The following is a 72089-nucleotide window of genomic DNA, read 5'->3' as shown; positions in this document are numbered from 1 at the left end:
CCTACAAACCTCCTAAAGCACCAGCTCGGAGGTAAAATAGGGTTCAGGAGCCATAGGGAAAGGGGTGGGCAGGGAGCTAGACAGCAGCCAGAAGCATCAGCCCCATCATCCCCGTGGCTACCGGGTTCTATGGCTGACACCCTCTCTCACAGCCCCCATCAAGCACACACATTCGGGACTCTGTCCAACACAGCCATGGATGGAGTTGAATGTGGAAATACAGCAGCATCTGGCCACCTTAGATTGGTCTTTTTTTTTTTTTAATTTTTTGTTTTTTATAGAGGCATGCTTTTACCTATTTATTTGTTTGTTTGATTGTTTGCTTTGTTTATACATGCACTGGGTACAGTCAGAAGCACGGGAGGGTGGGAGAATTCACCAGAGCCAGAGCGGGGAGCAGAGCAGGCAGAAGGACCGAAGTACACTGCTGAGGGGAGCAGCGGGTGGCAGGAGAGGTCTGCGCGCCATGTGGGACCCTCCTCCGGTGGCTGGGGAGCAGCCGGGGATCGAACCAGCGCCGCAGAGGCCGCGGGCAGCTTCGCAACCCAGCGCTCATCTGCTGCGCCACCAGGGAGGCCCTGGATTGGTCTTATTTTGGCATGTCCTTCAGTGGCTAGCACATTTGCCCCCTCACTTCCTGCAGCACAAAGCCATGCAGTAGAAAAAGAAAGCAAGTGTCCCACACGAAGAAGAAAGCATGGGGCCTTCTCACCCTTTCCCTCCCGCCTCGCTGTCCTCACCTGTACAAGGGGGGAGCTGCCCTGGAATTAAAGTCCCTCCTTGCTCTCCAAGTGTAGTTGCCCACGGCTTCTTCCCCCCTACCCGGGCTGTGGAATCACACTCTTATTTTTCATTCATCTTTCCATCAGTGTTCTAACGCATCTCATTATAGCCTAGGTACTATTAAGCAGGTGCTGCTCATAAAAGATGAATAATGTGCCTGAGCAACCCCCGGGGCACAGTCCCAGGGAAGAGAGACATGCAAAGACACGTGTGAGGAGGCCAGTGTGTAGTTGTAAAGCCCTAGAGGAGGTCTGCAAGGATGGGGTGGGGGCAAGCACCCCCAGGTAGGGGGATGTGGCAGGAGCGCAAAGATGAACTGGCCTCTGAGCTGGGTCATGGAAGATGAATAGGGGTTTTACCATTTAGGGCAAGAGGGCTCCATCTGGACAAGAGAAGATTCTAGATGGTGAATGAGTGATGAGAAGAGGTGGCAAGACTGCTTCTATAGCAATGGGGATAAAAGAGCAGATGAATCCAAATCCATCAAGTTTTGTGAGCACTGGCTAATCATTTGTAATGTGTCAATTCTTAAAATGCCTTTCCTGGCAACTTTAACTCACTTAGGTGATACCGAAGCCATTCAAAAAAAGTAGAGTGCCCGCAATGCACCTCATGGTTGTGAGGCTCTCCCAAAGCAGGGAGAATGTGTCACCCACTGAGGATGTGCCCATTCCTAACGTGGGCCCCAGAAACAGGGTCAGGCCCAGCAGCCTCTGCACCGCCTTGCACCACACCAGGTTTTCCAGCCTCCTCTCCTCCAGCGAGGTGCCTCGCAGCACGAGTGGTGGTTTTCAGGTTGAAAATCAGTGTCTATGCCTTGCAGCGGGAGGTTGACATCTCATTTTTTAAGGGTGACATCCCATTACAAAGATGCGTCGAAAGGTTGAAATTCGAGCACACTCTTGAACATTCTAAGTGGCCGCGCACTAGAAGGAAGCTCTCATTAAGTGTAATGGCTCTTCTACCTTGAAAAGCAGGAGAAGGGCACACGCCATGTGAAAATATAACAACACACGTTGGATAAATAAACTCACTTTCAAAGAAATCAGAATGGACAGGGTTGTGTTTAGTTTCAAAATGGTGCCACCCCATACATTCATGACTTGGGGAGCCAAGCCAAAAGCGAGCCGGGGGAAGGGGAACTGGGTCTAGTTAGGAACATTCTTTCCAAATTGGCCATAGCACCAATTTGGAAAGCAATGGTTGGCTCTCTGGTTTCAAAAAGTACCGTTTAGTTAACATCGTCACCATCAATGGGCATATCTGAGAATGACATTGGTCTGCTCTGAGTGAGCTAAAAGCATTCTTTGAGGTTCCAGTTCCCTGCTGCACCCAAGGGAGGGTGGAGCTGAGCAGGGAGGAGAAGCTAGAGGAGAGACTGGAGAAGGAGAGACAAAGGGTGGAGAGCCAGAGGGAGACCTGGAGGAGGCACATGAAGCAGAGACACTTGAAGCTGCATTTCTTGCTCTTTGACTGGTTGAAAAAGATGTGGGTGGCAGACCATGGGAGGCTGACAATGGCTGTGTTTATCCTGATTTTGATTTTGCTCTTTTCCTTGCAGATGTGCTGGGCCCTTTCTGCCCCTTTCCTATGGGTCCCCACTAGGAAGTACCTCAAACTCATGGCAGGCTTTCAGGCGTCAGTGGCCCTGCTTTGGGCCAAACCTGTTTGGCTGGACATTTACCCACAAGAGGAAGAATAACTTCAGCAGCTTGATTTGGAAACTTCATTGTCTTTTCTTTGTTGCACACCAGTTGTATTAAAGTCCCTTTCCATTGAAGGTCTTATGCACTAGTGTATGTTTGTCTTCATGAGGTGGATGGCAACTCTATTTAGAATGGGCAGATTTGGGGGTTCTGGGGTGCCCCTCACCCTGTCATGTAACACTTGCAATAACGTCCCAAAATGAGTGGGTTTATTACCTGCACTTTGAGATAAGGAGACAGAAACTACAGACACTCACACCCACAGCCCCTTGGCTGGAGAGGGTCACTGCCTCGGTAAATTCAGGTCTCCCTGAAAACCACAGCATGCGACTTTCAGTGGAAGCCAAGAGAGTAAATGATTTGCTCAAGTTCAGCAGACCCTGGAGGAGGGTAGATTTTGAACCAAGAACCTCTGAGTGAGTTCATCCCTTTCAGAAGGCTGAGAATAGCTTCCTCTCTCCAACCTCTTGACTGACACTCAACTTTCAGTCAACTTTCCTTCAACAACTGTAGTTTCTGGTATTTCTGCTCTTGGTATGAAAGGGACTAACTTGATAACCTTTAAAATCCTTCCTAAGAGAAAAAAATAATCCATTTATATTCTTGCTGCAATCCCCAGGGCTCGGCCCTGCCTCTGAGCTGCCGTCCTTGGCCTCCCTTGCTGCTTAGGCTTTGTTAACAAACGCTCTTTGAGGTCAGGGTGAGACATGGTAATTCAGCTACTCACAGGGACTGTGGAAGGCAGGCCTGAAAGGTTTCCAGAGCCAGGAGGCACCGGCCACATTTTCAATAGTCAAGGACAAAGGAGAATCAATTCCCTACACAGCACATATGTGAACATGTGTGAGAGGGACAGAGGGAGACAGAGGGGTGGGGGGGGAGGAGGAGAAGTAGAGGGGAAGAGAGGGGTAGAGGCGCAGGGGAGAGGAGAGGGGAAGTGGGGGGGGGTGGATTATGCTAGGAACAGGTTAACATCATTATTAAACTCTTTCAAGTAAATTTGGCTTTTGAAGAGAATCATAGTTTCCAAATTGCCTTACAGAATCTCCATTTTTCTCAATTCAGATTCCTGTTGCAGCTGGCATTTCTACAAATATTCCTTTGTAGGAAAGTAGCACTGTGAGAACAAGAAGGCACCCCAAACCCACTCCCTTCCAAACCGCAGCGTCTCAGCCAGGATTCTGCTCCAAAAGCACCGGCTCCCAAAGGAAGGCGCTTGGGTCTCCCCTTCCTGCCGGCGTGCTAGGATGGAGACAAGAGAAAAGGCCACAACTCTGCATATATGGGGAAGACCAGGGCCATCCTCCCCGTGGGTGGAGACCCCCTGGGCGGCATGGTGTGGACATGCCATGGAATATTATTCAGCGTGAAAAAGCTGGGAAATTTGGACACACACTACTGCATGGATGAGTTTTGAGGGCATCAGGTTAAATAAGCCATTCCTAAGAAAACAAATACTGCATTATTCTACTTATAGATGGCACAGGGTCAACTTCATAGACACAGAAAAAAAAGAAAGGCTGTTGTCAGAGGCTGGAAGAGGGAGATATGGGAAACTGTTAAATGAGTGCATAATTTGAGTTTTACAGGATGAAGAGTTCCAGAGACTGTAGAAATGGTTACTCAATGGAAATGCACTTAATAACTTTACACTTAAACATGGTTAAGATAGCATATTTTGGGCCTGCCTGGTCGTCTGGGCGTTGAGTCTCAGTGCTATCACTTCGATGGCCTGAGTTCGATCCCCGGGCAGGGAGCTACCCACAGGGTGCAGCAGATCTCTCCTGTCTCGCCCACTGCTCCCCTCAGCAGTGTATTTCTGTAGATCTGCCTGTTCTGCTCCCCATTCTGTCTCTAGTGAATCCTCTCACCCCCCACACTTCTGGCTTATACCCCATTTCCTCTATTCAAAAAAAGAACAAAAAGATAATACATTCTGCACTATGTGTGACTACTTATAATTAAAAAAAAAAAAAGATTAAAAACCTGAGTGCATGTCAGTAACAGTCTGCCTGGGCAGTCTGTTCTCACCCCCTTCACTGATTTGCCAACCTTCAGATCCCACCAATTGGCCTAATAAGCTGCAAGACATTTTCTTGACCTTGTTGGAGACAAATGAGAGTCTGTATTAAACTGACTCTTTTCTGACTAACTTTAAAGTTCAAACAGACCAAACTTTGTCATCCTGATAGTGTTAGTTTCATTTAAATTAATAATTAAGGGTGCCTGTCAGGGTGAGCAAAATAGAAGTGAACACAGCAGCCCGGAGAGCCTTCCAGAGGACACCACGCAGATGAGCATCTGGAAGCACAAGATCTTAACTCCCTCCTGGTAATTCATTATCTCACCCACTTATTCTCCTAGCCAGATAATAAAAAAATATTTTGCCTGATTGTTTTCAAAATCTTAGAACAGTAAGAGATGTATCCTCATCCCTTCATCTGGCAGGAGGAAGAATAAAGGACAGGGGCACAGCTAATATGCACAATGATAGATTCAGCTGACATTTATTAAGCTGCGACAATAGGCTGGGATGTGGGTAAATCAAACAATATGGCCAAGAGCTTCTGCTTTAATTCTGTTTCCCATCTAAACTGAATCAGAAGGCTATTGTTTTGCCTCCACTCAGAACAACTAATTTAATTCTGGTATCAATCTATCTTTCTGAAACACTCACCCGACACTCCCTAATCTGGCTCACCAAAAGCACCCCCACCCCCAATGGCAGTCACACATCAACATGATGCTCCACGTGGCGTGCAGGAAAGCGCTGGTGCGGTTCACACGAAGGTAAATGGTGGACAAAGCATCAGGAGCTTCAGCAGAATACAGATAGTGCACTGGGAAAAAGCCTAATTATAATAAAGTAAAAGTCAAAATCAACAAGCAGCTATAAACCAGGGACACACCACATGGGGGAGAGAAGGGAGTAGGATCAAAACAAGGGTGGTGGGAATTGTATGGGGGCCATAACCAAGATGAAAATGCATACATTGTGCAAAAATGAAAAATGATGTAAGAAGTATATAAAAGAAAGAAAGAAAGAATACAAATAGTGGGACCAGAGGAATGGGAAGAGACCACAGAGCTCATGCGCCCCTGGGAGATGGGCAGAGAAGGACCAGGAGCAAGAGGCAGAGGTGCTACCACATCCAAGGGAGGACAGGGCTAGCACGGCAAGTAAGATAAGTAGGATCAATAGCACTTCATGTCGTCAGGCAGGACGAGAAGTGACTAGTTGCTTGAATGTGACATTTACTCGTCCCTGGCATTTTTCAAAAGCCATTTCCATAGAGTTGGGGGGTGAACGGGCCAGCGACGCATGAATAAAATGAGTATGATGGGAGAAGTCATTGTGGGAGTTCTGTTAAGATGATTGATCAGGAGGTGGACCAGGCTAGGAGAGCAGCCTCTTGGGGAGCTGGGGGAGCCCCTGGTGCTGGAAGTGCATTGAGCTTGAACATTTTTGTATGTTGTGGTGAGAGTGATTTTGAGAGAGAGAGAGATTGAGTTTGATGGATTCAAGACTCAAGAAGCAGAAGGACGCTCAGGGGAGGGTGGTGAGAGATGGATGCCAGAGCTAGGCAAGATAAGATGCCCCAGATGCCAAGACAAACTCTTTCACAAAGGAAAAGCAGGGCTTCCCTGGTGTCACAAGGTGTTAAGTCTTACCACTATCAAGCCATTGCCAGCCACTATGGCCTGAGTTTGATCTCCAGCCAGGGAGCTACCCACATGGCACAGCAGACTTCTCCTGGCTCATCCGCTGCTCCCCTCAGCGGTGTATTTCAGTAGGTCCACCTGTTCTGTTGCCCACTCTGTCTCTGGTGAATCCTCTCACCCCCCCCCACATCTCTGGCCTGCACCCCAGTTCTTGTATGCATAAATAAAAATAAATCTTAAAAAAAATAAAAAAGGAGGGGCCTCCGCTGGTGGCACAGGTGGTTGAGTGCAGCACTCTGAAGCTGTCCGCAGCCTCTGCAGCATGGGTTCGATCCCGGCCGGCCGGGGAGAATCCCACATGGCGCAGCAGACCTCTCCTATCTCGCCTGCTGCTCCCATCAGCAGTGTATTTCTGTTGGTCTGCCTGTCCTGTTCTACGCTCTATCTCTGGTGAATCCTTTCACCCTCCCGCACATCTGGCCAGGACCCTCGTTCTTGTATAAATAAAAATAAATCTTTAAAAAAAATATATATATATTTATATGCAGGTTAAGCACAGCACTGTGAAGCTGTCCGCAGCCTCTGCAGCACGAGTTTGATCCCCAGCCAGCCAAGGAGCTGCCACATGGCACGGCCGACCTCTCCTGTCTTGCCCACTACTCCCCTCAGCAGTGTATTTCAGTCAGTCTGCCTGTTCTGTTCCCCTCTCTGTCTCTGGTGACAGAGACAGATGTGCCCTCTCGCACATCTGGCCTGTACCCCAGTTCTTGTATGCATAAATAAATAAATCTTTAAAAAATAAAGTAAAAAAGGAAAAGCAGACCAGACTCAAAGCCACTTCTTTCATGGAGCCCTCCATCCAGAGCCCAATATCACATGCTGAGCCCCTTCCTCCCTGCGGGGGGCCATGCACAGAGAGGTGCAGTTATTCTCAGTGTACAAGGAGGCACTGCACCCAGCATGACTCAGAAATGGATTCTCCACAGTACCCAGACGAGCCTGAGAGCAGAGCCAGGACCCCACCACCGTGGGAAGCGTGACGCCTGCCTCCTTCTTTGATTCTCTCTCCTTGGCTCCTCTTTCCCTTTTAACCCCAAATCCTCTTATTTCTTGTACATCTCCTCTCCTGAGGACAGAGGCCATGGTCACCCTACAACCTGCTGGGAACACCCAGAGCCACTGATGCAAAGGCAGAACGCGCCTTTCTTCCACACGCAGGAAAGCTGAGCAGGGTTCAGCCAGGCCACGGGATGGACCATCTCATCCTCCTCCTTCCTAGTCCCCTCCTTCCCTGTCCCAAGGGGACACTTTGCCACTGGAAGCAGTAACGGTTCTGAAGCCCTTGCAGTGCCTTCTGTGAAGCGGGGTTTACTTCTATAAAGAGGCCAGCAGTCACCTGCTGTGCAGGAGGTGGGGAGGGACCTCTCATGTCCGGGCTGTCCACCACCCACAGCAGGGCCTGGGCAAGCCCAATGAGAGTCCTCTCTTGGAGGGTGACTTCCCTCCCTGCAGGGGAGCTCTGACCCTGCTTCCCCTGAGCGCTCCGCTGCCTCCTTCTCCCAGGAGACCTTGGCCAGATGCCTACCTGGAGGTGAAGGTCACCATCCCCCACCTTCACTGCCCTCTATGACAATTCTGCTGGGACTCCCCAGCCAGGTCCTGGAGTCGCTGCTCCTGCTGCCTCAGTTCCCCAGCCCTAGCCCCCACAACACTAACCTCCTGCTGTGCCCTGCCCTTCCCCTGCCAGGACACCATGAGGAGCCCTCCTGACACTGAGAGGCCCATGACTCCCCCTACACACATCCACTACTCACTGACCAGGCTTTCGGATACTGTGGCCTCAGTGATAGCACCCACTTACAGAGTGGGCCCCCCACCCAGCACACCAGCAACAGTGCTCTGTTGCCAGTGCTTTGCTCTCCATTCTGAAAGCACCTTTGGCGGCAGCTACTCAGAGCCCCCAGCTCCTACTTCAGTCCCTTCATCCACAAGGTACCTCCCTAAGAGGTTGCCCAGCTGGAAACAGGCAGACAAGCTAGATTTGAGTTCAGAGAGACCTGTATGTTTGAATCAAGACTCCTGCACTTAGTATCCATGTGACTTAGTGCAAAATCATTAGCCCCCTGGAGCTCTGGCTCATCAGGCTCTAAAGCCTCCCAGCAGGCCCTGTGGGATGGTGGGACGCTGTTGGCTGTGGTGCAGGACACACCTGGAATCCTGGGCTGGGCTCAAGATGATGGAGGCCTCTTGCTAGGTCTCTCTGTCAAACAAGGGCTTTGATCCAGGCCCCCTGGAGCTTCCTCGGGAAAGTTGTGGGTCCTTCCACTGAAGGGAACCACCAGTGACAGAAGCCCCCATGTTGCCTCCTCTGCGGGGCCCAGATGTGTTTGATGTCATCCACAGCTGTCCATGCTGGTGTCTAAGCCCCAGCATGCAGGCTGGCCTCCAAGGAGCCAGACATGTTCCTCCAAATTAAATGGGAACCTGCAGAGAGAATGGCTTTTGTTAGGATGCTGGGTCGGGAACCCCCTCTGTTCTCCTACAATGGTTATTTACAGCTGTGTGTTGCTCCCCATGCAGCTTGTCAGCCACTAACAGCATCCTGTTACTGAAGGCCAGGAACAGCAGCCGAGCCTTTGCCAGCCCTGCCCAATGGGCCAACAGAGGGCCTGAGCAGGCGTGTCAGGAGGCGTCCAGGTGGCTAGGGGGTCAGGGCTCCAGGTCACACTTTTTGATACCAGCTCACCAGCTTGGGACTCTGGACATCACTTTACACCTTTGAGCCTCTGCTTCCTCATCTGTCAAAGGGGCTTCAGACCAAGGTAAGCAAAGCCAGTGGAGGTCAGCTAGATGCAGTTAGGTTGGCCTCCACCACCAGCTCAAAGGAGCTCCCACCCTCCAGCCCAGACTTCCAGCAGAGTCAGACTCAGGCTCGGGTCCTTCCTGCAGATGGTTCCCTCTGCCTGGAACACCCCGCCTGCCTTTGGCCTGACCCATCTCTACTGTGTCCTGGTCCTCCCTGGGGATTCCTATGGGAGCCTCAGATGCAGGCGAGATCCTTTGCCCTAGGACACCACAGCATCCCTGTGGTCCATCTTTCCTGGAACTCAGCAGCCGGTGACACTGTGTAATCAGCTGCCTTCCACCCAGTGTGCTCCAGAGGATGAGGACTATGTCAGTTTCCCTGTCACTGTGACAGCTCCAAGCCCCGTTACAGACAGTGGTCCCTTCACTTTATTGCTGATGGGAACATTGCTGAGTGAGACGATGCAGGGGGGCTCTGGGGATCCTGCAGAGTGAAGCCCACACAGGGGCCCCCAGGTAGGCAGGTGTGGGGAGCTCTGTGGGGCAGGCAGTCTTCACAGAGCAGTAACTCCAGGTTGTAACCAGACAGGCCTCGAGTCCGTGTGGCCATACATTCATCCATCCCCCCTGCCTTTTTGGTGCCAGGTAAAAGCACACACAGAAGATTCAAAAGTTGGTGTGACAGAAGCTGACAGCATTGGGCACATCAATGTGTGATGAGGAAGGAACACACATGAGTAGCCAGAGCTGCACTGGAAGCAGGGCTGGGACAATCCACCTGGGATGGCTGCAAAGGCTTGTGGGGCAAATAAAAACTCATGAGCTGTGGGGTGGCAGGAGATCATGACTAGTCAGCACATAGATGGAGCTGGTAGGGTTAAAGCATTTATGTACAGGATGAAGGGGTGCTTCCCTCTCCCAAGAAACTGACATGCTGAGCATGAAGAGGGAGGGCAGGACCAGAGCCCCAGGCTTCAGCCCAGGTCCTGCCCTCTTGGCCAGGCATCTCAGGTGGGCTGAGCCTTACACAAGAACCTCTGACTGTTTACAGCCTGAGTTCCCATGAGACTCCAGATCCCAACAACTTCTGGGTGGCCACCCTCAACTACCCTCAGCTGAAATATGACAAATAGAGACCTTATTTGGGGAGGGGGTGACTTAGGGGAGCACTTTCAGGCTGGGACTGTCTTCATCAAACCACCCAACTGTCTTTCCAAGGTCCTCCCTTTTCACCCAGGTGTGATTAGAAAAATGATGGGGCTTTGAGCTAAAAATACGAATGCTTTATGTTCCTCCATGGGGAAAAAATAAGACAAGGGAATCTATGAAAGTAACAAGGAATTTCATCCTTCAGTGGACTTCAGAATGGATATTTTAGACTCAGCCATCCATAAACATTGGGTAATATCATACTCCTATAGTAGAGAATGAATTCTACAGAACAAGCCACACATCTGCATTAGGCCTGGGAGGGGGCCCCTCTAGAGCATTTAAAAATCCAAGTGATGGTGGCTTCCTCTGTGCACAGGGAGACAGTTTGCAGAGTTGAGGGCCAATCAAGTAAAGAGACCGACTCTGGGATGTAAGACAGGAGGCTCAGTCCCTGAGCTCAGGCAGCGTGAGTGTGTGTGAGGGGGAACAGGGCAAGAAGGAGAGTTTTGAGTTCAAATCCCCATTGTGGCAGCTCCCCTGTCTGTCCTTGTCCCCTATCCTCCACAAGTCCCAGGATTCAGCAGTTGCCATGCTCCCTCCCTGGGAGCCATTCACCTCCCAGCTTAACCATCACAGCCTCCAGTGTCACCGTGGACATCCCAGGAAGGATTAGCTGTGTCCCCCGCAGCCACCTGCTGACATGAGGCAGCATGACCCAGGCTGCCACCTACTCGGAGCCACCTCTATCCGAGACCCCAACCTCATCCTGGCCTCCCCTGCTGGATCAGCCAAGTTCCGCATGCTCACCCACAGCCAGCTGGCCATTCCCTCTTCACAGAGCCCCTGGGACGAGCCTCACACCTCACTAGCCATGGACTAGCCAAGGGACTTCACTAGCCAGGGACTTCCCGGCTTTGTTCAACTGACTCACAAACTCGAAACCCTTTCCTCGTCCTCGAGGATCAGCCATCCCATGACCACGGTCTGCAGAATGTCTCTCTCACCTCTGGCAGGACTTAGCCACAAGCTCTGCTTGCTCATGTACAACGGCAAGTCTCATCGGATGCCTGCATCCAAGCACATTTCAAGTACTGGTGTCCACTCAGCTCCTGACCCACTGGAACCTTCCTCTCTCTGCAAGTAGGAACAGGAAAGAAACTAAAAGGGCTTCCTTCTTTTCACAAGCAAGAGGAAGGGGGTTGTAGAGCCAGAGGAGCCACAGCCTCCACTGCCAGCCAGCACTCTGCAGGATCGCTGGCAGATTCTGCCCCAGGAAGATGGTGCCCCTGGGAAACCAGCTCCTTCCATTGTGGATTTGGGGAAGGAAGCAAGGAGGAGCTCAGAAAGGCCCGCACTGTGGAGGAATCACAGCGCCTCCGCCCAGCGCCAGGAGGAGTGTATTCTATCCTTATCTCTGTCACCTCAAAATACCGTGAGAGCCAAGTGTAACTACCCCCATTTCACAGAACAGAAAAGCACAGCAGTGTGTCTGGCCAGGTCATATGGACATTAAGGTCAAGCTGGCTTTCGGGGAGAAGCTCCAGGCCAGAGCCTGCCCGCTGCATGTGGATTTCTTCAGCGACATTTGGAGTCTGCCGGGCTCCTGGGGAAAGCGCACAGCTTGCACACATTTAGATCAACTTGTCAGCAGCGGGCTGGCTCACAACAGATCTTTTTTCCCTCCTCCCCTGACTCGTGAGGCTGACAGAGTGGCATATTGAATTTCCAAAGGTGTCTTTCATTAGAAAAATATATGCTTTTGATCACCCTCCATCTTCCCAGAGTTGCAAAGGCTGAAGATCAAGTTGCCAACCGGAATTCCATTCATCATGGAGATAAACATCAGCCATCGACTCCCCCACTGCCACCTTCAAAGAGTCACAGCAGCTGGTTGGCAGCTGGTGGTCGGACCAGGAGACCGGTCCTGGGATTGGGGAGGCCCAGGTTTGAACCCAAACCTGGAGCTGTTTCTAGCCACGGGCCAGTGTGACTCTGGGCAAGTCACTTCTCTCTTGGCTTCTGCTTCTCCATCACACACAGGCTTGGGACTCTGTAAACTACTAAATGATGCAAGAATTGAACTGCTAAACTGACAGATTATGTAACATACAGCATCTCTTCACCTGCTCTGAGATATATGACTCTGGAGCACTTTTCTAAAGAACAGCCCAGCCTGGTGGTCAGTCAGGCCAGAGAGCTGAGGTCAGACCTGCACGTACTGAAGTTGGTCTTATGCTCTTCATCACTCTGTAACTGAGCTGGTGACCAAAGCAGTTGACCTCTGCCTAGACTCAAAACAGTATGGTTTGAAGACACCTCTCACATGCAAGCCCAGCTGTGTGCCCACAGCAGCCAGCACGGGTGAGGGGCTCCCAGAGCAAGGGGGCAGTGAGTTGAGTAGCAGCTGACCTCTACAGGTCTCCCCATCTCCAGATCCTCTGATTCAGTAACACTCCCTGTGAGTAATAGATCTGGTCTCTGACACTGTGCATGATAAAGTGACCGGCACCAAGTCCTATTAAGATAAATCACATTTAAGTTGAGGAAATTATATGTTTGAATCCTGTAATTCAATGTCACTGCGATGCCTGAAAGGAAGGAGAGGGAACTCAATTAGAGGTTAATTAGCCCCAGAGGTTCACCAGGCCTGAGTTGCCTTCCTGCCTTTGCTGAAGGGGAGTTAAGCAGAACAGCCCACAGCCCCAGTGCCTTAGTTTCCCACCTGTGAGTGGGGGAGGTCCTTGTGATAAGGAGAGGAAGGAATGGCCTTGAATGAGACAGAGAAGGAAACTAGGGCTCACCTGAGAACCTCCCGTTCAGACCCTAGATATCTACTCTCTACCTGGACTGTCTGTTCTGCTGGTGTTCTGGGGAGACCTCAGAGGTCTGAGGGTCAAGTTTGCAGAGCAGCTGGGTCTCTCTCACAGCTTTCGTCAGATCTTCAGAAGGTGAGCAGAACTCAAAACATCGCCATCCACCACTCCTCTCATTCCTTGCCCTCAGCATTGATGACTAAAATCTCCCCCTTACTAACCAATGCCCTCCTTTCCCTTCCAGGCATGTGGCTGCTCCTTGCTGGAAGCCATCTTGCCAAGATGGTGGCAACAGCCCTCACCCCACTCCCTCACGCCTCAGTGTCCTGCCATCACTCCCCCTGCAGGGTCACCACGGGTCTTTAAAGAGCCATCTCCATCAGCCCTAGACCCCGAGATGTCTCTCCACCACTCGCCACTATCACATCACTGAATCCCTTTCAGTACCTATGACTCCAAACACAGTTCTTCTAGAATCCCTGCCAAGCAGGCACATCCTGTTTTGTTCTGCTTTGCTTGCCCTTCATACCCCTTTGTCCTTTTTCCCTCCCCACTCTGTTTTAACCTCAGAAACCTCTTTGGTCATTAGTATCCACTAATTTTTGTGGGTATTTTGCTTTGTCAAAGCATCTGCTTTGTAAACGTTCAGTATTTTCCTTCATTATTCTGACTTGCTTTATTATACACAATCCCCTTGAACTCCTTCCATGTCACTATCATGGTGACATTTTCTGGCCCTTATGTCTGAAAGGTGTGGGTAGACCATGTCTTCTGGACGTAATCCTCCACTGGCGGACACTTAGGTATTTCCATGTTCTCATTACTATAAATGCTGCTGCAGTAAACACAGTCCAGCAGATCATTTTTTTTTAAATCTTTTTTTTTAAATTTCTTTATTTATACAAGCACTGGGTACAGTCAGAAGCAAGGGAGGGTAAGAGAATTCACCAGAGCCAGAGTGGGGAACAGAACAGGCAGACTGATGGAAAACACTGCTGAGGGGAGCAGTGGGCAGCAGGAGAGGTCTGTGCGCCATGTGGGACCCTTGCCCGGCAGCCGGGGATTGAACCAGAGCTGCAGAGACTGTGGGCAGCTTCGCAACCCAGAGCTCAACCGCTGCGCCACTGGGGAGGCCCCAGCAGATCATGTTTTACATGGAAGGGTTCATCTCTGGTATGTGGCCAATAGAGGGGTCTCTGGGTCATAGCATATTTCCATTACTAGATATCTAAGATAAATTGCAATTACGTCTTGTATTTCTCCAAGGCTCTACCCTCTTTTCTTCTCCACTCCTGCTGTGTCATCTTCCCCAGTCAGTCCCTCCAAGCTAAACATGTAGGGTTAACAGCTGCCTTGACTCTTCCTTGGATATTCAGACCCATCTCTGCAGCTGAGAGTCAACAGTTCCCTGAGCGTCAACAGCCAAAATGAATTCATTAATTTCATACCCATTCCATATAGCCAAAGTAACTACAAACTCAGTGGCTGCAAATAGAACATTTTTCTCCTAAACTACTCATATCTTTCATCCCTGATATTCCATTGGACACCAAATTCTGGGACCTGCAAGATTTCCTTCTGAGTGGAGGTCCACGGAGGAGAAATAGCCCAGCAGGGGACTGGGAGGGTCAAGATCGCCACAGAGAGGTGGACACTAAGGAAGAGATGCTACAATGGATGGAGGTTCCAGAATGCACAGTAGAAAATGACAGGTTGGAGAGGATGGGAAGAGCCTGAGTTGGGGAGTTGGGGGTGTGGAGGCTGTAAGGTAGGAGGGGAGAACACTCAGTACAAGATGTGTCATTTAAATGGAGATGGTGATAAGTGGGGACAAAGGCGGAGTAGGATTTGTGGGAAGTATTTGGATGGGTTGAACTGACTTCTTCATCTAAGATGGACTGTGGGTGCAAGTTCTCCTTAGTGTAGCACTGGATGTGCTTCCCCACATTCCAATGTCCTGCTTGAGTCTGAGGTCCACCATCTTGTACTAAAATGCAGTTGGTGGGGCCTCCCTGGTGGCGAAGGGATTAAGCGTCAGCACAATGAAGTTATTCGCAGCCACTGCAGCAGGAGTTTGATCCCTGGCCAGGGAGGTGACCCACATTGCACAGCAGACCTCTCCTGTCTTACCTGCTGCTCCCCTCAGCAGTGCATTTCAGTCAGTCTGCCTATTCTGTTTCCCACTCTGTCTCTGGTGAATCCTCTCACCCCCCACATCTCTGGCCTGCACCCCAGCTCTTGTATGCATAAATGAATCAATCTTTAAAAATAAAATAAAGTGCAGTTAGTGAGCTAGTGAGGGAGAAGGAAGTTGTCAAAGGATGCAAACCAGTAATGGCACAATGGTCAAATTTGTTGTGTGTAGGCAGAGCGCAAGGACATGGGTGACCCCAGGCCAAGACCACCACAAAGGTGTCAGAAGCAGGTCATGGTTTCTTGATGTTCAGTAATGATTTCCTTTACAGCTGTTTCAACCAAACAGTGATGAGCTAATGACAGTAATGATAGAAGTAATGAGCAGCCCTTCTCTTTGCACAGCACTTACTAATGCTTAGTAGTTTTAAGCTTTAATAATCTCAGAGGTCCAAATGACAGAAAGACACAAAAATATCACTTGAAAGTCTTCCTAAATTTCTCTTGCATATATTCACTCTTGTGAATTTTTAAGTTTTTAAATTTTTAAATTTCTTTTTTCCCAGGCCCTCTGGCTGAACCTGGCAAATACTGACTGAAATGAAAATTAAAATTAAAAATGCATAGATTCTCCACACAGCTTTCCATAGTGGTTGGACCAGTTTGCACTCCCACCAGCAATGCAGGAGAGTTCCTTTTTCTCCACATCCTTGCCAACATTTGTTGTTGCTAGTTTTTTTAATACGTGCCGTTCTCACTGGTGTGAGATGGTAGCTCATTGTAGTTTTGATTTGCATTTCCCTGATTGCAAGTGATTTTGAACATTTTTTCATATGCCTGTTGGCCATTTGTATTTCCTCTTCAGAGAAGTTTCTTCCTCAACCTACTAAAGATAGAGCTCCCATGTGATCCAGCAATTCCACTCCTAGGTTTTTACCCAAAGGACACAGAAACATCAATTCCAAAGAGCACCTGCACCCCTATATTTATAGCAGCACTATTTACAATAGGTAAGCTTTGGAAACAACCCAAATGCCCAAAAATAGATGACTGGATCAAGAAGATGTGGTCCATATACACCATGGAATATTACTCAGCATTCAAAAAAGATGAACACATGCAATTTGCAGCAACATGGATGGAGCTGGAAGGGATCATGCTCAGCGAAATAAGCCAGAAAGAAAAAGAAAACTACCGGATGGTGTCACTCATAGCAGGAATCTAGAAAACCTAAATAAGGGACCAGGAAAAAGAATAACTATAAGAATGAAAAAATCAAAATCAACAAACAACTATGAACCAGGGACACACTATGGGGGGTGATGGGGGCGGGGAAAGGAGGGATTGGGGTCAAAATAAGGGGGTTGCAATTGTATGGGGAATATAAAAATAAAATTAAAAAAATGCATAGATTCACAAAACTAAATACCTTTCAAAAAATGTGCTTGGTAAGTTTATAGCATTTATGCTTCTGAAGTTATTAAAGCTTAAAATTGCATTAAAACTTTGCGGACACTTTGTACTTAAACACCCTCTTACCCAGCTCTCACCAAAATCCCCCAAAGGCAGGTGGTATTATTTCTCCCATTTTACAGAGAAAAAAAATGAGGTCAGTGGGGTCAAGAGACTTTTCTGGGGTGACTGGAGCTGAGGCTACAATCTCTTGGGAGCAAGATGAGACTGAACCTAAGGATAGTTTGGGAAGGATGCCCCAGCTCACACCACCTCGCCTCTCTGGGGACATGCCATGCAAGGTGTCCACAGACTGTATTGTGGACAGAATATAAACCAAAGAGCAGCAGCCAGAGGCTTCTCCCCTGTGGAGCACCCAGGGTGTAACATGATCATGATGAGCCAGGAAGGCCTGGAGGAGACCAGCCAGTGTTAATCTGCATCATCATTGGCCACCAAGTTTAAATAGACTGGTGGAGCCTGAGTCCATTTGAACTGGGGGAAGGACAGGCAGAGGGTAGAAGCAAAGAAAGGGAAAGAAAAGATAAACAGCTGGGATTACATCCAACTAAAAAGCTTCTGTACAGCAAAAGAGACATTAACCAAAATAAAGAGATAACCTACTGATTGGGAGGAAATTTTTGCACTCATACTATTGATAAGGAACTGATCACAAAGATATACAAAGAACTCACACAACTCAACAAACATAAATAGTTCAGTCAAAAAATGGGCAGAAGAGGGGCCTCCCTGGTGGCACAAAGGGTTAAGACACAGCACTATGAAGCTATTGGCTGCCACTGCAGCACAAGTCCATTCACTGGCCAGGAAGGTGACTCACATGGTGCAGCAGACCTCTCCTGACTTGCCCACTGCTCCCCTCAGCAGTGTATTTCAGTCAATCTGCCTGATCTGTTCCCTACTCTATCTCTGGTGAATCCTCTCACCCCCACACCTCTGGCCTGTACCTCATTTCTTGTATGCATGAATAAATCTCTTCTCCGAGGTGGAAATGCAAGTGGCCAATAGGTATGTGAAAAAATGTTCAACATCAGCCTCCCTGGTGGCACAAGGGGTTAAGATTCAACCTGCAGCCACTGCAGCACGAATTCAATCCCTGGCTAGGGAGGTGACCCACATCACACAGCAGACCTCTCCTGTCTCACCCACTGCTCCCCTCAGCAGTATATTTCAGCAGAGCTGACTGTTCTCCCCACTCTGTTTCTGCTGAATCCTCTCACTCCCGCACCTCTGACCTGTACCCCAGTTCTTGTATGCATAAATAATCTTTAAGAAAATGTTCAACATCCCTTATCATCAGGGAAATGCAAATCAAACCACATTGAGATACCACCTTACACCAGTAAGAATGGCACATATCAAAAAAACTAGCAACAACAAATGTTGGTGAGGATGTAGTGAGAAAGGAACTCTCCTACAATGCTGGTGGGAGTGCAAATTGGTCCAACCACTATGGAAAGCTGTCTGGAGGTTCCTCAGTCTACTGAAAATGGAGAATGGAGCTACCATATGATCCTGCATTTCCACTTCAAAGGAGACAAAAACACTGATTCAAAAGAACACCTGTACTCCTATGTTTATTGCAGCACTAGTTACAATAGGTAAGATATGGAAACAACCCAAATGCCCAAAACAGTGGTCTATATACACAATGGATTACCATTCAGCAATCAAAAAAGATAAATTCATGCCATGAACAGCAACATAGATGGAGCTAAAAGGGGTTGTGCTCGGTGAAGTAAGTCAGAAGGAAAAAGAAAAATACCAGATGGTTTCACTTATAGGAGGATTATAGGGGAACCAGATAAGGGATCAGGAAAAAAAAATGAATAAAAAAAAATTAACAGGCAACTATAAATCAGAGACATTCTGTAGGGGGAGGGGAGGGATTAAAACTGGGGAGGGGTGGGGCCTCCCTGGTGGTGCAAGGGGTTGCTTCAGCACAATGAGGAATCCACAGCTACTGCAGCAAGAGTTTGATCCCCAGCAGGGAGGTGACCCACATGGCACAGCAGACCTCTCCTGTCTCGCCCGCTGCTCCCCTCAGCAGTGTATTTCAGTCAGTCTGTCTGTTCTGCTCCCCTCTCTGTCTCTGGTGAATCCTCTCACCCCACCCCACACCTCTGGCCTGTACCCCAGTTCTTATATGCATAAGTAAATAAATCTTAAAAAAAAAAAAAAAAGAACACAAGGGACTATGGTGTTGGTGCATGGGTGAACTGATGGTGGGAATTTTTCGGAATTTTTGTACCTGAGAGGAGAAAGTAAACATTGTACAAAAATGAACAATGATGTAAAATATATAGATATAAATAAAGAGTAAAAGAACGCAAGCCCAGAGGGAGACTTGAGATTTGTGGGGAGCAGAAATGGATGAGAAAGGTGGGATCTGGCGAGACGCAGGCGGCACGTGGCTGCTCAAATATTAATCAACAATATATTTTAATGATATCAAACAGCAGTGAGCTTTGGAAGGAACATGAAGGGCACCGGATACCCTGAGTAATGATATTGTCACCAAGGTTGTATGGCCTCATCTTGAACAAGAGCTATACCAAAACCCTATGCAAACAGTCAAGGTGGGGTGGGGAGGGGTCACTGCGCCTCCTCAAAGACAGCCCCCTACATCTCAAATCACAAAGTTGCAGGACCTCTCGGACTGGAAAAGACAGGTTTGGCGTGAGAAAGGCCCACCGAGCTCTGCTTGAAGGCGAGCACAAGGTGTGAGCTTGTGCACATGATGGAGACCCTGAAACTCAGCTGTGATATTGGTGAAGAGGAAGAACCTATGTCACGGTGCTCAGCAGGCTCAGCCAGCACTTAGCCAGTGAGGACACTTCTAGCTGCTCCTCATCTCGGCTGTGGGGGCCACTGGGCTTGTTGCAAAGGAACAGCCTCAGTCCAGGTGGGTGGCTTTCCCCAGATCTGTGCTGACTTCTTCCAGAAGGGCAGTGGGCCCTGCATTGGAAACAACACTGTATGACCTGAGGAGCATCCCTTATAAAGATGAAATGAAATGCAGCACTAAGGAGGGCCAAATGGCCACAGCAGATAAGAAACTCAGAATCTTGGCCACTGCCTCTAGCTTCACTTTCCTCAAGCTAAAGATGGGGGTAACAGCAGGCCTAACACTAAGCTAATTCCCCAGATTTTGAGGATCAAAATGCAATCATGCTTCAGATGGGACAAATGTTACAAAGATGTTTTCCTCTTTCCCTCCTATATACAAGAATAGGATTTCTTACAGATTTCAATACTCCCCACTTCTCAAAAGTGTCAGGCCTCAGTTGCCACATTACAAAATCTGAGGTGTTAATGACAGTCATCTTAGAGGCAGGGCCACTGTGGACAGCTGCCCAGCCAGTTCCAGGGCATGCTACATGTTAGAGGCAGACCTGGGGCTGGGCAGAACTATGATCTTTCATACATAAGGGTGCTACGAGAATTTTCTGCAAGCTTGTTGGATCTGGAAAATGCAAGACTCTGTGGATGAAGCATCATCACAACAGTCATCAAAAAGTCTCACAATTCCTCTCCTATATCAGTTCACTTTGCAGGGTCTAAACTCTCGTACTTACTTCCTTTCAACTGTACAATTAGCAACAGTGACACACAGTGTTTAAACACAGGTGTTAACTACGGCCCCTGAAACAGCTTTCTCTTTTATAAGCCAGTATTTTTCAAACTTGAAGCATTTGGAAAATTTTGTTAAAATGAAGATTCACACGGGGGGAGTTCAGGGGAGATAAAAAGGAAACTATGACGGTCTGCATTTCTGACCCTCCCCATGGACCTGGTGAGGCTGAGGCTGCTGTTTCAAGGGCCACACTATGAGAAGCAAATACAGAAACACCACAGCACCAGCACCCATGTAGAGGTGGCCTTCTCCCTGGTTGGTTGAAGACGAGCTGGAAATGAGAGGTTGACACACTTAGGTCCACAAGGCAGATCTTGCCGACTGCCTCTTTTTGTAAAAAAGATTTACCCACGCCTATTTATTTACATATCACCTATGCCTGTATTTACTTATGTATTTATTACCTGCCTGTGGCTATTTATCACTCGGCCATGCACTGTTATTTACATGCCGTCCACAGCTGCTTTCAGGCCATGTCGCAGCAGGAGCTGCAAGGAATTGAGTAGCTGTGATAGAGACTGTCTGGTCTGCACAGCTGAAAATATTTATGATCTGGTCCTTTAAGAAAAAGCCTTCTGATCCTTGAGGGAGATGACCATGCAGTTAAATGAGACACTTGTGCAGTGTGGGGCAGGGGACAGAGTGACAGAAGAGAGAAATACACTGAATAAAAATCAAACACACTCACAATGCTGTGTTGCCAGCCCCGGGGCTGCCAGCTTCTTTAAGAAGACAGCCATTTATTGTCTGTCCTTCTCCCCAGTCTGATGGGAGACAAGGTCTCCCCAGATTTACCTATCGGGAAGAGAAACCAGATAACCAGATACGACCAGGAGCCACAGAGAGCCCACCTTGGCCTCCATCACAGAGGCCTTGCTTGATTGGTAGAAGGTAGCAAATCTGCAGGTGATATCATAGGATTCCATTTGTGGCCCAGGGTGCTTCTAGAAAGCCCAGTTGGCCCTGGCTGAATCCAAGGACATGACCAACCACCCCCCTTCTGAGGGCCAATTGGCACTTGGCTACCAAGGAAAGGATCTATTATAAAGAGGTTGGGCATCAAACACTGGACCTCTTTGGGGTTATTTCATTATTTGTTCCTGAAACACATTTCATGGCTCTGCCAACACTCATAGCAAACCTGTACCTAAGAGGTCACACTCTCAACTCCCACCCATGAGTCACAAGTTCACCCAACCACAGGTCTCACCAGGGACACCAGCCTGTTCTTGGTCACTTCTGACAATGGGGAGTTCACTACCACACACACAGCATTTACAAGAAAGTCACCCTTTGACCTGAGTTCACACCTGCTTCCTTCTGGGGTCCATTTGCCGTCTGGAGGCTGTTAGGGGGCAAAGAGAAGACCTCTCACTGGCGTCACTGCCAAAGAACATCAGGCCTTCTCAGAGGAGGTGTTGGCCATGTTGCTTTGCCCCTTGGAGCCTGGTTCCCTCAAATTTAATCAGGAAGCACCTCACTAGACTTGCAAAGTGTCTGTGGGAAGCAACAGGCTGGGCCTGTGGAATTTTCATCCACAGCATCTCACATTATGTCTACACGACCCACATGAGACAGAAACCAGTTATTCTGTATCATTACCCTGTTTTAACACAAGGAAACCTGCTCATAAGGGCAGGAGCTCATTTCAGAAGGGGAGGGCATGGTTTCAAACCCAGGCAGCCTGATGTAATCTCGTGGCTCTGTGGGTCCCATTGTTTACCCCTCTGGGGCAGGAAGGGACCAATTCCAGAGTTAGGAAACCCTCAGGCCTCCCTGCTCTGAACATGAGGATTCCAAAATGGGCCCCTGAAGACTTGAAATAAATCCAGTTAATCCAAAACTCCTTGTTTAGAAAAATGAAATGGTTTATCAACTTCTCCAACAGGAAATCTGATTTCCATCCTTGTTGTCACTTTATCATTTCCTCCCAGCTACTATCGAGACTGCAGCTCCAGCAATGGTTAAATGTTTGTCACATTTACTATTATTGTCCCCATTTTTCACATGCGGGAAGCTGACTGACGCTTGCTGGTGCACCCGTGTGTGCAGGGCCAGTGTCCGCACTGCTGCCCAAGTGTGGATCTTGGTGGGTTCCTGGGACACACCTTCTAATCCTCAGGCACAGGAGTAGGACAGGCAAGAGTAAGGCTGAGACCCAGGAGCTTGCCGAGACTCTAAAGAATGGTCCTCCTCTTTGACCCTCTCTTCCTCCCTCCTTCCCTTCCTCGAAAGTGTCAACTTCTCACCAGTTATTCAGTCCCTCCCCCCATGCCAGTGTTGGTGGCTCCCACCAGACTTTCTGCAGACCTTTCCCCTCACACACCAGGGTGATTTTTCAAAACCACAAATCTAATCATGTCATGTCCCTGCACAGAATCCCTCAGTGCCCTCCTGCAGTACCAGGATAAATCCCAGACTCAATCCACAGCCCAGAAAGGTCTGCTCAGCTAGACTTCTGCCCCCTCTAAGCCCCATCCATTACCATGGCCCCCACATGTGGGATCCAGCCCTGAAGCCTGGGAACCCTCTCTCCAGCTCTCCAAGATGGCAGACCAAAAATGGCCATGCATGCTTTGACCCATCTCCATTCAGAGTGACAGCCTTTGTCCTCCCCCGCTTGTATCTGGGCAGCCCCACGACGGCACTGACCAGCAATATCGGGGGAAGTCCCGTTCCACCAGCTGGAGGCCCCAGACCCAAGGACACTGTTACAGCATTTACAAGAAAGTCACCCTTTAACCTGAGTTCACACATGCTCCCTTCTGGGGCTGTTAGGAGCCAAATCATGGGTGTCACTACCATGGACCTACCACTGCCCCCTCCACTCTGGGGGGCTCAAAGTTGCCTTGTAAGAAGCCTGACCCCCTTGCTAGAGACACAAGAGCAGAGGAAACATGAAGAGTCCTTGAGACTAGAGAGAGACTTGCTCTCGACTGTCCCCACGCAGGCCCGCGAGGGAGCCCAGTTGCCCAGAGCAGCTTCCAGCTGAGTATTGGCAAACACCTCAACTCCCACCACATGGGGCAGAGACACGCACCATGAGCCTCATCCACTCGAGCCCCCGAGCTACAGCATCAAACCAAATGGCCGCTGTTTTTATGTTTTGGCGTAGCTATCAGGAACAGATAACCCGAACATTTTCTCTCCCTCTCCTGTGAACTGGCTCCTAGGCACCCTTTGGCCGAGACCCTCTGTTGATGACACAAGTCTATTTTAGGTGTCTCTACTGCATGCCCCCAGGAGCCCACTCTTCTCCCATCTGAAATCGCTAGCTGCAAGCTCTCTCCACTACCTCCCAAAGTCTCCAGAGGAGAGGAGCCCATGTCTGCCTGCTTGAGCACTGCGTCTCCAGCAGGGAAGAGTGGAGTTGCTCAATAAATATTCCATTCCAGGAGTGAGTGAATCAACAAAGAAATAAAATCACCCAGGACAGCCAAGCAATACCTAATTAGTGGAGACAGGTAAGCAAAGGGCACAAATCCAAATTTCTAAAATAGCCCCAGCCAGCGCAGTTAAATGACTCTTTATCAAGACTGTGAAGGAAGGGAGGCATAAATTAGTCCAGCCCAAAGGGGCCGACTCCATCAACATCCCTATGAAAACATGTTACAATGAGACCGTCACACATCACTCAGCATCTCCAAATGTGAAAACAACTCTTCACAAAATGTGCTAATGTTACAGGGCAGGGAGAGGGGCAGCCCAGACCCCGCAAACCTGCCTACTCTAAATGGGTTCCGCCATACACCAAATCAACAGAAAACATACGAGACTTTAATGGGAAGGAACTTTAACACAATTAGGAAACAATACAGGAAAGGCAAAGAATCTAGTTTCTAAATCAAGCACCCAAAGTTACCCGTCCCCTCGTGGGTAAAAGTCCACCCGAGCAGGATTGGCCCAGAGCAAGGCCCCAAAGCCTGCCATAAGTCTAAAGCACCTTCCACTGGGGACCCACAGCAAAGGATCAGAACCCAGCAGGCAAGTCTGGAGGGAAAGGAGCAAACTCAACATCAGGACAAAACCTGCCATTGTCACCTCCCCATGGGTCTCTCACCCACACCTGTGTCACCCAGTCCACGACCAGTGTCACTTGTCTTTTGGCTCATGTGCCTCCTCCAGGTGTCCTTCTGGCTCTCCATCCTTTTTTTTTTTTTTAAATCTTCTCTGCAGTTTTTTTTTTCTTTCTTTGCTCAGCTTTACCCTCCTTTTTGGGTGGGGCAGGAAACCTGGAACCTCCCCCTTTCCTGGGGACCACCCTGTTACACTAAGACAGCAGACAATACCCCAGCCCAGATAGCCCACACTTGCACTCACCTGAACACCTAGCCAAGTTTTTGTTCATGCCTTCATTTGTTCTAGAAGCCTTATCAGGCATCTTCTGTGTACTGGATGCTTTTCCAGTTGCTGGTAGCAGGAAGGAAGCCAAAAAAGCACACAGTCACAGGAGGGTCCCCATAGTCTGGCCAGGAGCAAAAAAAAAAAAAGCCTGGGTACCAACCAAGGAAGGCTCCCTCCAAGTGGGGCACCTGAGACAGAATGCTCCCAAGGGAGCCGGGGGTCGGTAGAGAATCCACTGCCTCCCTTGCCTCCGAGTCACTAAGGATTCAATTGTTCGTGGTTGATAATTATGATATTAAAAGCAGCTGGGAACTGGGGCTAAAAAAGGAAGGTCTCCTCCGTGGTAGGGTGGGACAGATGTTTCTCAGAAGAGAGAAGGTGCGCAGGCAGAGCCTGAGGCCTGCAGTGATGGAGGAAGGCTGAGACCTGTTAAAGAGGGGAAAAAAATGAAGAGCTAGAGGCAAAACCCAGAGTTAAGGCTTAATTAAGAAAACAGGCATTTTAGGTTCACACAAATAAGCAGAATCCCCCAGACCTGCATGATCATCATCATTGCTTTAAAGCCGTGGTTTGCTTTGCTTGGACGAGCCTTAAATACATGTTGATAAAAGTAATGAGTTGACGCACTAGTGGAGTATGGGGCTCCTGGGTCACCCAGTTCCCCCTGCTTGTGGGCGACCTCTGCAGCGCCCCACCCACCTCTGGGGCCTCTATTTCCCCCCCCACCCCAAAACTCCAGGGCATGGTAGTCTCCACTAGTGCTCTGGACCTGATCTGATTTTTGGCTCAGACCTTAACTTTGAGTCCAAACCGCTGCACCGCCACCATCGCAACCTTTCTAGCTGCGTGACCTCGACCACAGCAGGTTACCGCTTTGAACCTTGTTTTTTCTCACCTATAAATTGGAGTTTTTAATGCCTCTCTCCAACTTCTGTGAGAATTAGGGAAAACAAGGTCAAAAGCATTGGTGCACAGGACAGCTAATCTTGTCTCTCCACAGGAGAGCTGCCGCCACCCTCTCGAAGTGGTGAGAGGGCCAGGAAGGCAGGGCTGTGTGCGGCAGCTCCGGCCTCGCTTTCCTGCTGCATGGAGCACCATTCCTCTCCGTGCTCCTCTGGCTTAGCTAATAATCCCTTTTCACTCTTTTGCCTGGGAGCGCCTGCTGCCTGGGTGCCGCCCCACACTCCTGCAATCAGGGTGGGTTCTGTTCCTACCCTCAGATCCTTCAGGAATGTCACAGTCACCTGCCTGTGTCCCCATGCTTACTCTACTCCCAAGACAGCAACTCCTCTGAGGGCTGGGTCCATGGTGCTGCCTTCCTGCTGGACTCCCAGATGGTGTCTGGTGCTCTGAGGCAATTCCGTGGCTGCTGTGTAAATCCATTTTTAAGTTACTCCTGGCCTGCTTCCGCATCCCCACTGGTTAACTGTATGAGCTTGGGCAAAGAAAACCACCTAATTCACCAGTCTCCCCTGAGAAGTAGGTTCCCCAGCATCTACAATCTTTAATTGTAACAGGGTATTCCCCAAAGAAAGGGGAGGTTCCTGGTTCCCTTCTCCACCCAAGGAATGGTAGAGCTGAGCAGGGAGGAGTAGCTAGAGGACGCTTGAGGAGCACATGGAGCAGATAGACATGTGAAGCAGCTGCGGTTGCGTCTCAGCCTTAGACTTGTATCAGGGCCTTGGGGGACAAGGAGACACTTGGAAAAGATGTGGGTGAGACACTTGGGGAAGTTGACAATGGTCGCTGTCATCTTGATTTGTATTTTGTTATTACTCTTTTCCTGCCAGGCTTGCCTGGCCACAGTGGCCCTGCTTTGGGCCAACCCTGTTTGTCTGGACATTTACCCATGAGAGGATGGGTAACTTGGATGTTTGATTTGGAAACTATTCTTTCCCTTCTCTGTATTGCATACTAATGGTATTAAAGTCCCTTTCCACGGATGGTCTTACTCACTAGAGTATGTTTTATCTTGATGTGGCTGATGGCAGAACCCACTTACAGCAGGCAGGTTTGGGGGTTTCATGGTATCCCTTACCCTGCCCTGAAACATAACCAGCACAGACACCATCAATTGTAGGACATCTGCTGTCTCATGGCAGAGAGAAGGAAAGGGCATGTCTAAATAACCTTGACCTGGTGGTTTCGATCTCCTGATTTTTTTACAGTTCACTTGAAAAAGCTCCTTTAGGCCTAATTTGCATGGATTTTATCCCATGTTACTCTCAGGCACATATAGAGAGGCAATATTAGCAGTAGATCAGTTGAAGAAGCCATAAACCTTCCTCATAATCAGTGTCACTTTGTGATTCAAAATCATCAGATTTTTCAAACAATACTGCCCTCTGTGTTATCAAGGCGCTTGGTGGTGCAACATTTCATAAAAGAATCCACAGCAAAAACCCAACTGTCCTGTTTGTGGAGTGTGTCATCTGGCTTTGCAGTGATGATGTGGGGCCATCTGCTTTCAGAATGTTGCTGAACACCCCGGATTTGCGATTTCTGCCATCCTTTCCCCATCACCGTTGGGGAACACTCTGCTTCCAGGAGTTTCTCCTTAGCCACTGACACCCGTTCTGTGTGTCCTGATGCTGATGCAGCAAAGACAAGGATGAGTCATCCCCGAAGCCATGTGAGCAACAGCAATTACGCCATGGCAGCCATCACAAGGCCCAGCCCAACCTCGAGATACGAATGAATGAAAAATACGCATCTTGGTACTAATGGGTCATAGTACTTCACGATCTTCTTGTTGGAATGAAAACAGGACTTTTTGAAAAAAATTCTAGATAGTACTCTGCACATGGTGGATAATTTCCCTTTGTTTTCCCACCCTGAAGATGTTCCCTCTGACTGAAAGGCTCTTGCCTTCCTCCTTCAGATGAGTATCTGATGGAGAACAGAGAAACCAAGAGGCAGTCAAGAACATGTCTCTAAACCTAGTCTAGGGGCCTCCCTGGTGGCACAAGGGGTTAAGCATCAGCACTATGAAGCTATCCGCAGCTACTGTAGCACAAGTTCGATCCCTGGCCAGAGAGCTGACCCACATGGCGCAGCAGACCTCTCCTATCTTGCCCACTGCTCCCCTCAGCAGTGTATTTCAGTCAATCTGCCTGTTCTGCTCCCCACTCCGTCTCTGGTGACTCCTCTCACCCCCCACCTCTGGCCTGTACCCTAGTTCTTGTATGCATAAATAATAAAATAAATCTTTAAAAAATAAAATAAACCTAAGTGGCCATATAATTTATCATCTACTCCAGGGCACTTTTGAGAGTACAACAGGCCACTCTGGTCATTTCACTGGGGCCAGAGCATGAACCAGGACTGACTCCTCAGGGTGACCAGCCAGATGTCTAACAACCCACCACATCCCACCCTCCATCCATCAGGAACACCTGAAATCAAACACAAATTTCTCCATACTTGGACTTGCAGTAACTTCATCCCAAACTAGGAAGGCCACGAGATAACTGATGGGCCAACAGGTACTTTTGGCTCCTATTCCAGAAAGCCTTTACACATCCCAAATTGGTTAAAACCTAACATCACTGTGTTGTGGGAGGTGCACCCCTCCCCCAGCTGTAAACTGATGGTGCAGAGAAAAGGAACTGCATAGATGATGGATCTGCTTTTATACCAAACAAATGGAAGTGCAGTGAAAGATCATGGTGAGATATTGTGCCGAATTTCAGCAGGATACTTTAAAGACGTGCGTTAGGGAAAATGAATTTTTCACTGGGTAAAACAAATCCATTTACAGTTGGAGAACCTATATATTTATGAGTGTTTTAGCCCTTAAAATAGTGCTCCAGGACAGAATAACAAACAGTCCCTCAATAGCCCCAATCTATAAGAATCAGAAGTTTAAGAAAAATAAAAAGGAAATAAGAATAAGAGAGGGATAGAAAGAGTGAGAACCTGAAATACTGGAAATGATCTTACTCAAAGGCTACACTATGTTCACCTTCTTAGAAGAATGAATCTTTGAGAGAACTTAGCCCAAAGAAGCCCAAGAGTAGCTTTCAAACAACTATGATCAGGTCCTGAAGGGGGGGTGGAAAGTGGGGATGAAGAAGGTGGTGTGGCCCTGAGTTGCAGCTCCCTTTGATGAAGACATTCACCTTCATAAATTTGAATGTCTTTATTTAATGTGTTTATTTAAGCACTCTGTTTCCCGATCTCCTCTTTTTTCCCTCCATTTTCCTGTTTCCTCCCTTGTGTGATGTCCCTGTGGCCTGGATCATTGTTTTGATCATCACATTCCTCTGAGATGTCAAGATGTCACCAAGAAGAAAGGAAACAGAAGTTGGAGACAGACCTGGCATCAAATATCATGTCTTATATTTTGCTGTGTGACTTCTGGCAAGTTACTGAACATCTCTGAGTCATGGCTTACATTTCTATAAAATAGGGTTATCACAAAGCCACCCATCCCTGCTTCACATCACTTATCCCTAGAAATTTCTTCACAACCCAGGGCCAGAGCATCACTCCCTGTAGGTCCCCTTATCAATTAAAACATGGCTCAGTGTTCGCCTTATTAGAATTTAAACTGGGGAGGACCTCCCTGGTGGCCTAGCAGTTAAGTCTCAGCACTAACACTGGTATGGCCTGAGTTCAATCCCCAGCCAGAGAGCTAGCCCACATATGGCACAGCAGACCTCTCCTGTCTCACCCTGCTGCTCCCCTCAGCAGTGTATTTCATTAGATCTGCCTTTTCTGTTTCCCACTGTCTCTGGTGAATCCTCTCATCCCCTGCACCTCTAGCCTACACCCCAGTTCTTCTACACAAAATAATGAGAAAAATAATTTAAATATTTAAACCTAGGGGAAAAAACATTATTCACAACATAAATGTTACTTTCTTAACAGATAAAGCTTTCTGAGAAATTAGTAAGAAAAATAGAGCCAAAGTTAAAAAAAATAGGAAAAAGAAATGAGGGGGATATTGACAAGAAGTGGAATAAAAACGATCAACCAAATGTATATGCAAAAAAAAGAAAATCATCCAAACTGATAACTAAAGGAAACTAAAACAATGCCTGTGAAGTTTTAACAGGTCAAAAGCAATGAGAACACCAAGGGTTGAAAATCAGGTGCCTGTGGAGCTGTAAAACAGGTGAAATTTTCTAGTGGCAGTTCAGAATATCAATCCTAGGTCTTCAATAAACCCTTTGACTCTAAAATTTCATTCAACAAATTAATCTGAAAGATTTTTTTTAAGTGCATAAAAATGTCCATGTAATGATGTTTATCTTGTTTAAATTACAGAAAAGGAGAGAACATTCCAAGTGTCCAACTGCAGGTAATGTCAAGTAAGAAGTGGACTTCTTTCCAGACTTTTTTAAAAAAAAGATTTATTTATTTATGCATACAAGAACTGGGATGTAGGCCAGAGGTGTGGGAGGAGGGTGTGAGAGGATTCACCAGAGACAGAACGGGGAGCAGAACAGGCAGACTGATGAAATACACTGCTGAGGGGAACAGCGGGCGAGACAGGAGAGGTCTGCCATGCCATGTGGGTGTCTCGATGGAGCCAGGATCAAACCCACGCTGCAGAGGCTGCGGAGAGCTTCACAGTGCTGTGCTTACGTAGGGTAAGGAAAAATGTCAGGCTTTTCTGCCCTCCCGCCATCAGGACAGATGATGGATCCTTGCGGTCCTGAATGCATGCCTGATGGCGGGCACCTGGAGTAGGGTGTGGGCATAGGTAGATGGGATTCACCTGGGCTGAGACTGGGCTTTAAAGGGCGGCGTCACGGGGATGCCAGCAGAAGCCGAAAAAGAAGTAGCAGAAGCCGAGAGAGAAGCAGAGAACACCGTGAGCCCAGATAGAGTGAAGACTTGCTGGGGGCTACGAGGCCTGCCAGCCTCCCGGCCCCTCAGCACCCCTGCCTGCCATATGCCTGGATGCCTGGTAAATCGCAATAAAAGACCTGCAGAAGCCACTGAGAACTCTGACTCCTCCTTTACCCGGTCTGCTGGATCATAGAAAACCTGCACCGTGTCCATTCCTGCCCTTACAGCTTAACACCTTGCACCACCAGAGAGGCCCTTTGCAGACATTAAAATCCTGCTTCTGAGAAAATATAACAAACAATTGTGCATAAAACAATTACTACAAGCAAATCGCTAGAAGCCGAATGGTGATCAGTGAATGGAGTGATTAAGGGTGATTGCTCTCTATGAGCATTTCTGTATTTTGAAAAGCAGGAAGGAGGAAAAGAAGACCAGACAGTGGGGCAAAAGAAAGCTTGTCTCTACATAGAGCTAGGAAGGGCCAGAGCAGGATCTCTATGACCCTATGCAGACGGGTAAAGGAGGAGTCCTGGAGCCCTTGGTGGCTTTTACAGGCTTTTATTGGGATTTACCAGGCACACAACAGGCAGGGGTGCTGTAAGGGGCAGGACATGGGCACAGTGCAGGTTTTCTGATCCCATGCAGACCGGGTAAAGGAGGAGTCAGAGTCCTCAGTAGTTTTGCAGGTCTTTTATTTGGGGTTCACCAGGCATATGGCAGGCAGGGGTGCTGGCTGGGGGGCTGGGAGGCTGGCAGGCCTCCCAGCCCCCAGCAAGTCTTCACTCTATTTGGGCTCTCTGGCGTTGGTTCTGCTGCTTCTCGGCTTTTCTTTCAGCTTCGGCTTTGGCTTTTACTGCTGCTACTGGTGCTGCTGGCGTCCCCCCGTGACGCCGCCCTTAAAAGCACAGTCTTAGCTCAGCTGAATCCCATCTACCTATGCCCACACCCTATTCCAGGTGCCCGCCATCAGGCATGCATTCAGGACAAGGATCCATCATCTATCCTGATGGCGGAAGGGCAGAAAAGCCTGATATTTTCTTTACCCTACAGGTGCCCAGGGGCTGACAGGCCTCCCAGCCCCCAGCAAATCTTCACTCTCTCTGGGCCCTCCGACGTTCTCTTGTGGCCTTTGCTTCTCTGCTCCTCTCTCTCGCTCTTTCGCTCTGCTGGCATCCCCATGACACCGCCCTTATAAGCCCAGTCTCAGCCCAGATGTACCCACTTACATATGCCCACACCCTACTCCAGGTGCCCGCCATCAGGCATGCATGCAGGACCACAGGGATCCATCATCAATTCTAATGGCGGGAGGACAGAAAAGCCTGATACTTTACTTACCCCACACTCCAGTATGCTCTCTCCTGGAGGCTAATCTAAATATTGTAAGAGAAAAGAGGAGAAGGAATAGGGTGACTGGCTTGCCCCCAAAATACTGCGTGAGCATTTGCATCAGCCCTAACTTCTCTGCCCCGTGTTCTCCCTTGTTGGAAGACACACACCGCCAGCCGGCCTCAGCGTCAGGTTTCCGTCCTGATCCAAAGGGATGCCATGTGTGAAAGCGCCCATAAAGCTGCCAAGTGCCCTGGGAGCACTGGAGAGTGTAATTATTGCCTTCATTAGTGTGATCACTCGCTCTTGCTCCATTATCCTTGGCTGGAGAGCTGCTTGTCAGCCTGTGAAGTGCACTCAGTATCTCCACATACAGAGTGAAGTGCATGAGGCTGCCCAGAACTGTTTCAACAGATCTGCCATCAAGAGATCACCAAGCAGGGGCCTCCCTGGAGGCGCAAGAGTTAAAAGAGTGCTGTCAATCTACTGCCAGCCACTGCAACACGAGTTCGATTCCTGGCTGGCCAGGGAGCTGTCCTATATGGCTCAGCAGACCTCTCCTGTCTCACTAGCTGCTTCCCCTCAGCAGTGTATTCCAGTCAATCTGCCTGTTTGCTCCCCACTCTCTGGTGAATCCTCTCACCCCCCACACCTCCAACTTACACCCCAGCTCTTGTATGCATAAATAAATAAATCTTTAAAAAAAAGAAGGAAATCACCAAGCAGACAGCAGAGACCTTGGTTGCTACAAGGTGGGGGCATGTGTGGTTCCCAGAGAACCATCTTGGCATTGGACAAGCCTAACTCGTCCATCGCAAGTTGGGATTACAGAGACAGCTGAGCCCACTTGTCTGGCCTGCCCACTTGTAAAGGCAGGAAGACCACAGTGCAGGTTTTCTGATCCCATGCAGACCGGGTAAAGGAGGAGTCAGAGTCCTCAGTGGTTTTTTGCAGGTCTTTTATTGGGGTTCACCAGGCATATGGCAGGCAGGGGTGCTGGCTGGGGGGCTGGGAGGCTGCCAGGGCTGGGAGGCTGCCAGGCCTCCCAGCCCCCAGCAAGTCTTTACTCTATCTGGGCTCTCTGGCATTGGTTCTGCTGCTTCTCGGCTTCTCTTTCGGCTTCGGCTTCTACTGCTGCTGCTGGCATCCCCGTGACGCCGCCCTTAAAAGCACAGTCTTAGCTCAGCTGAATCCCATCTACCTATGCCCACACCCTATTCCAGGTGCCCACCATCAGGCATGCATTCAGGACAAGGATCCATCATCTATCCTGATGGCGGAAGGGCAGAAAAACCTGATATTTTCTTTACCCTACACCACTCATCTGTGGATTGGTGATGGGGACACCAGCCTCACTCTACCCTGCAATCATGGGAGGAAACCCCCAAGGCATGTGTGTGACCCCCGGTGACCAAATCCGCATGCAAGGGGCTCAAACATGAAGAGTAATAAGTGTGATTGGCTGCTGTCCATAAAAGGAAGGCCTACAGAAATGTAGCTCCTCTGGAAGTTAACAAACCACACATTAGTTGTAGGTGCTGGAACCATTTTTTAAGAATCACTGGATTTTAAACAATAATAATTATTGTAATAATCAAACAAGTGTCTGTGAGGCTTTTCAAAGACTTTAATAGCTCTCTCTGTGTGAATCTTCAAGAGCAGGTTAAGTTTCTCAAAGATCTTTGATCACGGAACCCTGCTTTTTGGGAGCATCTGGCTTGTGCTTTTTTGGCACAAACATGGTAAATGCTGGCCTGAGACTAAGTGCACAGGCCCAGCTGGTATCTGACCTTATTCCCTTCCTTTTACTCCTGAGTCCTTTCATGCTGATCCAAAGCTGTAGAATCTCATTCCCTTAAAGGAAATAAATGGCACATACCCTTTTATGCACATTAATGCCAACATGTATTTCCCTATCACCCACCCCCTTCCTGTTATTTGTCCCAAATTCTTGAATTCATTTATGTATTAATTCCTTCAACCACACATCAGTCTGTGTCCATTACATTTTCATTCCCATTTTAACAGATTCCAAACCTGAAAATCAGGAAGAGGAATTAAGTTGACTCAGGATAAGTAAAGCTTTGCTTCAAATCTAGATGTTTCTGCTTCCAAGGTCTGCTGACTTTTCCTTGTATCACAGACCACATTGTCCCATTATGACCACCTCATAGTCAAGAAGTCAAACACAGAAGCAGGGGAAGTGGAGAAGCCACATCAAGACTGACACCAATGAATACCTGAATCCTGGAGGACTAGAAAGGGAGAAATCTGGTGAGGAAAGGGAAGATTGGTGCCCTCAACTCCCTGGGTGAGAGTGAACCCTGAGAAATGCATGGCTCACATGTGCTGGGGTCATCGTTAGACCCTAGACTGGGGAGGGGGATGGTCAATGACTTTTAAGTTTGAATTCATGATCCAGCACTCAGTAGCCACATGCCTGCTCTGAGCCTCTGTTTTCTTTCCGATAAGTGGTGATCATCGTACCTGTCTTGATGGAAAGCTACAAGAATCAATGAGCTACTGTGTCTAAAGTCCTTTATTTAAAAAAAAAAAAAAAGATTTATTTATTTGTGCATGAAAGAACTGGGTTACAGGCCAGAAGTGTGGGGGGTGAGAGGATCCACCTGAGATAGAGTGGGGAGCAGAACAGAGAGACTGACTGAAAATACACTGCTGAGGGGAGCAGTGGGCATGACAGGAGAGGTCTGCCATGCTGTGTGGGTAGCTCCCTGGCAGGCCAGGGATCAAACTCGTGCTGCAGAGTTTGCGGATAGCTTCATAGTGCAGTGCTTAACCTCTTGCGCCACCAGGGAGATGCTTTGTCTAAAGTCCTTAAGGCAGCGCATGGCCAAGACCTTAGTAACTGGTACTTTGCCTTGTTTTATCCCGAGCAAATATGGCCACCTAAATGGGCTCACCACTCCTCTCATGGCGTCTCCTTGACTGGTGCCCACCATATATCAAGGGTGATTAATGGACAAGACCCAGCGCCCTCCCCTGCGGGAGACCAAAGCCTACCTGACTGCATCTCTGCATCTCTCCACAGGAAGGGCTGACTTAATTCACCAAGAGACTTTTTTACAAGTTCTGTAAAATCAGTTGAAACTTCCAAGGTTTGCCTGTGTCTGCTGAGAAGATGGTCAAAGAGCAAGTTCATGAACTCTGAGAAAAAACAGACAGGTTCTAAGAAATTTACACTACTCCCGATGACCACAGCAACAGCAGCAGCTGGAACAACCACCACCTTGACCAAAAGCCACTTTCTATGCCTCCCAAAGATCCTCAAATCCAGTTGTTTGTTTACCAACACCAAACAAATGGCCTTTCAGAGGGGCCCTGAAAGTCCATGATGTGTTTTCTCTTTGTTCATTAACAGAAAAAGAAGAAAGTGATCTTGGTAAAAGATTGTCCTGTGCAGCAAAGGGCAATGGATACAAGGATTGTGTTTTAGTCGAGGACATGGGGAGCAGAAAAGCTTGACTAATTATGTTACTAATTACTTGAAGCAGCTTCCATTTGACAATATAATTGTTCCAGAGTCAGGTGAGATGTCTCAATTATTGAGAAAAAGATAGAAAAAGCCCCCTCCCTAGCATCCTTTCCTTTTCTGTTATATGGGCTGGTTTCTAAAATGTTCTCTCAACTCAGAGCTTATTTAAAAAATGAGGCCTCATCCTTCTCTCTTGAATCATGACAGGCCATGTGAAGTTTTAGTAGGATTCCCATAAATAAATGAGGTTAGCCCCAAGAAAATGGACCTCACAGTGACTGTCCACCCACTCTGTTGTCCTTGGTTAAGGTTCAAACTCTTAGGGTGTGACCCCCTGTGGGAACTTTAAGAATGCCCCAGAAGGACCAGAAGTGTGAAGGCATTGAAGAGTCCTTTCTTGTGGTCAGGGTCTGAACACAACAGATTTGAAGTGGTCATCCATTCTGAGACGCCTCAGGTTAATCATGTTGGTAGATACAAGACTGTCTTGGGGTCAAGAGAGAGGCAGACATCAGTGGAAAGAGACACAGGAGGTTAGCTCAAGGTTAATGGAATCCTTGCATCCAGCAACTTGTGAAGTCGACAGGAAAGAGACCCTGACTGGATTCCTCATCCTCTTGGAACCATGGTTTCCTAAATGCTTAAAAATCCCCAGCTCAATGGGCGTCTTGCTCCTCCCTGTGCAGCCCACAGCCCAACTGCATCCGCCTCACCTGGGGACTTGTGAGAATTGCAGCATCTCAAGTGTCTCTCCCTGACTTACTGCATTTTTAGAAAGCTCTCCCAGGTGATTCAGGTACACATAAAAGCTTCAGAAGCTCCAGGATAGCATACATTTCTAATGCACTTCCTTTGACCCTTCTCAAAAGACAATCTCAAATTAACACACTTCTCCAGGTCCTTGCTTCCATACACCTCTACAAAGACTCTGACAAGTCAAGTTGCAGGCAGGTATGACAAATACATGCCATCTCTGATTGACTGGTGCTATGTACCTGGGGTGCGTGTGAATAAAGGATTCCTTTATCCAAGACTCAGGAGGAATGAGTTCCGTGACCCATTAGTGATGTCTGCCACAGCTTGGCACTGAGAACCACAGTGTATCTTAATGAGTTTACATATTAAGGGGGGACTGGGATGCAAGGGCCTATAGGTGAAAACCCTGAGAATTAACCAACTTGGATTCCTGGAATCCATTCCTAGCTTGAGATCTCAGATGAAGAGGTTGTTCACTGATGAAAAAGGACACTACTTCCCTGATGCCTGCTGATTCCAAGCTACACCCACAAGCATATAAAGCCATCTCGCATGTGCTCATGTTCTCAGGAAAGCAGATTTTGTTCCCATGTCACAGCACACTCAGCTTCCCTTAAATCAGCCTTCCTCTTAAATAACCGTCTGCTGGTGATTTTGGGGTAGAGAGAGGAGTAGAGGGAGGGGAGGAGGAGCTGCCAAGCACGCTGGCCTGAAGCAGAATCCCAGCCTGCTACCTCTGCTGGGCATCTGTTTCCAATGAAGCTATGGAAATTACTGACTCCACTCCCACATTCTCCCAATGCCGCCATGTTCCTGCCTGCACCCCAGCCTCTCCCCTCTGTAGTCTCTGAGCCAAGTGAAGAGTCCCCAGGCGCTCCCAGGGGCCAGGAAACTGGACAAGTCCTGGACCGTGTAGAGTAAATGAAGATTGCTCAGGCTTTTGCACTGCTGGCCTCTGTGGCTGTTACCTGCAGCCTCGAATGCAGGAGGCACTTGGGAGCGTGGGCTTGGGGCATGCAAGCCTGATGGTGCACACCTGGAGTGTGGTGTGTGCATGTGTAAATGGGCATGCCTGCATTTGGAGACTGAGCATGTAAGGGTGGCATCACAGAGGACGGTGCAGGGGAGTGTGGCAGAGAGCAGCGCGCAGCGGCGGAACAGCTATGCATCTCAAGGGAGAGACCATGAGATGATGCCAGAGAGAGCCCAAAGAGAGTAAAGATTTGCCAGAGGTTGGCAGGCCTCCAAGTTCACCGGCCCCCCGGCCTGCCCTGCACCAATTGCCTCACTACAAATGGTGTAGAAAGATCAGTAAAAGCCTGAAAAAACAACTGTGGGCTCCAGGACTCTCCTTTACTCATCTGCCCGGATCCACAGAGAACCTGCTCCATGTCTTCCTGCCACCACACCCCAAATTCCCTGGTAAAGTCTAGCTGCCAGCTTGGGGTCTCGGAGGCTGTCTAAAGGTGCCTAGGAGGGTTTGTGAAGTCTGCGGGCACCAAACCAAACTCTAAACACGACTGTGGATTGGGAAGACAAATCCCCAACTGAACTGCCAGGGATGTGGCCTTTCTAGAGATACCTGTCTACAGGTATCCAGACACTACATGCCACTACTCAGACTGGAAGATGAAGATGAAAGTGCCCTGAGAAAGTCGTAAGTGAAAGGCATTGCCCTCTGGGGCATTTGGAAATGTCTTTTCATGGTCACAAGTGAAGGGGGAGAGCTCATAGCCAGGGATGCTACACAACATCCCCCCCACTACAAAGAACTCTCTAGCCCCCATGTCAGCAGGCTGAGGAATCTCGGTGTAAAAATGCTTGGGGGTGACCATGCCTACCCCTGGGTTCACAGATTAGAACTCCGCTGTCCACGGAGGAAAAGACTTGCTCCATGGGACTACCAGCCTAACCCAGGTTGCTTTAGGCGCAGCACCCACCCAGCTGCATACTCAGGGGAGAGGCAAGGGAAGAAGAAGATTGGCCCTGAGAATAGGCCAGGTGCAGAATCGAAGGAAGCAGCAGAAGATGGAGAATGGGATGTGTTTAGGATGAGTTTAAAGATACATCACCACACCCAGGAGCAAAACATGCTTCACTAGCTCAGCTGGGTTCCCACTTTATTGACCGCCCTCATCAGCAACTCTTTATTGGTAATAAAAAAAATAGTGAGGAGAAGGGACAAGCCTGGAGGGATGAAGCTGAGGAGACTGCTATCTACCTAGAATTAAAAATGATCTACAAAGAAGCCTTAAAAAAAAAAAAAAAAACTGGGCTTCCCCTGGTGGTGCAGCATTTGAGCGCTGGGCTGCGAGGCTGCCCGCAGTCTCTGCAGTGCCAGTTCGTTCCCCGGCTGCCAGCGAGGGTCCCACAAAAAAAAAAAAAAAAAAACTAAAAAACACGTATTTTAAAAAACTTTTTACAGAAGAACTATCAACGATTTTTCTTCTAGAAAGTGGTTCCTGAGACACTTTTTAAAAAAGATTTATTTATTTGTGCATACAAGAACTGAGGTACAGGCCAGAGGTGCAGGGTGTGAGAGGATTCACCAGAGACAGAGCAGGGAACAAAACAGGTAGACTGACTGAAATACACTGCTGAGGAGGGCAGCAGGCAAGACAGGAGAGGTCTACTGCACCATTTGGGTAGCTCCCTGGCCAGCCGGGGATCAAACTTGTGCTGCAGAGGCTTCAGATAGCTTCACAGTGCTGTGCTTAACCCCTTGTGCCATCAGGAAGGCCCTCCTTAGACACTTTTGATATGCATGCAGCTATCACCGTCTGCTTTAAGAAAAATGCAGATGAGACTGGAGAGCTGGCTGATACTGTGATCCTGAAGGCTAAAGACTGGGTCAGAGCTACTGCCTTTGTGCTCTTCAAGTTTATTCTAACTACCCACCTGTCGGACAGCAATACCTTTCAAGTAGATGAAGTAGATGGAGGCAATGCCCATTTCCATGTGTGTACTTGCATCTATATGGACCACTATATAGCTTATACAAACACCATAAATATTTAGACCTAGTATCATTGCCTACAAAATCCCATTACTTAAGTGTTTTATAAAACAAGACCCTCTGCCCCTGATGGAGATGATCTCCATTCAGTTAAGACTACCCGTAGTCAGTCTGTTCAAACCAAACAACAGTGCCATAGCATCCAAGGAGATCCACCCTCAGCCTCACAAACACAGATGCACCTGAAATGTCCATTTTCAAATGTTCCAAAGTGATTCAGTGTCAGAACTCATTCTAAAGGAACTTTCTGAGCCTCTATAGTTGAGCATCACTCCTGTCAAGGTTCTGTAACTAGCGCTCACTGTTGTCATTCCTACAACACATGCAGAAACCAGTCCCATTGCTTGAATAAATACTTTTGATATTAAAAGCAATCCAGGGCCTTCCTGGTGGCACAAGAGGTTAAGACACCACCTATGAAACTATCTGCAGCCACTGCAGCACTAGTTCAATGCCCGGCCAGGGAGGTGACCCACATGGCGCAGCAGACCTCTCCTGACTTGCCTGCTGCTCCTCTCAGCAGTGTATTTCAATCAATCCGCTTGTTCTGTTTTCTACTCTGCCTCTGGTGAATCCTCTCACCCCCCACACCTCTGGCCTGTACCCCAGTTCTTGTATGCATAAATATTAAAAAAAAAAGCAATCCACATACATTGCAAAATACATGCACTAAAGAAAATAAATATCACCAAAAACCCCCACAGTGTTGAGTAGCCATGGATGTTCTTCTGCCCATTTTCATGTGTGTAATTGTATGTACTTGCATGATGCCCAACATATGGACCACTATATAGCTTATACAAACACCATAAACATTTAAATGTACTTTCATTGCCTACATAATTTCATTAGTGTTTTATAAAATATTATATGAAAATTTTCTTTCCCTGTCATTAAGTCCTTTTCTACAATAGCAGTGCATGGTATCTTATGATAACAAATTACCATTAGGCAATAAATTTATATCTTATAATTAGAAAGTCTCCTTTTGCTATTATAAATAACATTATAATGAAAGTGCTTACAAAACATCTTTGACTGCATCTGTAGTTATCCAGGGTGAATGCCTTCAATAAAAATTGCTGGGAGAAAGTCCTTGTACCATATTTAATGACCTCTGAGAAATATCTTCAAATTGACAGATCAAAGCTTTGAAAATATTGGTAAACTCTATTTCAAACCATGCAGATATATAAACACCCACATTGGAAAAATGAGTGGAACAATGGTTTTTGCCAACATTTGGGAAGTTAAAAAGTAATTCTAGCCCAAAAAACTTAAAACGCCTCCAAGATTCTACACCTGCAATTCAGTAACTAATCACTAGTGGTCACTTTTTGGCTTTGGAGAATGAGGGCAAGACATAAGAATCACAGAGATATCTGGTATGGTAAATCTACTAATACTATAGCATTTATTGTGCCTTTGTGATAAATGCTTCTTCACGACTCTATTTCTCTCAACAGAGTTGACATCTTCAAGGGAAGGGTCACATATCTCTGATTTAAGAAAACTTAAAGTCATGCAAAGCATCTGCCAAAGAGTACAAATTTATTCAATGAGTTGGTAAGTCACTATCAACATCTAAGCAAAAGCTTCAATAAAATGTACCTAGTAAGGCCCCAAGGATATTTTGCTAAATCAAAAAAGGAACCCATCTCCAATGTTAACCTTAATGTCAACCTGAGAATAAATGTACTTTTCCATTCTCCCAGGGAGCATATGTTTAAATGAATTATTTCTTAGAAGAGGATGATAATTTAAAAATATAGAAAAAATAAGAAAATAAAAAGAAGGTAACTTGTGGTATCTGAGGGTAACCAGCCAAAGGATGACATTTCTTTCCTGGTTTCCAGTGCATATTTCTGGGAACAGATTAGTCTGCAAATGGAAAGAAAAGTGTGGATCATTCCAGGTCTTAGAAAACAGAAGGAGAGAGGCGAGTTGGTTCATTTCCAAAGCAGAGGGTCTGACTTTGAACTGCTTGATGGTGAATGAACCAACCTTCTCTGCTATGTCTGGCTAGGGCTTGTGTCTACACTGAATGCCAAAGACATTTAAATGTGTGATATTTGATTTGCTGGGTGCAAAGCTCAGATGTGGCCTGGAAAATCCATCTGTACTCTCACAGCTTTTCAAAGGGAAACAAGGTTATTAACACTTGTGCAGGTTTTAATATCATGGATCAGGCACGGGGAGCATAAGAGCTCATCAAGTCAATGGACTGGATCCTGTAATAAGCACTCAGAACAGTACAGTGTGGTGACTGGGGCCAATATGAAGGCATATTAGGATTATACTCTTTAAGATAGAAAAAGTAAGCCCCACAGAAGGAAAATGACTTACCTAAGATCACACAGCTGGTTAGAACCTAGCCATAGCAGGAGCATAATTTAGAATATCTGGTCTACTAACTTGCAGGCTAAAGCTATGTCTCTCTTCCCAATTTTGTTTTGGTCTTTTGTCTACTGTGTGTTTCATTTCATGGAAACATGAGCATTGGTGATAAACTAGAATATCCTGCGTGACTAAGCACCTTCCTTTAGCGGCTGAGTGACAGGCTACAAGGGCCTGAAAAGACCAGTGATATATGAGATCAGCAGACAGTATTCCTAATGGTAGAATGTCACAGTGGCAGGGGATATGATTTGGGACAAGAAGGCAAGGAATTAGAACTCTAGGTAGTATTCTTTTTTAAAGATTTATTTATTTATCCATACAAGAGCTATGGTGTAGGTCAGAGGTACAGGGAGTGAGAGGATTCATCAGAGACAGAGTGGGGAGCAGAACAGTCAGATCTACTGAAATACACTGCTGAGTGGAGCAGTGGGTGAGACAGGAGAGGTCTGCTGCTCCATGTGGGTCACTTCCCTGGCCAGGGATCAAACTCATGCTGCAGTAGCTACAGATTGCTTCATAGTGCTGAAGCATAACCCCTTGTGCCGCCAGAGAGGCCCAGTGCCAAACTTTCCTCCAGGCCTGCGGCCACACCCATATTTGGACCTGCACATATTTTGCATATGTGACTACAGTATCAGTCAGAATCCAAACAGAGAGCAGACATCACCCTAGGTATTTAAAGAGGAGGATCTGCATATAGCGATTAGGGTATATCCATGTGGGAAGAGCTGAGAGCTCAACTAGGTAAGAAAGAGAGATTCATCGCATTAGAAAGCTGTTGCCTACTTAGATTTCAAGGGCAAAGGGGCATGGTGACATTACTTGAATCCAGCATCTGTAATAATGTGGGGGGGGAAACACAGCTGGACTATTTAGCAAACAGGTAGGGAGAATTGGGAAGTCAAGAGAGAGAGAGAGAGAAAGGGATGGAGAGGGAAGAGAGGAGACAGGGAGATATCCAAGGAAGGGAAGGAAGGGTTTTCTGGCTTTCCCCCGAAGCTAAGAAACAGAGGTGAGAAGAAAGGGAAGGGATGGGTCTCAATGCCAACAGACCCTAAGTCATGTTTCTATCCTTGTCTCTCTCTGCAGAATTGATCCACCAACCACACTGACCGGGTGAGCTGATAGCAATTCCGATATTGTCATCCCTGCTTTAAGTTCTCCTTTGACTTCTATTGCATTCTGGGAAATGATGTTCACCTCCAGCACAACACACAAGCTTCACCTCCACATGGATGCCTTAATTATGCCAGACCAAAGTGAGCAAGATCTAACTCAGAAAAGGCCAATGGCACTTTTGAGCTACATCAGGCCGGCCAGGGCTGAAGGATGGGAGGTGGGGCCACACCAGCTGTGGGAGATGATCAGGGGCAGAAAGGAGTGGGGGGTGTTGTCCCAAAGCCCACAGATGAGAAACAGATGAGCTGGGTCTTGGGCAGGGGAAATTCTTTGTCCATGCCTCCCTTGTAAATGCATCCAGCACCACCCTATCCCAGGCATGTGAAGGCCCAGTGTGAAGACAAAGCTCAGGCAACAGCAACCTGTGCTGGGGGTGGCAGAAAGCCACTGGCACCTCACTGTCAAATAGGACCTGGACAAGCCAGAAGGAAAGGCTGCAGTGGGTTGGCTGCTGCCCCCTGCCCTGCCCAGGACCTCTGCTGGCCCCGCCCTGGGCTCTGTCTACACCCCTGCACCCAAAGCTGCTACCCATGCTCCTCTGAGGTGGAAAAGTCAATAAACTCATTTTCTCATGCAAGAGTATATCTTCAGGAAGGCCCTCAGGGGGTGGTCTGCAAAGTTTAATTTCTGCTGACGGATCCTGAGTAGGCAAAGAATGTGGACGGAGGGGAGAATGAGGAGGAAAAGGAGGAGCTGCCACCCACTTGCTGAGAACTGACCTGGCACCAGGATTTTGGATGCATGATCTCCTTCAAGGTTTGCAACAGTCTCCTGAGGAGGGGAGATTACTAGGGTGTGAGTAGAACAGGGAAAGGGTCAGGGTGGGGGCAGGCCCTCTGACCTCTCATACTTGATTCATCCAGTAAATAATTCTTATGTGACTCCAGGTGCTAGACACCAACCCAGCTCTGGGGACACAGTGCAGACATCACATCGCCCCTTCCTCTTCCGGTCTTGTGTTAGAACAGACAGGTTGACAGACCCAAGAGTCTCTTTCCAGCGCTTACACCTCCATCCCCATTTCTGCCCAGTCTCCTGGCAGCAAGAGCTTTTAGCTCCCAAGAAATTTACTAAAGGCCCCTCAATAAATGACAACCCTTTTCTTTTCATTTCAATATGTTTTGAAAATCTGGGGGCATCTCACAATTGAAACCAAAATTTAATGTCAAACATTTAAAAAGAAAAAGATACAACATTCTTCCACCAATGGAATGGACCAATGGAGTTTTTGTTTGTTTTTTTTTGTTTGTTTGTTTATACAAGCACTAGGTACAGTCAGAAGCGCGGGAGGGTGAGAGAATTCACCAGAGCCAGAGCGGGGAGCAGAGCAGGCAGAAGGACTGAAATACACTGCTGAGGGGAGCAGCGGGTGGCAGGAGAGGTCTGCGCACCATGTGGGATCCTCCTCCGGTGGCCGGGGAGCAGCCGGGGATCGAACCGGCGCCGCAGAGGCCGCGGGCAGCTTCACAACCCAGCGCTCAACCGCTGAGCCACCGGGGAGGCCCTGGACCAATGGAGTTTTAAGCTGAGTGAGCGTGGAAAGTGTTTATAATCAAATATGAGTACCTCCCATTTGGGAGGCAGTACATAGAGTTTGGAGGGGAGGTAATGGGGGATAAAATTTACATTCCCTCTCTCTGATGATGCGTTGATGCATGACCATTTCATAAACACCATCTCAGCCACTGTCCCGCGTGAATCAATTAATGTCACCAAGAAAAACAAGCAAAAAAGGAAATCTGCTCCTTAATGTTTCTTAATATGAAATTGCAGCTCTTGGAGAAGGAAGGGCAGGGATTCGTCCAGACTCGAGCCTCTGGCCAATGCCTCAGTGGAGACAAGGACACGGGTGCTCCGGAGGGGCTGTGAGGGGGCACTTGCAACAAGGGTGCAGCACAGCAGCACAGCGTCGTTAAGCCACCATCATAACTAAAACATTTCAACTTCTTCATTTGTTGAAGCAAAACTCAAGTTCATGTCACTTCCATAAATTCCCTAAAACTCCAAGAGTCTGAAGATTGAGAGCAGGTTTTTAAAAAGGATGTGGCAAGCACTGTCATCACCCTCAGAAGTGGCTCTAAATTATGTCCAACAGAAGGACATTGAGAGGAGACTCCTTGGTGTGTGTGCAAGAGTTTACTTACCAGGCTGGATGTGCTAAGCTTCAGAAACACACGGGCTCACTGGAAAGTGAGGTCACCCCTGGCAGAGGAGCACAGGGCACCTGAGCTGAGCAGGCTCCTGCAGGTCTTCTCTCTTCTCCTAAATGGGACAAAAGAGAATGTGATTAAAGAAAATTCTCAGCTCTGGGGGTTTCTGGGGGATGTTTGTTTGGATGATTTCAAGCCTGATTTTCAAGAAAAAGGAGGTGCCAAGTGTTTGCAAAAGCTCCTAAGGCAGCATGACCTCTGCCCTGAGGAGGTTTATCTGATATTTATACAGAATACTTTAAAAGCCTGTTACTATAACAACAAGTAACTGAGGGGCTTCAAGAAACAGACAGCACGGTGTTTTCATAGCCTGAATTTAAAGTACATGTGTCCATATGCTTCCAGGACAAGTAAGTTTAAGGATAAGTAGAAAGTTTCTGTCATTCACTTAAGGATGCATTTCATTCAGCGTTGTTAGATATGGGGGAGAGGAAGTTCAATATAAGGTGCTGTCATAGTGCAGTGAACAGTCTGGAGAAGAAGTGGATTTGTGGAAATACCTGTGTCATCCTTGATTGACCCAAGGGAGAGCGAAGCACCAGCACAGGCAGGAAAGAGGAGCTTCCCGAGGAGGTGCCTCGAGTTTGGTCTAGAAAAAGTATAACTTTTTTTTTTTAGAGATTTATTTATTATTTATTTATACAAGCACTGGGTACAGTCAGAAGCATGGGAGGGTGAGAGAATTCACCAGAGCCAGAGAGGGGAGCAGAGCAGGCAGACTGACAAAGTACATTGCTGAGGGGAGCAGCGGGCATGGCAGGAGAGGTCTTTCGCGCCGTGTGGGACCCTCGCCCGGCGGCCAGGGATCAAACCGGCACTGGGGAGGCTATGGGCTGCTTCACAGCCCACTGTTCAACCGCTGCGCCATCGGGAGGCCCATAGAAAAAGTATAACTTCTTGACCTTGCAACTACATTAATGTAGTAGGAATCTACAGCTGCATTACAAATGTGGCTGGTCTAATAATAATGTAGTGGTGTAAAAGTAATGTAGTAGTGGTGTAAAAATAAAAATAAAAATTTACTATCTCAGTTTCTGTAAGGTAGGGATTTGGGGGCAGCTTTTCCCGTTGATTTCACATTAGGGGCTCCCATAAAGTTGCATTCGAGAATGAGCCAGGGCTACACCTTGCAGCAGCTTCCCCTGGGAGCAGAGGGTCTTCTTCTACAGGACTCCTGGGACTGGCTAGTTGATACTGGTGGAACCCTTGGTTCTTTCCTGTGTGGATCTCACCAGAAATCTCCTTATGACATGGTGGCTGGCCCTCCCAGAGCAAGTGATCCAAGAAAGAGCTAAACAGAAACTGAAATGTCTCTTGGGACTTAGCCTCCTTGAAAGTCATTCCTTACCATATCCAACATAACCTGTTGGCCACACAGGTCAACTTTATTCAGCATGGGAGGGCATGAATACCAGGAGTTGAGGCTCTGGGAGCCATCTTGGAGGCTGGTGTCCACAACTAATGATGATGCCTAAGATAGTGACAGCTTGCTATTACATTTGAGGGTAGAGTCATAGGAGAGGGTTGTTCAATAGTTAGTAAGCATCAGACTTTTTAATCATGAAGGTTTGATTCAAATCCAGCCCCACCTTTACTGGCTATTTGGCTTCGCTGCTGGTTGGAAGGGAATGAGAACTGGAAAGGTCACATCAGATGCGATGTGGCTTCTATCCACAGGTTCAAACAAGTTTGGTCATGCCCAGCAGTCCTGGGCCACCTTTCTGTGAACAACTTCTTGAGGTAGAAATAAACAAATGAACTGCCCCCATACATAAGACAATTCTTTTTTAAAAGAGATCTTCCCAGGCCTCCCCTGGTGGCACAGCGGTTGAGCGCTGGGTTGCGAGGCTGCCCACAGCCTCTGCAGAGCCAGTTTGATCCTTGGCGACCGGCGAAGAGATCTTCCCATCAGGGAAGAAAAAGAAAGGAATTATAATAAAGTGAAAATAAAAATTAACAGGCAACTATAAGCCAGAGACATTCTGCAGGGGGAGAGAAGGGAGTAGGATCCAAACAGGGGAGGGCAGAGCACAAAGGACTGGACTGTGGTGATTCACACGGGTGAATGGCTGGTGGGAATTTCACAAGGGACTATAACTGAGATGAGAAAACATACATTGTACAAAAATGAAGAACAATGTAAAAATATATAAAAAAGATATAATTAAAAAATAAAAATAAAAGCTATTCAGACATATCACCCCACTAAACAAAAATAATAAAAATTAAAATAAAAAAAAATAAATAAATAAAAGAAGAGAGGGGCGGAGCAACATGGCGGCGAGGAGACGCTGCGAGTAAGATCTCCCATTAAAAAAAGTTAATAGGGAGGAAAAGCGGCAGGTCCCAGTGAGAACTGGGACACGGAAGATAAACGGACGACTCCAGCAAACTGCCCGAAGAAGAAAGTTGCCATAAAAGAGGACGAGAAGGGAGGGAAGCGCAGAACCCTGCTCCCCTCCTCCGCCCACAGAGGCGGCACTCTCCGACCGGCAGAGACCAGGGAAACAACAAACCAAAACGCCCAACAAGAAAAACGGATGCAGCAAGCGGGACTGTGAGTGGAAAGGAACTATTTCAGCCACCACACCCCGTGAACGGGAGAGGCGAACCCTGCAGGATCCGCCGCGGAGGTGAGCTCCAGGCGCCATTAAAGAGAGCCACGCCCCCCAGGAGGAGACCAGCACCAGCACACAGCCCCGGCCGCCCGGTAAGGTTGCGTGCGGAAAGCGGCGCGGATCCGGACCGGATCGCAGCTGCCCAGGTCCCCGCGCCTGCGACCTAGGCTTGCGGGGAGACGGCGGAGGCCCTCCCTGAGTGAGCAGGAACAAGGCGCCCAGGCAGGGGAGCGGGATTCAAAAGGCGCCATTCCCGCGCCACTGATCTGGGCTACAGCCCGCGTCCTGGAACTGAGGGCTTTGGAACTGAGACCCGGGCGAGGCCCTCCCTGAGTGAGCAGGAACCAGGCGCCCAGGCAGGGGAGCGGGATTCAAAAGGCGCCATTCCCGCGCCACTGATCTGGGCTACAGCCCGCGTCCTGGAACTGAGGGCTTTGGAACTGAGACCCGGGGCACGAAATTAGGGGCGTGGGTTCCCCACGACGGTGGGGCACAAGGCAGACACAGCACCCCAAAGCTGTTGAGGTGTACCCTACCATCCCCGCTCTGCTCCCTGTCCCACGGGGTGGAAAATCAGCTCCCCAAGGGCTCTAGGAGAGATCTCTGGTGCCACCTAGCGACTTGACCCCAGCACAGGCTACTGAAGGAGCTAGTGGCCAGCTGGGGAGTTAGCCCACACCGGGCCCCTTCTGAACAAGTAGTCTGAGCCCACAGGGAGAGCGAGCACCCACAGCCGGGGCAGACCAGGCGCGCAGAAGAGTGTGCCTGAGACCAGAAGCGCAGGGAGTGTGTCCCACATCACCATTTTAGAACAGGAACATTTCTTCAGTAAAGACTACCTGCAGAAGGCTTCCTCAGGAGCCAGAGGTGAGCGGGGGAAGTTCGCCCACGCCAGACCCCCTCTGGCCTGCAGTCCAAGCCCAGAGGGAAGCAGGAACCCACCGCCGGGGCAGACCAGGCGCACAGGGGAGTGTGTCCCCACATCGGCATTTTAGAACAGGGACCTTTCTCCAGTAAAGGCTGCTTGAAACTGACAGATGACTCCTGGAAGAACCAGAGGGGAACAGAGAAGCCCACCCAAGATGCCGGCAAGTCCCAACAACACAGTGTCCCAACGCATACGGCAAATCAGAAAACAGACAGTAGGGAGGAGAAGAACCACACGCAACCTAGCAACTCTCCAGAGAAAAAGCACACCACAAAAAGAAAGCCAGCCCCCAGATTGCAACGACAATAACTTGGAAGAATTTCTGAGCCTTCCAGAAAGAGAATTTAAAATTGCCGTGATTAAAAAACTGACAGAAGTCATTAAGGAAAACAATGATAAAGGAAAAATAATCAACGATCAGAAGAATGCAATTGAGTCCCTAGAGAGGGAAAACAATGGTCAGAAGAAAGAAATTGAGTCCCTAAAGAGGGAAGTAAAAGAAATGCAGGAGATCAAAGAATTAATGGAAGAACTAAAGAATTCTGGGAAAAGCAATGAAAGCAGAATAGATGAAATGGAAGAACGAATAAGTAATCTTGAAGACACAGAAATAAAAAGAACCAAAACAGAAAAGGAAAGAGAAGTACGAAGGAAAAAGAACGAAGAAAGACTTCGGGAACTATCTGACTCCATGAGGAAAGGAAATATAAGAGTTATAGGAATACCAGAAGGAGAGGAGAGAGATGTAGGAACAGAGAAAATATTCAAAGAGATAATTGAAGAGAACTTCCCAAATGTGAAGAAGGAGCTGAAAATTGATATACAAGAAGCAAGAAGAACACCAAACTTCCACGACGAAAGGAAAAATACAGCAAGACACATAATAGTAAAGCTCCCAAGAATCCAGGACAAGGAAAAAATAATGAAGCTGGCAAGAGGGAAGAAACAGATAACATTCAAAGGAAAACCAATCAGGCTGACATCAGACTTCTCCGAAGAAACACTACGGGCAAGGAGAGAGTGGAGGGACATAGTCAACAGACTCCAAGAAAACAGATGCCAACCAAGAATACTCTATCCCGCAAAGCTCTCCTTCCTCTTTGAAGAAAGAATATGGACCTTCCCAGACAAACAGAAACTCCGGAATTTCATTGCAACTAAACCCCCACTCCAAAAAATACTACAAGGAGTCCTAAAGCCAGAACCTCAGAGCGACGAATAACAATGAAAGAAGGCCAAAAAAAAAAAAAAAGTTATTAAAAGAATAAATAAATAAAATCAAAGGAAAGACAAACACAATGGCAAATACAGATGTTAACATATCAATATTAACTCTAAATGTAAATGGACTAAACTCTTCAATAAAAAGACACAGAGTTGCAGCCTGGATTAAGAAACAAAACCCAACCTTTTGCTGTCTCCAGGAAACACATTTAGCTACAAAAGATAAAAATAGGCTCAAAGTTAAAGGATGGAAAACAATCCTACAAGCAAATGGACCAAAAAAGAAAGCAGGAACAGCTATACTTATATCAGATAAAACAGATTTCAAACTCAAAAAGATAAAAAGAGACCCCAATGGTCACTACATTATGATCAAGGGGACAATACTTCAAGAAGAAATAACACTCATTAACATATACTCACCAAACGAAGGAGCACCAAAATATATCAGACAACTGTTGTCCTCTCTGAAAACAGACATCAGAGAAAACACATACGTAGTGGGAGACTTCAACACACCACTATCAACAATGGATAGATCAACAAGACAAAAAATAAGTAAAGAAACCAAAGCTCTAAATAAAGACCTAGAGCAATTGGGCTTAACAGACATCTATAGAACACTAAACCCCAAAAAAATGGAGTACACATTTTTCTCAAGCGCACACGGATCATTCTCCAGGATCGATCACATACTGGGGCACAAGACAAACATCAACAGATACACCAAGATTGAAATCATATCAACCATCTTTTCTGACCATGAAGGCATCAAACTAGAAATAAACCATAAAAAGAAGGCAAGGAACTTTCCTACCTCATGGAGATTAAAAACCACACTACTGGAAGACCATTGGACTAATGAGGAGATCAAAGAAGAAATTAAAAAATTTTTTGAATTGAACGACAAGGAGGACACCAATATCCTAAATGTATGGGATGCAGCAAAAGCAGTAATAAGAGGAAAATATATAGCAATAGAAGCTCACATCAAGAAACAAGAAAGAACGCAAAGAAACAACCTAATCTCGAAGCTCAAAGATCTAGAAAAAGAACAACAAAAAAACCCCAAAACCAGTAGAAGAAAAGAAATAATAAAAACCAAAGCAGAAATAAATGAAATTGAAACTAAAAAAACAATCCAAAAGATCAATGAAACCAAGAGCTGGTTCTTTGAAAAAATCAATAAAATAGACAAACCCCTAGCCAGGCTCACAAAGGAAAAAAGGGAGAAAGCACAAATAAACAGGATCATCAATGAAAGAGGAGAAATCACAACGGACACAGCAGAAATCAAAAGAATAATCAGTAACTACTATGAACAGTTATATGGAAACAAGTTTAACAATCTAGAGGAGATGGACAAATTCCTACAACTCTACCATCACCCAAAGCTAGATAAAGAAGAAATAGAACACCTAAACAGACCAATTACAATTAGCGAAATTGAAATGGTAATCAAAAACCTCCCCAAAAACAAAAGCCCAGGACCTGATGGATTTACAAATGAATTCTACCAAACATTCAGAGACGAATTAGTGCCTATCCTTCACAAACTCTTCCAAAAAATTGAGAAGGAAGGGACAATACCAAACACGTTCTATGAAGCCAACATTACACTAATACCAAAACCGAACAAGGACAACACAAAAAAGGAAAACTACAGGCCAATCTCCCTAATGAACACTGATGCAAAAATCCTCAATAAAATTTTAGCTATCAGAATCCAACAATGTATCCATAAGATAATTCACCACGACCAAGTTGGATTCATTCCAGGGGCACAAGGATGGTTTAACATCCGAAAATCAATCAACGTTATCCAACACATCAACAAAAAGAAATATAAAAACCATATGATAATATCAATAGATGCTGAGAAAGCTTTCGACAAAGTGCAACACCCATTCATGATAATAGCCCTTGAAATTCTGGGGATACAAGGAACATACCTCAACATCATAAAGGCCATCTATGACTAGCCAACAGCCAGTATCATTCTCAATGGTGAAAAGCTGAAAGCAATTCCATTAAGATCTGGAACAAGACAAGGATGTCCACTCTCACCATTGCTTTTCAATATAATACTGGAAGTCCTAGCCAGGGCAATAAGACAAGAGAAAGACATCCAAGGAATCCAAATAGGAAAAGAAGAAGTCAAACTATCACTATTTGCAGACGATATGATATTATACATAGAGAACCCCAAAAACTCCACAGAAAAGCTAATTCAACTCATCAATCAGTTCAGTAAAGTGGCAGGATACAAAATCAACACGCAAAAGTCAGTAGCCTTCCTATACACAAACAATAAATCTGAAGAAGAAGAAATCAAAAAGACCATCCCTTTTGTTATTGAAACAAAAAAAATCAAATATTTGGGAATAAATCTAACAAAAGAGGTAAAGGACCTATACAAAGAAAACTATAAAACACTGTTAAAAGAAATAGAAGAAGACACAAAGAAATGGAGAGACATCCCCTGCTCATGGATTGGAAGAATAAACATTATTAAAATGGCCATCCTTCCAAAAGCAATATACAGATTCAATGCTATTCCAATCAAAATTTCAATGTCATTCTTCAAAGAAATAGAACAATTATTGATGAAATTCATATGGAATCACAAAAAACCCCGAATAGCCAAAGCTCTCCTGAAAAAAAAAGAAGGGAATGGAGGCATCAGACTCCCAGACTTCAAACTATACTACAAAGCCATAATCATCAAAACCGCATGGTATTGGAACAAGAACAGACATACAGACCAATGGAATCGAATAGAAAATCCAGAAATAAACCCACAGGTTTATGGTCAACTAATCTTTGACAAAGGAGCAAAGACTATGCATTGGAGCAAAGAAAGTTTGTTCAATAAATGGTGCTGGGAAAACTGGGTCGCTACATGCAAAAGAATGAAGCTTGACCACCACCTCACACCATACACAAAAATCAACTCAAAATGGATTAAAGAACTAGACATAAGACCTGAAACCATAAAATATATAGAAGGAAATATAGGCGAAACACTACGTGATTTGCACATCAAAGACATCTTTACAGACACATCACCCAAAGCTGTGATAGTGAAGGCAAAGATAAACAGCTGGGACTATATCAAATTAAAGAGCTTTTGCACAGCAAAAGAGACAATAACAAAAACAAAGAGAAACCCCACCAACTGGGAGAACATTTTTGCACCCAACACTAATGATAAAGGACTGATCACAAAAATCTGCAAAGAGCTGATGAGTCTCAACAACAACAAAGAAAATAATCCAGTCAAAAAATGGGCAGAAGAGCTTAAAAGAAACTTATCTGAAGAGGAAATGCAAATGGCCAACAGGCATATGAAAAAATGTTCAACATCACTTGTCATCAGGGAAATGCAAATCAAAACTACCATGAGATACCATCTTACACCAGTGAGAATGGCACATATTAAAAAAACTAGCAACAACAAATGTTGGCGAGGGTGTGGAGAAAAAGGAACTCTTCTGCACTGTTGGTGGGAGTGCAAACTGGTCCAACCACTGTGGAAATCTGTGTGGAGATTTCTGGACCTACTAAACATAGAGCTTCCATATGACCCAGCAATTCCACTCCTAGGTATTTACCCAAAGGACACAGAAACATCAATTCCAAAGAACACCTGCACCCCTATGTTTATAGCAGCACTGTTTACAATAGCTAAGCTTTGGAAACAACCCAAATGCCCAAAAATAGATGACTGGATCAAGAAGATGTGGTACATATATACCATGGAATATTACTCAGCATTCAAAAAAGATAAACACATGCAATTTGCTGCAACATGGATGGCGCTGGAAAGGATCATGCTCAGCGAAATAAGCCAAAAAGAAAAAGAAAAATACCGGATGGTCTCACTCATAGCAGGAATCTAGAAAACTTAAATAAGGGACCAGGAAAATGAATAACTATAAGAAAGTGAAAATCAAAATCAACAAAAAACTATGAACCAGAGACACTTTTAGGGGGGCGGGGGCGGGAGGGGAGGGATTGGGGTCAGAATGGGGGGCTGCAATTGTATGGGGAATATAACAATAAAATTTATAAAAAAAAAAAAAATAAATAAATAAAAGAGCTCTTCCTGTGTATCCTATTATATTAGTTGGTACCAACTGTCTAACTTCTGAATGTAATTTTTCTCATCTGTAAAGTGGGGATAGAAAAACAAACCTTACATTTTTCTTGCGAAGAGAAATGAAATAATGCATGAACATGTTTATCCAGCGTCTGGCCCCAGATTCACACACTCATCGTTGTCACTCTTGTCCTGTTTTGAATTTATGACCAGAGTCAACATACTAGATCAAACATTCCGTGAATCCGGCAAATGTGTGTAAGCCATCCACCAACGGTGTCGTTTTCCCAGGGAGTTTAACACCATTTGCTGTGGAGACCTTGTTAATGGAACGTTTGGGATTTAGACAAACAAGGCAGCGAATTCACAGTAAGATCACACAGGGGCTGGCTTAGGACTAAGATCTGCCACCAACAACTGGTCCTCTCTAGGCCTCAGTTCCCAACTCTGGATAATGAGAGAAAAGGAGAGAAAGAGGAGAAGAAGAAAAGAGGAAGGAAAGAAAAGGAGGAGATCACTCTTTCTCCAATACCACGCATTTCAGAAATTAACCACACAAGCTCTGCTATTTTCTGAGTTACATAGTCGGCTCTTCGTAGCATTTTGTTGAGGAAAGGGTTTTACTCTACAAACAAGTGGCAAACCACAAGATGATCCACAGGGCACTGCCTGGCCCAGTCGTAGACACTTTATGTCCACACTAACTCCTGCTTCAAATCCAAGAATCCGCTGTTTCTCATTCTCTTAGGGGCCCACCATTTGTCCCAAGTGAAGTTAACAAGAAAGCTGGTATTTCACACAAAAACTCCTTAACAAAACTGGATCCCTGCATCTCAGCTGGTCTGAGCATGCCATGTGGTGAACGAACCAGGCAGCGAGCTGTATACGTTCTAAGATGTGCCACAAATCCTCCTTCCAGATATAACGGCAACTTGGAGAACAAGGGTGGTGGGAATTTTACGGTGACTATAACCAAGAGGAAAATGCATACATTGTACAAAAATGAGAAATGATGTAAAAAATATATAAAATAAAAAAACAGAAATGAGGACATGAATGAGAATATTATAATGTCATCTCTATCCAATGCTTTGGGCCTGCAATGATCAAGACTGTCATCTTATTTTCTCCTCTCTTAAAATTACTACTTTTAATTTCCCTACTGAAGAGTCTATGAGCAACTCATCAAATTTTCTGTTGAAATTACCCACGGAATTAATTTGTATGCATTGGCACCGAAGACTGGGCTGACAAGATGGGCTCCATCCAAGAGGAAGTTAAAAAAAAAAAAGAAGGAAGAAGGGAGGGAGAGAAGGCAGGCAGGCAAGCCACAAAAACTCCTTTCCCTCATTGGGACATGGTAGATGAAATGGGGGTAAGAGGAGGGTGATGAGTGTGATTTCCAAAAGTCCTGCTCAGTTTGGCTGAATCCTTGGCTTCCCACATGAGGATGTGTCTCGGACCCACAGCCTGAAGCAACTTCCCCTTCTCTTGAGGGAGTTTTCCATGGAGGACCAGGGCCTGGCCCCCACATTTCTGTAGACCCAGGCCCTCCTCTATAAGTAGACTTTTCCAGTTTACCAGTGAACACCCACAGCAGATTTATTTATTTATTTAAAGATTTATTTATTTAAAGATTTATTTATTTATTTATACAAGCACTGGGTACAGTCAGAAGTGCAGGAGGGTGAGAGAATTCACTGAGACAGAGTGGGGGAGCAGAGCAGGCAGAAGGACCAAAGTACACTGCTGAGGGGAGCAGCGGGCAGCAGGAGAGGTCTGTGCACCATGTGTGGAACCCCCTCCGGTGGCCGGGGAGCAGCCGGGGATCGAACCGATGCTGCAGAGGCTGCAGGCAGCTCCGCAACCCGGTGCTCAACCACTCTGCCACCGGAGAGGCCCACCCACAGCAGTTTTAGATGGATCGAAATCCCAGAGGGCATGATGACAAAAAGGAAGAATGGCATAAAAAAAGTAATGAAGCCTGCTGAGGTCATTTCAGTAAGGAAATTAGTGCTTGGCCAAGCATCTGTTTGTTCAATGAAAAATATGTCTATGATCAGGTACTCTGTTGGAGGCAGAGGAAGAGGGCTGAATAAAGGTATCAGTGACCTATGGGAAAGTACAGGCTTCAAGGCGGAGTTCTGGGTTGGTTTCTAGTGATTTCTAAATATATTAGTAGTAGTTGAATGACTTTGGGTCAATGGAAACTTCTCTAGGCCTCAATCCTTCTATATAATAGAACTTACAACATGTACTTCAAAGTGGTTGTGAAGATGAAATATCCTTAGCCTCTTGATTCTTTCTGGAATAGCATGAGGCATTGAGATATATATATATATATATATATATATATATATATATATAGAGAGAGAGAGAGAGAGAGAGAGAGAGAGAGAGAGAGAGAGAACTGAGGGAGGGGGACTGGATCAAGCTAACCTCATCATAAATTGTTGGTCTCTTTGTTCCTGGGGCTGAACAATGTCACCCCATTAAATCCTTCCTGAACATGGCTCTGACCCCCAAAGGTGTCACAGCATGCCTGGTACTGCAGAAAGCTCAATAGGCACTTACAGAAGTCATTAGAAATTATTTGTAAATAATATACATATAATATATAGTTATTATATATAAGTAGATATTTATACAGTATATATTAATATATCATATTGTGTATACTATATAGTATATCATATATAATAAATACATATTATATTATACTATATATAATATAAATATGATATAAATATAATAATAGAAATATACATTAGGTATTTTATTTTTTTAATTTTTTTTTTAGATTTATTTATTTACTTATACAAGCCAAGCCCTGGGTACAGTCAGAAGAGTGGGAGGGTAAGAGAATTCACCAGAATCAGAGCAGAGAGCAGAGCAGGCAGACTGACGAAGTACACTGATGAGGGGAGCAGCGGGCACGGCAGGAGAGTTCTGCGCGCCAAGTGGGACCCTCACAGGTGGCCGGGGATCGAACCGGCGCTGCAGAGACTGCAGGCAGCTTCGCAGCCCAGCGCTCAACTGCTGCGCCACCAGGGAGGCCCACATTATATATTTTAAATAACTATTACTGGTAAATTTGATCTTGGTAGAGAGTTTTATTAATTTACCAAGTGCTCCCGTTCTATCCAAGAAACATTTATTTTGCATAGCTCATGCAGGTATGGGGCGGCGACTCTGAGAAAGAGAATCAGGCAGGACCCTGCCCTCAGAATGCTCACAGTCTAGTGGGGGGACATGACAGTGAAACTAAGTCCTTGTAGAGAAAGGAGGGCCCTGAGACGCTGTTAGCAGGAATGTAAATTGGCACAGCCATTTTAGAAAGCAGTCTGGACCTTTCCTTAAAAAGCTTAAAATAGAGACACCATAACAATCCAGCAATCCTACTTCTGGGCATCTGTCTGAAGAATATGAAACCATCAATTTGAAAAATGACATGCCTTGCAAGGATTGTTGCAGTATTAATTACAACAGCTAGGATATGGAAGCCACCTAAGTGCCCACTGGTATAGGATTGGACAGGGAAGATTGGTCTCTCTACACAGTGGAATATACTGAGTTCCAAGGAAAAGAGAAATTTTGCTATTTGCAGCAAAAGGGAAGGGACTCAAGTGGATAATGTGAAACAAAGTAGACAGAAAGATAAAGACAAATATTTAATGATTTCGCATGCATGGAGAAAATAAGGAAACAAAGCAGATAAACTGACAAGGCAAAATAAAAATAAACTAGTGGACACTGATAACCAAACTGAGGTCACAAGGAGTGAAGAGGGGGGTGGAGGGAGGAAGGACTCAGGTAGTAGGAGGGATGGTGATGGGGATTTTATTTTGGTTTTGTGTGTGTTTACTTTTACAATAAAAAAAAGGTCCCATTACAATTACTTCTGATTATATTATAATCTTATAAAGGAGAACAGAACAGAGGCAGAAATAATTGTGCTTGGAACAATCAAATTTTTAGCAAGTGTGCCCTTTGAGATGAGTGGATTGAGGGAGTGAAGGTCTGGCAGAAATGGGAAATCTTCCAGCCAGAGGGAACAGAGTATGCAAAGAAAGGGAGGCTGGAATGTTCTCTCCCTGTAATAGGGTAATGCCCAGGGAAAGGGGAGGATCAGATTCCCTGCCCCACCCAAGGAAGGGTGAAGCTGAGCAGGGAGGAGAAGCCAGAGAGACTGGGAGAAGGAAAGTAGGAAAGCAAGGAGACCTGGAGGAGGCATGGGGAGCAGAGAGACATGCGAGGAAGCCATACTTGCTTCTCAGCTTGGACTTGTACCAGGGGATTGGGGGATGTGGAAGGAGACACTTGGAAAGAGAGATGTGTGTCAGAGACCTCTGGGGAGGCTGACAATGGCAGACTTTATCTTGACTTGTATTTTGATTTTGCTCCTTTCCTTCCGGACTTGCCTGGCCCCTTCTGCCCCTTTCCCCAAGGTTCTCCACCAGAAGGTGCCTTAAATTTAGAGCAAGCTTTTGGGCCCCAGTGGCCCTGCTTTGGGCCAACCTTGTTTGGTTGGGCATTTGTCTGTGAGTGGATGGGTAACTTTGGGTGCTGCATGGGAAACTAACTACATTCTTTCTCTCCTATCACACATTAATTGTATTAAAGTTCCATTCCACTGAAAGTCTTACACACTGGGATATGTTTTCTCTTGATGCAGTGGATGGTGGTACCTATTTAGAGCATGCAGGTTTGATGATCCTGGGGTACCCCTCCTCCTGCCCTGTAACACTCCTCTTGGGGAAGAGCCGGGATTGACACGGGGAAGAGTCTACAGGAGACAAGACAGGAAAGGCCACTGTTTTAGGGGTGAATGAAGTCCTCAGGAGAATCCAGGGGACCTGGGGCATTCCCATGCCTCCAGGCAGAGGAGGTGGTGGGTTGTGATTAAAGGTTTGGTTTGAATTACATTCCATGGTCAAATGCATGAGTCTGCCGCGTAACAGGAAATCTGAGTCATATAATCTGACCTAAATATGCATGTGTGTTTTAGCTGAACAGAAGCTAAGAAACATGCAAAAAAAAAAAAGAGTTTGATATCTTGGGACATTTTCTCCTGAGATACAAGAAAACATTTCTTGAACACTTCATTACAGAGACTCCAAAGGTGGAATCCAGGGGTCTGAGTTTGTGGGTTGTAGAGGCCTCTGGGAAGCTTGGGAGCTGAGCCCTCTTCCTGGCTCCCATGGGCTGTGGGTGCCCCGGCCAGGCCTGGTGATAGATGGGCAGGTCGCTGTCCCTGGCCTGCGTGCAGACATTTGTCCCGGCAACAGGCAGAGCCACTTCCTGGAGTCTGTCCATTTTCCACCCCGTTAGGAAATTCATCTTGAGAAAGCACATTCCTTCTGAGTTCACCCCATGATTAGCATTTCATACCAAATAAAAGCCCTGAAGGCTGACATTTCTGCTCTGGTCTCTGCTTAACTCCTCTGCAGTTGGTTTTCATTTATTTCATGTGTACTTTGGAATCGGAGTCCTGCGTTTTTCCAGTGAACTCCTGCCACCTGGGGTTTGTTATTCTGAGGGAGGCAGGGACACTGGCTCTTCCCATGTGTCCACTTCTTCCTCCATGTTGTAAAAACAGATTGCTAAAAGGTGGCCCTTGTCTGCAGAGAGAAAGAGCACCGCATGGGTCCTTTCTGCTGGGCACCGGCCTGCAAAGGGCTGGGAGGCCTGACCATCAGCTGCCAGGACCCATCAGCCCCAGAGTCAGGCAGAGTGACGGCTGCCTGAAGCAACCCCCTTTGTTTGGATCACTTTTGGGGGTGAGTCTGACCGAGATGGGATGTGTGACTTAGAACAGCTGGGAAGCATTACAGGTCAAGAGTTGAAATCAAGTTAAGAACCATTGGAATGTGCAAGCCCCGATGTTTCTAATCTCTGTTGCTTCCTCCAATCTGCACCATGTTCCTCGTGGAGGGACAGTCTTGGTCAGCACTGAGCTTTACAATAGGCCCAGGAAGGTACACTCAAGAAGGAGGGGTGCAGAGGAATAGCTTATTTCTTGGGAAAATACAATAGGGGCTACCTCCAGATGAAAATATAGACAAGGGACATGCAGAGTCAGAAAACTGAAGCTACAAATCTCACCCGATCCCCTTCATTTCAAGTATGGAAATGGGCCCCGAAAGGTTAGTGACAGGTGCGAAGTCACACAGCATTTAGGAGCAAATACACTGGAGGGATACACACATTAGATTATGCTCCACCCACCCCCAATCCAGTGGTTTATGTTTGTCATAATGAAATGAAATTTCACTGCTCTTCCACCTTTTCCACCTTCCTCCTGGCAGGCTGGCCTCTTCTTTTTCCATAGACTCATGAAGTCCCTTCCCACCTCTGCATTTGAGCATGCGCTATTTCTCCTACCTAGAAGATGTGTTGCCCTCTCTGTTCCTCACTTAACTGGTAGGTAAAAGACCACTTCTTCAGATGAGCAGTCTCCTCCCCAGCAGCCCACAGTGTCATCAGTTGGCTCATGTCCTTCCTATAAGCCACCTACCAGAGGCCTTCCGTTTGTTACTCAGGTACTGTTGCCCCTTCCCATCAGAGTATAAGACTTGAGGGTGGATACCATACCTGTTTTGTTATTATGTCTAACACATGCCAACTGTTCTAGATGCACTGTATCAATCATCAATTAATCAGCTAGATAATCAATGAATTGAAAGAATCTCTTATTGTCTCCTAGTGGCTAAGCATTGGACATGTGGTAAACATGACCACAAAATATTCAAGCAGGGAGGTCTAGATGCCTCCCCTTGAATCTGGGTGGACTGAGTAACTATTTAGTTAATAGAAAAATGTCAGAAGTGGCCTGTGTGACTTTCCAAGTTTTGAGAGACTGGCAAATTCCATTTGCCTGTCTCTGGAGCCCCAAGCTACCATGTAAGTATCCACCTACCCTGAGGTGGCCACCTGTAGAGGGCAGGAAGGGGCACAGGGTAGGTTTTCTAATCCAGCAGGCCAGGTAAAGGAGGAGTCCTGGAGCCCTCAGTGGCTTTTCAGGCTTTTATTGGGATTACCATGTACATGGTAATCAGGGGCGCTGGGGGGCCGGGAGGCTTGCAGGCCTCCCAGCCCCCAGCAAGTCTTCACTCTGGGCTCTCCGGCCTTCTCTCACATTCTCTCTGCTCTTTTCATAGTTCTGCTTCTCTCTCAGCTTCTCTGCTCCTTTCTGCTTCTCTTGGCTTCTGCTGGCATCCCCGTGACACCGCTCTTAAAAGCCCAGTCTTAGCCCAGATGAATCCCATCTACCTATGCCCACACCCTACTCCAGGTGCCCGCCATCAGGCATGCATTCGGGATCGCAGGGTTTCGTCATCTGTCCTAATGGTGGGAGGGCAGAAAAGCTGACACTTTTTTACCTTACCCTATACCACCATCACAGAGAGGCCCATGAAGGTGCCCCAAGCAATGGTCTCGGCAAGGCCCGCATTCCCAGCATCCTCCACAAGGCACTAAGAAAGTGAACGATCTCCACCCCTTACAACAAGTCCACCAACAGCTAAATACTCCTGAGTGACATCAGTCAATAGCACATGGAGCAGAATAAACACCCTGCTGAGCCCTGCCTGAATTCCTGACCCATCATATTTTGCCATGGAATAAATGGAGGCACCTTTAAGCTACTATGTGTCAGAGTGTGGGTCACATAACAACAGGTAACTGTGATGGGGCTCTCTAGCCAGGTGGCTTGGATTCAAATCCTGTTTCCATTACTCTTTGGTTACTTGGCTAACCTCCCACAGGTTGATTTATGCTCCTTTGGCATCAATTGCCAGATCATCTGCAAAAGAGGTGAGTAGAGTGGGTCTCCTAACCAAAAAAGCGTTAGAGGAATTGACAAAATTCATACGGAGTGCTTAGCACAGTGCCTGGCTAGTAATGCCAAATGATCAAGCAGTCTCTAGCTAATGTTGTCTGTATTCTGTTTGATATACCCTTCCAGCTGAGTAGAGGTCCTCCTAGATGAGTCAGGAGAAAAAAGACCCTAGGCATTCAAATTGCCCCACTCACTTGCCATTTATTCATCCATGCACCCCCTCACCAAAGAGAACAAACCCCAATTCACTATGATTTGCAAAGCTCTTACCCCTGCATATGTTCTGAGCATCATCTTCAGCTCACCTCCTCTCAAAATCCTGCTCTTAGCTGTACCTGTCTCCCCACAGGCACACATACTCCTAGAATGACAGGAAGGAAATGGATAAATATTTCCACAATGAGTTTGTTCTGAGTAGGGAGGTTATAGACATATTTGCTTCCTTTCATGTGATTTTTTTTATATTTTCTAAATCTTCTACAGCAAATACTTATTTTCATAAACTGCAGTAAAGATCATAAAAAAGCAGGAGGTGACAATTTCTTCTACTTTAGCACTGAAATGCTATTTTATTTCTGTCTTCCTTACAGGATCCACCTGAATGTCTCTTGTATCATTGAATGAATGAGCAGATGAATGAATAAAATGAGCTAAAAGTAGTACAAAGTTTGTATGTATTTGAAGGCAGAGTATCCTCAGTTTATACTAAGCATATTTGTAAAAATATAAGGTAGACAATTCCTGCATTTGTTTTCTTTTGTGGTTGGTTTTTGTTGGTGTCATTTTTAAAGATACTCATGTAAGCCTTTGTTTTAAGGGAAGAAATCATTTTGTGATGTGAGTAATCATATATATATATATATATATATATTTAACAGCAGAACACTCATGTTTCTTAAAATGAGTTTTCTCACTTGATATCTATGTTTATAAACGAATGACAGGCTCGTAAACACTCATTTAGTGATGAGAAAGTTCTAAGACAGTGTGCTATATTCTGGTTAGAAAAATTCAGTTTAACCAAATATATATAAATTGCTCACACAGCAAAAGGAGATGAGGTCTCCCAGAACAGTGAACTACCAAATGCAGATTTGTAGCCACAAACATTTCTTCTCCTGGGGCAACAAATGACTTTGAATGACCACAGCCTCCAGGGCTCTGTCCAGGAATAAAGCACCCAGGTTCCTTTTCAGCCTCTGCCTCTCTTCCAGCTGCCTAACTTGCTGGATTCAAAGGCCTTGTGCCTCCCATTCTTTCACAAATGTTCTAAATAGGTTACTAGTTCATGTGCTAGATCTGTGCACTCTCACAGATTCATCCACTCAGTGTAACCCAAATCAGCCCAACCTGTGTGTGATGAATTCAATGAATGTGCATATTGCCTCTAAGTTCTCCCGCCTCCAACACAAACACAGTTGCTCCTAGAGCTTCCATTCTGGATTCCTTTTGCATTTGCAGCTAATGCCAACCTCTCTGAACACGCTCACGCCATAGACTCCCTCCTCCACGCCAGTATTATCTCAGGAGACGTTTGGCTCTTTAAGCCAGCCCAACAGACTTCATTTTTCGGTCATTTCTCATCACTTAGATCTATAAATATTAATTATGAGCCTGATATTTAAAAACCCCTTTGAGCATATGAACTATTGAGTCACATAAATCAATCCTAAACTAATCTCAGTGGCTCATCATCCTTTCACCAGTTCTAGAACTTTCTATTTTAGCTGCCACTCTTCTCTGCATTCACCAGAAAAGTTGTTTAAGACCATTTCAGTCTACTAGGTCTTTTTCTATATGAAAGGGGCAGATGGAGCATGCTGGAGTTGGGGGAGGAGAAAGAAAGAGAGAGAAAAAGAGAGAGGGAAAGAGATATGTGGGGGAGAGAAAGAGGAGGGAGGAGGCTAAGAGACAGGCAAAGGGAAGAAAACTCCTGTGGGGACTGGAGGGCTGGGGACCTACTTCTCCAACTGGCCCTGGGAGCCCTGAGCAACCCTCTGTAGGGGTGGCTTGGTTTAGAAGAGAACTCCAGCATCTTCTTGCTGGCAAACTCTATCCTAAATAAGATCAAGAGTTTTCTCTCTTCATTACCAGAACATCCTTCCTAAAGGACCCCAGATACTACAGAGGTTGCTTGCACCTCTTTTCTAAATACTAAATTAGGGCCCCAATCCTTGCTTCATGGTTACTGGGAGACAAGGCTCAGTGGCTATTGTATCTGTGTTGGGTTTCTATACAGCTCACTTATGGGTCAATTAGCTCTCCTAGACAGATGATAAACTCCTTCTCATATGAAAACTACAAAAGCATCCCAGGAGTACCTGGGCAAATCCTAATAGCATTGATTGCTTTGCAGCAGCTACCTCAAGAGGGCATCAGGGACAGGAGACAGGGGAGAGGAAAGGCAAACACATGTGGCTAAGAAAGCAGAGTGACATAGGCCAGGGTTCAGATACTGACACTTTAGCTCTTCAACATTAACCCCGGTGCCTCTCCTCCCTGAAATGTATTTCCCTGCATAATAGAAAGGCTTTTGTGTCTGCTACCCAGTGTCAGCTAGAATGAATGAGACCAAGACAGAGATGATGCCCCAACATGAACACTCAGCATCTGACTCACAGTTAGTGTTCAATAAATGGGAGCTTTTATTATTACCATATTTCCTCCATTCTGAGCCACCATCGATTGGAAGTCAAAGCATCAATTCAATAACTTCTCATGGGGGGAAACAATGTATTAAACACACGTTCCCATTTTAAGACATCACAATCTCAACAGTATTAAAAGGTAAAAAGAAATGTGTCTTAAGAATCAATATAATAGGGTCTTATTATTGTTATACTGTGGAGCCATTTTAAGTTCCATTTGCTTGTTTACTTGCTGTTTTCTTGTTTGTTCTGGCTTTCCACCTCATAGAAGTTCCATGAGAATAAAGAAGTAGATGGTTTTTCAGCACCATGCTCCTACTGCTGAGCACAGGAGACTAGGAAAGTTCATTGTCATCTTACTGATTAAAATGCCACTAATATTGCCATTGGTTCATACATGGATCTTTCCTTCACATCCTCCTAACTCCAACTTTGTTCCTTTCCAGCCTTGGGGAAGGGCTTTATTTATTTGTATACTTGTTGAGGATCACAGTTTTCCTTGAACTTTACATGCAAGGAACAAGTATGAAAACAGACATCAAATGCAGAGCATCCACCATAGCTCCTGACACAGAGGAGGCAGTCGCCAATCACACTTGAAGTTGAACACAAAGCAAAGGTAGGGGCTTTGATCCTCATTGACTTAAATATGCTGCCAGTTAAATGTCCTTAGGATGTAGAAATATGCATTTGACATTAATAAATATATCTATTTATACTCAACTAAAATTTCTACCTTTCACTTGTAAACAAGAAAAATAAACACTGAAGTAAACTCTCTTATGCAAATGGATTTTAGTTGCCTATTCAGAAGTCAAGACATTTATCCAGTTAATAAGTAAGTATTTATTGAGGGCCTACTATGTGTCAGGTGTGCTCTAAGTCCTGAACTTAAGAAGCAGTCTAGGACAGTTTGGAGGACTGGAAGACAAATGAAGGAGACTCCATATATACAGAAAATTACTCCATTTGGGTAGGAAGAGGCATCGGCACAGGGCTTTGATGTGCCAAGGTAAGAAGCAGGAATGATTTCACAGAGAATTCTAGCAAGTGGTGGTGGGGAAGCTCTCAATACTCATCTCTGTGGCCCTTTCAGAAGTTCTGCAGCATAGGGCCTCCCTGGTGGTGCAAGGGGTTAAGCACAACACTGTGAAGCTATCCACAGCCTCAGCAGCACAAGTTTGATTCCCTGCCAGGGAGCCACCCACATGGTGCAGCAGACCTCTCCTGACTAGCCTGCTGCTCTCTTCAGCAGTGTGTTTCAGTCTGCCTGTTCTGTTACCCACTCTGGTGGGGAATATTCTGGTGAATCTTCTCAACCCCCACACCTCTGGCCTGTACCCCAGTTCTTGTATACATAAATAAATAAATCTTTAAAAAAATATTAAAAAAAATAGAAGTTCTGCAGCATGAAGCAAGTTCCAGGCCAGGAGACCTGTCAGACTCCAATGGATGCCCTCAGGTCTTATTGAAAGTGAAAATTCTTCTTATTGAGAGGAAAACAAATTTTACCCATTCAGTTGTCTTGCAAAGGCTGGAGGGAGGTAATCAGACAAATGAAAGTTTCTTTTAACATATCATGAAATACTATTTCTCAAATGATTAGCATAAACAAAAAACTGGGTCTTCTTACCTCAATCATGATGTATCTGTTTGACAAGAGCCTGCTCTAAAGCATGCTCTTTTAACAAGGAGGATTCACTAGAGAGCCAGGAAGAAGGCTTGTCATTAGAAGAAGACAAGAAGAACCTAGTGATGATAAAAGTCCCTAAGTCCAGTTCTCGGACCCAGCTGGACTACCAGGGCTGAACAACATGAGGTCATCCAGGATGTAGAACAAAATTTCACAGACACTGAGACAGGATGTGCTATTGGGATATGGTGGCCCTGGGGTGGTCTTCAACCACAAGGAGAAATGCAATATTTGCAGAAAGGGAAGAAGAGTGATAGAATTCTAGAGCAGCAAAGGGGTTATTACAACATGGCACCAGTATGCAGAGATCATGGGTGAAAAAGCGGGGTTGTTGGAGGAGTTCACTCTAGGTAGATCCTGATTATAACAGGAGCTCACAATTATATCACTTTGCTTTGTCTTGTTTCATTTGGCATTGAGGATAAAGTTTTAAGCAAGAATGTGATATAATCAAATATGTGGTTCAGAAAGACAGTTCGGGTGATGCTAAAGTTCAGCGTGGAGAAAAGAGAAACCAGGGAATGAAAAATATTACTGTACTGATTCAAGCCCATGGATAGCAGGGTTAGACCTCAGATGCTGAGAAGATGAATGGATGGACCTTCAAGATGAACTGGACAAAGAGGAAAAGGGTAGGAGAAACATGCTGGCTTGCAAATTATAGGAATGAAGACTGTCCCCTTTGTGTTCCTGACAGGGCCATGTGGAACACTCACAGCAGCACTCTCCATCATGAAACTACCTAGCGCCATGGCACCACAGAATACCAGCTGGCTGCCAGGAGGAAAGCTCTCCAACACACTGTCCAGTGTGGTTGCCATGCACAAATCAGGCCCCCTCATATTGACCAAAAGCAAACCAAAAATCCAGGGTGTGCACTGTACTATTCCATGTATAGAATGTTTAAAACCAGGCAAAATGAACTGATGCTGTTAGAATTTAACAATTCAGGGTTCATGTTGGTGGTGGTGGGTAGCAGGCAGTGACACGTGAGCATGCATACCCTGGCATGAGCGCTGGTGAGCTAGTTCCAAGGTCTGATTAGTCAGGTGTGTTCAACTTGTGAAAATCCATCCATCCCGCCATATGCATAGTACCTGTGTATACTTTTAGGCATATATGCTTAAATTCAAATTTATTTTCAAAATGACCCTTGTCTGTAGTATCTATTCTACAACATGAAAGCAAGTTCAATAACAATGACTGGGATGACCACACCTTCCATTCTGGGATGGTAATACTCCATCTAGAAGCTGGAGGTGCTGACAGCAGCCCTGTGAGGTTGATTTTAAATTCCCATTTGCAGATAGGAAATGGGGGGCCCTGAGAAATTAAATAACATGCACAAAGACACCATCATTTTTTAGGAACAGAGAGGAATCTCTCAGGATCCCATAAGAAGGTTTCAAGAAACATGACTGTGATTCTTCTACTTTAGGCAGTGAATCTGTTAAGTCTATATGACCCAACTTTTCTAGAATAAACTGGATCTGTCACCCACATACTTCCAAACATTTGGGTTGTCAATGAACTATTTCAGGCCTCAACACGATGCTTATTTTCACAATCCCGGGCCTCTCCAGCAGACACCTTCCTTATGAAATTTTCAATCAAACAAATGAATTCAACCCAGAAAAGCAAACACATTTTGGATAGAAGTCATCTTTTTAAATCAGTTTTTGTGTTTCCTATATAAACCAGCAGCCCAGAGGTACTATTTCTGAAAGCATTTTGTCATGGAAGATTTTACCTGAGTGCTATTTAGTATAATCATTATTATCCTTGTTATTAATAATAATGATTTATATAGCTGTTTGAGGAGGCACTGCTATTTAGAGACTAGGAACACCAAACCTGACCTGATACTTAAGTTCTCAAAAGCAATAGGAACAAGGGAAGGCAAGGGGAGAAATTAAAACAGATGACTCTATCTTGGGTAGACATCTGTCTTCAGGGACCAAGAAGTAGGTAATATGAAGGAAAGATTCAGCAAAAACAGAACCCAAGGACAAACATTTCCTCCACCCTGTCATTGCAAGACATGTTGTGTGCTGAAACTCGCTGAGCCTGGCAAAAGGCTGGACCCCTGGGAGAATTACTTCCGACATGTAGATATCCCAGGAGAGACTTCAAACACTTTTACAAACAATATTGCACATGACCTTTTCCAAGAATGTCGTGAGTTGGAGAGGGGTGTCTGCGCATCACACCTCCATGCCTATCTCGTTAGTGAAGGGGTAGAAACCTACAGGAACACAGGAGCATTGACAAGAAAGCCAAGAGCTCCCCCACCACTCAAACATGAGATCTCAGAACCATCTTATCAGGCAGCTCACCAACTCATCACTGACTAATAAAGCAATTCCACCACCTTGTTAAGGATCCGAATGTCTGAAGCCCCTAAAAAGGTAGGGGGAGACCCAGGAACTCATGTTTAATAAGTAAAACTTCCCAGGTCTCCCTGGTAGCCTAGGGGTTAAGTCCCAGTGCTAACACCTACCACCTAAGTTCGATCCCCCACCAGGAAGCTAACCCCCATTCTGCAGCTGACCTCTCCTATCTCGCCCACTGCTCCCCTCAGCAATGCATTTCAGTAGATCCACCTGCTCTTCTCCTCACTCTGTCTCTGGTGAATCCTCTCACCACCCCGACCCCCCACCTCTGACCTACACCCTAGTTCTTCTATGCAAAATAAAAATAAATTAAAAATAAATAAAACTTCCCAAGGAAATAATCATAGAATTAAAAGAACTTCAGAATAAGAGACTCTTGGAACTTTGCAGGCAGAGAAAGAATAAACTGAAAAGTCTCCCCTAGTTTCCTTGTGAGCAACCAAATAGCAAAGATGAAGAGAAAATTCTAGATGCTTCAAGAGAAATGAGGTGATATTTTCAATGGGACAGTAATCAAACTCACATCAGTTCTCACCCATTGCGATGTTTCAGTTACACTAAAATGTCTTTCAATTACAGAGCCAGCCAACATATATATATATAAGGAACACTAACATTTTTGCAAAGAATATTCTTTTACTAAACAACAATAAAATGAAGGATATACTTCAACCAAATGAAAAGGAAATTCAAGAAAAACAAAAAGGAGTGCAGGAAATCTAAGGAAAAATGAGAACAAAGTCCAAGGGAATGAATTAAAATGAAATCTCAGGGTGACAACTGCAAAAAGTAATGACACTAAACAGAAACAGGAAGTGTAAGTGCCTGGAAATGTGCCGGAAATAACATCCTCAGAAGGGAAGTAGACTCTGTTCTGTGTGTACGATGAAGTCCAACTTCTTAAGAGGATAATGAGAGCATGGGTTTTCCTTTGTTAATAAGAAGGAACTCCCTGGAAAAACAAAAGCACTTACATGAAGGCAGAAACTAACCACAGGAGAAAACAAACCAGCCTATTTTTGAGGAATACAGTGGGTATAATTAAATAAAGAAAGTTGTTATGTTTTCCCATATTCCTTCATGGGGTATGAATCTACAGTCTCAGGTTTGTGTTCCCTTCCCTGTGAGTCCAACCAGAGCACACGACCACAGTGAGGAACATGGACAGAGACCACATAACACGTGGGTGTGAGCATGAGCTCTGGGTCATGGGCTCAAACTCTACCTCTGCCCCTGCTGGCTCCGTGACCTTGGAGAAGTTACCTAACCTCTCTGTGGCTCAGGTCTCCCCTCTGTAAAATGACATCTACCTCACTGAACTATCATAGAGATTAAGTGAGCTAATATATGTAATGCATTTAGAGTGGCAATTGACTTTTATTTTTTTAGGGTTTATTTATTTATGCATACAAAAACTGGGGTACAGACCAGAGGGGGGAGGGGGGAGGGGGATGGGAGGATTCACCAGAGACAGAGTAGGGAACAGAACAGCCAGATCCACTGAAATACACTGCTGAGGGGAGCAGCTGGTGAGACAGGAGAGGTCTGCTGTGCCATGTGGGTCAGCTCCCTGGCCAGGGATGGAACTCATGCTGCAGTGGCTTCATAAGTGCTTCTTAATGCTGAGACTTAACCCCTTGCAACACTGGGTAGGCCCAAGGTAGTTGAGGTTTAATAAGCATTCCAATAGAAGGTATTTTTACTAACATTACTACCATATTAAAATATAGAAAGTTGACATTTGATGCAAAAGCTATTATTAAAATAAGTCACTTAAAAGGTTGAAGACTAAGTTAGAATTAAGTAAAATAAAAATCAAGAAGGGAAAAATGAAGGTGTAGCTGATAAAAATGGGAGGTTGGAAGTAGAGGTTACAGTGGAAAGTTATTAAGTCCTTCATGCAGGAAGAAAATATCTATACAGTAGCAAAATAAATAGAGTAAACAAAAAAGAATTTTGAGCATAAATATATCATTTCAAATAAATTAATAAATTAATGTAATAAATGATTCAAACTCATTCATTATAATTAAATACATATTATGTTAGAAATATGATATATAAATATATAATATTAATATAGTACACAATGCATTTATTAAACTCAATGTAATTTAAAATAATAAACATTGAATGTGCTATTTATAGATATGAGAAAGTGAGGGGCAGTAATGACCCGTGAGCATTGCAAAGGGCCTACTCTGTGTCAGGCACTGTTCAAATATGTCATCTAATGCTCTAACCTTCCTAAAAGTTAATACTATTATTATTATCATTATTATTATTATTGTCATTTTATAGATGAGGTATTTGAGGCAGATGAGACTATGTGTCTCCCCCAGGTCATTTGACTAGTCAATGAAGGGGGATCCTTGGCCCCCACCTTCTTCATCTAGCATACCACAGTGGGGAGGCAGAAACAGTGATCACAGATGAAATTAGTGATAGGGTGGCAAATGCCAAAGGCAAAAAATAACAACTGTAGTGGGGAAAGCGGTGTCTCACAAAAATGTCAAGTCTCCCCAGAACCTCAGAATGTGATTTTATTAGGAATTTTGGTCTTTGCAGATATAATTAGTTAAGTCAGGACATACTGAACAAGGGTAGATTTTATATCCAATGACTAGTGTTCTTAGAAGAGGGGAAAAAGGAACAAACAGAGAAGAAGCAGTTGTGATAACAGAGGCAGAGAGTGAACTAAGAGGGCTACACACCAGGGACCAGGGGTTGCTGGAGGCCACCAGGAGCCAGGAGGAAGCTGGAAAAAATCCTGCCCTAGGGCTTTACAGACAGCTTTAGTGTCAACACTTTGATTTCCTACTTTAGTTTCCAGAACTATAAAGAATATGTTTCTGTTGTTTCATGCCAAGCGGTTTGTGGTAATGTTTTAAAAATTTATTTATTTATGCATACAAGAACTGGGGTAAAGGTCAGAGGTGCAAGGGGGTTAGAGGATTTACCAGAGACAGAGTGGGGAGCAGAACAGGCAGTTCTACTGAAATATGCTGCTGAGGGAAGCAGTGGGTGAGACAGGAGTGGTCTGCGCCATGTAGGTCAACTTCCTGGCCTGCAGGGGAATCAGACTCTTGCTGCAGTACATGGTGATAGCTTGATAGTGCTGTCTTTAACCCCTGCACCACCTGGGAGGCCCCTTATGGTAATTTGTTACAGCAGTCTTAGGAGACAGAGACAGCGACTAAACAAAAACTTAAAATTAGAAATGGTCAAAATGAGTGGAAGACAGGAAAACAGACCTTAATTCTACAGCACTCTGTAACGTCTGTTTTTAAAAACCTATCAGGTGTTACTCTTTGTAGTGGGGATACTTTAAAGGTGGACCCTGGAGCCCTCCCCCTGGTATTCACACAGCTATGAAATCCCCTCCTTGAGTGTGAGTGGGACTTGCGCCTTGATTGTAACCAACAGAACACAGCAAAGGTGACAGGATATCATCTGCATTACATACAATGGCACAAACAACAACTTTCCATTCTAGGAGGCTAATCCTATAGGCTAGAAGTTGGGAGATGCTAACAGCAACCCTGTGAGATTGACTTCAAGCCCCCATTTTATAGACAGGAAAAGGGGCCACTGAGAAATTAAATAACCTGTGCAAAGTCACCATCATTCCTGAGCAGTGGAGGGGAATTGGAATGTGTACTGAGCTCCAAAGCATCCCACAGAGGTTTCAAGAAATGTGAGTGTGAGTCTTCTACTTAAGTCTTTCAAACTGCTAGGTCTATCTGATCCAACTTTCCAGGATAAGCTGGATCTGTTGCCACATCAGACAGCAGTACCTATCTTGCTAGAGTCTCTCCCTTGTTGGCTTTGGATGAAGCTAGTGATCACATGGGGACACCCACATGGCAAGGAATGGAGGCACATTTCCAGGCAGCAATTCCCTACGAACGGAAGGCAGCCTCCAAGCCAGCAAGAAAATGAGACTCTCAGC

The sequence above is a fragment of the Talpa europaea genome, assembly GCF_964194135.1.
Source record: "Talpa europaea genome assembly, chromosome: 16".
NCBI classification, from domain to species: Eukaryota; Metazoa; Chordata; class Mammalia; order Eulipotyphla; family Talpidae; genus Talpa; species Talpa europaea.
This window is presented reverse-complemented; position numbering follows the sequence as displayed.